At 38.5% G+C, this 72,089-nt stretch overlaps 1 protein-coding gene across 5 annotated transcripts; it reads left to right on the top strand.

Annotated features, from left to right (window-relative positions):
• Positions 1–16,679: 16,679 nt before the first annotated feature.
• On the top strand, positions 16,680–50,790 carry ZMAT1 (zinc finger matrin-type 1; the record flags this gene model as incomplete). Of its 5 annotated transcripts, XM_079909653.1 has the most annotated exons (7): positions 16,680–16,971; positions 31,134–31,240; positions 35,141–35,242; positions 35,320–35,494; positions 37,105–37,389; positions 46,984–47,083; positions 48,639–50,790. In XM_079909653.1, the coding sequence occupies 7 exons, from the start codon at positions 16,680–16,682 to the stop codon at positions 49,951–49,953; spliced, it is 2,376 nt and encodes a 791-aa protein (XP_079765779.1). In that variant the 3' UTR covers positions 49,954–50,790. The 5 variants fall into 5 exon arrangements, with proteins under 5 accessions (XP_079765779.1, XP_079765776.1, XP_079765777.1 ...); XM_079909650.1 differs by lacking the exon at positions 35,141–35,242 and having other exon boundaries at positions 37,108–37,389; XM_079909651.1 differs by lacking the exon at positions 35,141–35,242 and having other exon boundaries at positions 47,041–47,083.
• Positions 50,791–72,089: the final 21,299 nt, after the last annotated feature.

Here is a 72,089-nt window from a genome sequence, read left to right as displayed (position 1 = left end):
TATGATCTCATAGAGACCTCAAGTATTTGACATTCTATTTTCTCTATCAGCAATCTCCCATCTGCATATCTTTCCTTATCTTGCCAGTTCATAACTTTAACCACTTTCTTGTCAATGCACTAAACCCTCTATCATTCTTGACCATTCTACCCGCTTGTTTGGCATCATTTGAACCAATTTTATTTAACTGTCCATTTTTCCCTACTTCACTTGAGGGTGGTAATCATAGCTTTCCTTAGTTATTTTCCTTAATAGCACATCTCCAAGCACATGTGCCTCTACAAGCTCCAGTTCTACAGTCTCAACTTGGCCTTCAGTGCTAACCAGAAATGCTTCAATGGATTGATTTTAAAAAAAGAAAAGAAATGCTTCTATGTGTCCCTCATTGGCTCTCTCTCCCCTTTAACTCAGTAGTTATTTCAGACATTCACTACTGTCCTTGAGTCCTCTGTTTTCATCAAATGACATCATCTACTTGTCAGAGAAAACAGAGTCCAGAACATGTGATTCCCTACAGTTCATCCTCCTACCCTCATGACAATATCTGTATCTCCACTCATCCTTACAATCTTCCCTAGAAGTTTAGTTGAATGAGAGACCTCCTTTTTCAAAACTAAATCATACATCTGTGTTCTGAAACTCCCCTGCCCTCCTGTGACATTAGGACCTTCCTCCTTAAATTGTCCTTTCTCCTTCCCTTGACATTTCACTATCCACTGGCTTTTTCATTGCAGTCAATAAAGAAGATGGAGATTCTTTGGTCATTGTTTTCACAATCAAGTATTTTTTTAAAGAAGAATTGTCTCTTATAGTTATCTCCATGTTTTTACTTCCCATTCCTTCTTGAACCTACTGTGGACTGCAGGCCTCCCATCCCTCCAGTAAAATGGCTTTACCAAGGCTAATTCCAGCAGATACTTTTCAGTCTTTACCTTATTTGAACTCTTCATCAATTGATACTTCCTACCCTTGATTCTGTGACACCACTTTCTTGTGATTCTCATGAAATGTGCCTAGTGCGTCTCAATTGCCCTTGTTGGCTTTATTTCTCTAACTGCCCCTGATATATTAGCCTTTCCTGTGGTGGGCTTTATTGTTAGCTCATTCTCATTTCACTTTATGCAAGCTTGTTACATGAGCCCAGTCGGGCCCTTAGCCTTAATGGCCACCTATAGGCTGATGATTCACAAATCTCAGCCTCCTGATCTTGTTCCTAAATTGTAGACCCACACACTCAGTTGCTTCTAAGACATTCTTCAGAGCTCATCAAACTGGACATACAAAAGTAAAGTCTTCCCCTTTTTTTCTTTCCTCTTCTTCCACCAAAACTGTTTCTTTCTCTTTCTCTCTCTTTCTTTCCCTCTGGTATTTTCTACCTTAACAAACAGCCACGTGGTCCAAGTCAGAAAGTTGGAAGTCATTTTTGATCACTTCTTATCATTCTCCTTCATCCACTTGGCTGCCAATTCCTACCTCCTAATTATCACTTGGATTTGTTCACTCTTCCTTATTCCTATTGTCAGTGCCTTAATTTTAGCTATTTTTGCATCAATAAAACTGTATCACTGGATACAGATCACTGGTAAATTCTTTTAACCAGCCTTTCCCGTCTCCTAATTAAATTGTCCTCCACAGTGCTATCAAAATGCTATATCTCAAAAACAAACCTGATTCTATCACTTCCCTGCTTTAAACTCTTCAGTAACTCACACCAACCAAAGAATAAAATCCAGACCCCTTGGCATACCACCCAAGACTCTTAATGATTTGTCTCCTGACATTTCCTTCTTTAGCTTCTTCTCTATGTACACCCTATACTTCAGCTGAATCCAATCACCCACTGACCTTTGAATGGACTATAATTTCCCATGTCTCCCTGACATCATGCATGCTCATCTGTTTTGAATTCTGAAATATTATGTCTAAAATACCCTCAAACTGTTCCACTCTTTTTCATCCTTAAACCCCAGTTTAGAAGTCACTTCTCTGTGAAGCCTCACTGAATCCCCTATATTCAGTTAATTACCCAACAGGGATCTCTCTCCTTTCATCCTGGAATATCCTCGTAGCACTCTTTACATGTATCTTAAGCCTGATTACTTGTCTGCCTACTCCATCAGACTATAAACTCCCTAAGGTCAAGGAGTATGCTCTCTTATTCACCTTTCTTTCTCAAACATCTAGTACAATTCCTGGAACATAGAGGATATTTAGTAAGTGTGTGTTGAATTAAATGGATGAATTTGCTTATATCACAGCAAAAGTCTTTCCCCTGTTTTTGTCTTTTCTCTCCAAAAGGACAGAATTCCCCCCCAATTTGGTTTTCCTCTCCAAGAAAGACAGATTTTTCAGATTATAATGTATTCATTGTTTCTCAGAGTTCCCATCTCCATTTCTTCATCCTCTGCCCTATTGCTTAAATAGATGTGCATGTGAAATGGTGGTGGTCTCCCTTTTCAGATATGTTGCATTGAATGATATAGAATGAAGCCTGGGGACAGTGGGTGGGAGCAGAGGCCTCGTGTAGGATTCAGCTGGGCATGTGTACCTGCTTGCCTAGGCAGACTCAAACAAGTTGGAGGAAGAACAGCCTATCCTGATTGTTTTGGCTGTTGTGGAGGGTAAATAAACCATCTTGTTATACCATCTCGACTGTGACATCTATAAAAAACAAACAAAAAAAATAAATGAACAAACCAAAAAAAAAAAAACATAGATACAGAGAACAGAGTAGTGGTTACCAGAGGGGAAGGGGTGGGGAGGGCAAAATGAGTATAGGGGATCAACTATATGCTGATGGATGGAAACTAAATTTTTGGTGGTGAGCACACTGTAGTGTATACAGAGGTAGAAATATAATGTTGTACACATGAAACTATGTAATGTTATAAACCAATGTTACCTCAGTAAATAAATAGATAAATATTTAAAAAATAAAACCTCCTTGCCTGCAAATATTAGGTTCAGATACTGAAAATCAAGACAGTAATTCTTTGGTACTATCAAAGAAAGATGTGTTACTCACACAAGTGGGGAAATTCTGAGGCAAGATGCTAGGAAGATGGTTGTTTTGGGAAAAAGTCTGGGGGGAGAGAGGGAGAGAGAGATAGAGAGAGAGGCAAGTGCATGGGCATTTTATAACTAGTCATTACCAGAGGGGAGAAGGATGGAGGGAAGGGCAAGATAGGGGAAGGAGATTAAGAAGTGCAAACTACTAGGTATAAAATAAATAAGATACAGGGATATAATGTACAGCACAGGGAATATAGCAATATTTCATAATAACTTTAAATGGTGTATAATCTGTAAAAATACCAAATCACTCACTATGTTGTACAGCTAAAAACTAATATAATATTGTAAATCAACTATACTTCAATTAAAAAATATGGAATCCCAACTGGCATGAAATTTAAGAGACAGCTATTAGCATAAAGTTTAAAAGAGGCATCAAGAGGGTGCAAGAGCTTGTGGAGTATGTGTGTGGGCAGGGTGAGCCTTATTAGGATGCTGAAGGAGGCAACAGACACAAATAGGAAATGTGGCCTAGAGGTCGCTGGTACTAAATCAAACATCAGTTAGGATACAAATTTTTTCCTGAGGTCTGAGTTAGCACAGCAACCTACTACATTTCCTGTAGATAAACGTATGCTTGAGAGAGATCAAATTTGCAAAACCAACTCAAAATAATCAGATCAGCAATTATTATAACTCCCTGAAAGATAGTACAGCCAGCACCTTCACTGCAGACAGAAGGAGAAATTCAGGAGAAGAAATCAACCAGGGCCCAGGGAATCTCTTAGAGTACTTTTTTTTTTTTTCAGGAAGTTTCCCTAATTCCTAGTTTGCTGAGTACTTTTATCATGAATTGGTGTTGGATTTTGTCAAATGCTTTTTCTGTATCTATTGATATGATCATACAATTTTTTCTATATTCTGTTGATGTGATGGATTATATATATTTTTTAACATCTTTATTGGAGTATAATTGCTTTACAATGGTATGTTAGTTTCAGCTTCACAACAAAATGAATCAGTTATATATATACATATATTCCCATATCTCTTCCCGCTTGCGTCTCCCTCCCTCCCCCCCTCCCTATCCCACCCCTCCAGGCGGTCACAAAGCACCGAGCTGATCTCCCTGTGCTGAAAAATCTTAGAGTACTTTTGTAATATTTATTACTTGGTTTTCTCTATCTGTTGGAATATTCCAAAGATCTTTCCTGTACTATTGGCCCATATTTAAGGCACGAACTTCACCTTGATATGGCAGTAAGTAGTCCAATGCTAACTTTTAATCAGTTACCATAGGAGCTAGAGAGATTTATGCCACATTAAGGGCTTCTAAGGCTTGAGCTGCTTGATATACATGGTCTTCTAGGAGTGATGCCATTGTCTGGGTGGCCTATATGGATTGAGTTTGTGTTAATAAATTGAAAATACCTAAATTTGTGCCTGTTATACCAAAGGTTTTGAAGAGGCCCAATATAATAGGTAAAAAGATAATTTGCTGCTACTTTTTGTGGGAAGGCTAGATAAGAGAAGTTGATTTTCTAATTAGATATAATGAGACCAGAGACTAAATATGCATAAAACAAAGGTCAAGGTGCATAAGGCAGAAGGGGGAGGAATGGAGGAGTAGAATATGCTACCCTACTGAACAGGAGTGGTACCACAGGAGAACCAGTAGCCCAAGGGGGCTTGGAGAGTGGGATTTCTGATGGGAAAATTTAGATCAGTGCAGACATGTGAGGATCAAATAGTCTTAATGGAGGGACATGGCTGTGTATAATATTGATTGATGGTGGGAGACAGGAAGGATATACGGTCCATGAAGGAATTTTTTTTTTTTCGGTACGCGGGCCTCTCACTGTTGTGGCCCCTCGCGCTGCAGAGCACAGGCTCCGGACGCACAGGCTAAGCCACCATGGCTCACGGGCCCAGCCACTCCACGGCATGCGGGATCCTCCCGGACCGGGGCACGAACCTGCATCCCATGCACCAGCAGGCGGACCCCCAACCACTGAGCCACCAGGGAAGCCCAATGAAGGGAAATTTAATGAGGGCAAGGGAATGCTGGGAAGAAATGCAGGGGTGCCAGATGAGGAGAAAATGATGAGTAGTCAATATGGACATCAAACACCTCCAAGGGGACAGGGGTTAGTTGTATAAGTGGTTGTCCAGGCTGGAGCACCAGGTAGCAGGTCCAGCATTATTAGAGGTTTAGCTCTTAGGTAACATGTTGCATAAATATTTTCCAGCAAGTCAAAGAAAGGAGGAAGTGGGAATGATGACTGCGAGATAGTGGAGAGTGAAGTGTGGGTTGTTGGACAAGGGAAAATCATAGCTACTGCAGTTGTGGGGGTCACAATGGAAAATGATGTGGGAACAATTATAGGTACAGTAATCACGGCCAGGTCCCAACTGCTATGCATAGTAGTAGGTAGAGTTTTAGGCCTTTGTGAAGAGATAGTGGAGGTGAGGATCCCAATTCAGGTTTTAGGTACCCAAGAGGAGAATGGTGTGGCACCAGTAGGAATAAATCAGCTAACTTAGAGGGTGCTAGTTTACACCAAGAAGGCAGTGCATGGAGATGGAAAAGAGTGGGCCAAGAACAAATCTAAATAATCTGCAAGGAGTTCTTTGATGCAGCAGGATAGATAATGGGGCCTGCCAATAGGCTTTAGTTCCTTGCAAGGTATTCTTACATGTTATAAGAGAGGATATGAAATCATAGAGATGTAGGTAAGCAGGATGGGTAGGATCTTCATTTAAGCATTTGACAATAACCATGGTGGCACTGGCATCATCTAGGTAGGGAACAGAGGCCTGAATAGATTGAAATTGAGGGATAAGGTAGGAGGAGAGAGAAGAGAGGGCAGTTAGGGAAATTATAGGGGATCCAGGTGGGTATATAGGTGGGGTGGAAGAGCCAAGGGTTGAGTCTGGAGACAGAGAAGGTGAGCCTGGTCAGAAACTTTATTTGGTGGGTGTTGGCATTGGACTGTGTTGGCAGGACATCTTGCAGTGTCAGTGTCAAGGCTAGGACTGCCAAGTTGTGCTGAGATCATCATTTGAGATGTGTTCATCTACTGGGCAGAGGTCATCATCTTGAAAGTGCTGGGCTGCTGGGCTGAGGGCATCATTTCTGAGGTGATGGTTTGTTGTCTGTGTCCTTGTCCATTACTGGCTTGTGGGTGATACCTGTAAGGAGCCTAGTGGGGCAGGGGGACCAGGAGCTCCTGACATGAATCCTGAGCTACCTTTAAGACTTTAAAGCAAAGTTTTACATTTGGAAAAATATTACAAAAGTGGCTGAATAGTTGCCTTTTGCCCTCCAGGTGTTACGGAGTAACTTCTTATGGGGAAACGGTGAACTGACTGAACACTTCAAACAAGTAGGAGAAAAAGGAGCCCAAGCAGTTTGGCATTGAGCTGAAGTGGTGGAATCCCACATCCAAACCATGAGCCAAATAAGGCACAGCAAGAACAAGCAGAACTAGAATGTTCCACAACTTTGGGCCTTTGGCATATAGTCCCTGGTGTGCTGGGGCTGCCTGTTTATTATGTTGAGAGTCATAGGCATTGTCATCCCAGATCCTGTAGTGGCTCCTCATTTGGTATCACTGTAATGAGGTGGATCCACAGCTGGTATGCTATGTAGCAATACTGGCCCAGAGAACTAAGTTAAGATCTTTCTTCACTGGAAGAGCCACACAGTTGTAAGTAGTATCAGGTGTGGAGACTTCTATTCCTTGGAAAGAGGAACTTCTAGTTGACCAAACTTTAAAACCATCATATTGGGATAGGACAGCAGACTTTTGTGGAAAGCTTCCTTGTGGCATACAGAATAACCTTTTGGGGTGGAGGCAGACTAAATTTTTGGTGAGTCTCATTCTATTATTTGCCCTTCATCCAGGCACCAATTCAGCATGATTTGTGCCAGGATAGAAATGGGGTAATAGAATGGGGATATGTCATTAATTTGAAGGTGCTGTTACATTTGGATATTGTATACCTAGACCTATAAGTGAGAAGTGCCCATTTATGGCTAGAAGGGGGATGACAAATTGTTCAGGAATAAAATGGCCTGTTCAAAAAGAGATCCAATATACAGACATATTTAATAAAAACCTGACTTCAAACTTCTTGCTGGTTGCATGATAATTGACCAGAGTTATGTATTTTCCCTAAACATTTATTTCCCCATCTGTGAACTAGAAGTGGAAGTACATACCATATAAAAGTGTAGTGAAGAGTAAAAGAGAGAATGCACATAACTTAAGCAGTATTGATCCTGGCATTTAACATATTCTCAATATATGTTTGCTGAATATATCATTACTTGTATTCCTCCCAGCCAACCAGAAAAAGAATAAAGGTTAGTGGTTGGAGACTGGGGAAGTTTATTGCATTTTGTCCAATCCAGTACCCTCCTTCTGGCACTGTTATATGAACAGACCCACATAGACCCTCTGCTGGGAAATGGATGGTCTGAGAAGTTTCTCGGTGGCTAAAGTGAAACTGGTTAGCTCTGGTTATGGGTAGTTGACATCCTGGCATCTGCTGCTTCAGTCTGTATCCAGGCCACTTTGCTAAGGTCCCTAAGTCCCTGCACACTGGGGACTCTGTCTGAAGGCCTTTTACATCCACCGACCCTAAAAGCACCATGTGATAATATAAATGCAAAATTGTATTATTTGCATTCATAATAATAATTTAAGAGTGAAGAAAAAGGTTAACACTGAATATGGCTATTAGGGTTTTTTCTATACTTTTTCACAATCTATATTTAAAATAGATTGCTATATATATTGTTTTTAGTCACAGGTCAGTGCCATCTGGTGAAGACGCCCAATATTATAGCTTGGACATCATGTAACAGGTAACAAGGAGTTGAAGGGGCATGAAGGGGTTATATGTGGTACAGGAAATCAGGCAGAGCACTCAAACACTAAATCACATGACAAAAAGTATTCTTTAGATCTTTTCTCAGCTAACAAGAAAGGTGTGTGTGTTTGTGTATGTGTGTGTTTGTGTGAGACCCTGGGGAAAGAGAGAGAGACAGAGAGAGAGAGGGAGAGGAAGAGAAAGGTGTAAGGAGTGTTCAGAAGCTAATGACATACTAAGAGAATATATAGTATTATATATTATATTATTGAAAAAAATATATACTATATATTAACACTATAAATATACTGTGATATATGACTGAACAAAAGATGCAGGTAAAAGGTGTTTATAACCTCATTTTTTTCTGTCAATGATACATATTTAACACCTTTGAATGTAAGAGAAATACATTTACACAAAATAATTTTTTGATTCAATTTAAAACTCCATTTCTTACATTTTAAAAATGTATATCAAGTTCTTTTCCTGATGACCAAATTAATATATTTGAGGCAAGCATTGGAAAATATATCAATATAAGAGGAAATTTTTATGTTGTTGCCTCTCATCTTGCCACATCACAAAATAAACCAATAGCAATATTTGGATGTATAGTCTCCAGATGTGTGTGTGTGTGTGTGTGTGTGTGTGTGTGCGCGCGCGCAGCGCGCGCACCTATCCCAGAAAATGTAATTTACCTCCTGTAACTCAGGCATTGCCCATCTTCAAAATGGGAGCAATGGAACCTTCCTTGCATGATCACTGGGAGGAGAAAATGAGAAAACCTAAGAAGGTTTGTCACATTGGGCACATTCAGAAACTGGCCTCACTCTGCTTTCTCCCTCACATAAAGAAGTCACTTTAATACCTACTGTTCCAGTTATCTATTGCTGTGTAACAAACTGTCATAGAATTTAGTGGTATTAAATATTTATTTGGAGTCAGACAGTTATGCATTCGAGTCCCAGTTCACATTGTTTTCAACATTCAGTGGTTATAGGATAAATTACCTAATGGAATTGGTAAAGAAAAGAATATTTTTTATCATTTTCTTTTCTTTCATGTGTTTTCCTAACTCCTGAAATTATTGTATAGTATGATATAGGAGAAAATTTTCCACTGATCTCCAAAAGGAAAAGATGGACAGAGTGACAGAGCATAATAGTGGGACTGCTAAACAGAGAAATGGATTCAGGAGATACATACTGTTGGGCCCATACATAACCTACATCATTTTCATTAATGAACATTAATTATATTAATTGATTAATATAATTCATTAATTATATTAATACTCCCTTCAAGTAATCATTTTGCTAGCACTATAGTAGGCTTCTAACAGGAACTGTCTAAGGTCAACTGGCTAGCTTATTCTGTCTGCTTGATTGTTTAGTACCTCTTCTGTGGTAGGTGCTCTTTAGTGGGTATTAATATGCAATACAAAGATGTTCACTTTTTGCCTACTCCCATTAGTCCATCCACATAACTCCTCTCCAGATTTTCTTGTACTGGATATTCTATCTTTCTCCTTCCAGGACCCTGACCAACTTGACAAGTCATTCTCCACTGCCTGTGAATTCATATATATTCTTACCTTGGGCCAGTTCTCTTTGAACCTAGGTGAATGACCAGATGCTCTCCCTATAGCGCTGCACATTGGGAAACTTTACCCTTAAAAGGTATGTCTTTCAAGGCTACCTCTGAGCGAAGCTTAGTGCAGCAGCATTCCATGTTCAGCTTGTACCTGCATACTGGGCCAACCCATACATGAATGTTTCTTTCTCCAAGCGAGTCATAAGGAATCTCCCGTGGCCACAAGTGTGACTTGAGACTTGAGTCTCTGATGCAACAGTTTTGCTAACTTGGGAGGCTGGGCCACCCACATCAGTAGTTTAATTGTGCTTTGGGGACCTGCCCATGCCCAATCCCAGCCATATCACTTCCAATTTACAATGAATCATTGCTGGACCCACTCAAGTTTATGATTTTGTGGGTCTGACAGTATTCAGTTCATGATGGGAAATTCTAGCTGTATATTCACTTAGTGTCAAAGGATCAGGTGCTTTGTCTCTACCAAGGCCGAATAATGTGCTGGGGGGTCTTTTTTGAATGGTATCTAATTCTTCATTGCACATGGCATGCCCTTTCTCCAGGACATCAGAGATTATCTTGTAAATATCCTGCTGAGGCTTTCCATAAAGTACACATCATCTATTCCCTCTACATGTACCTACCTTTAATATCATAGGATCTGTTGGGTCATATGGCCCAAGCAGCAAGGCTGCATACACCCCAACTTGGACCTACTACAGAGCCTTTTCTCAATTAAGCCCAACTCAAAGTTGGTATTCTTGCATACCACTAAGTAAATGTGTCAGAACAGTACTTCCAAGTTGGAATATGCTGCCTCCAAAATCTGAAGAGGTCTATCAGGTATCTTATCTATCCTACTTGATGGTGGATGGCTAAAAATGCTATAATACATCCTGTACGTTCATAAGATTGTCCCTGTGTGCCCAACACCACTAGACCCCTAAAAACTTCACTGATGTGAAGCTGTGATGGTTTTATCTCCCACCCTCTGGAACATTATCTGTTTTACTAAGGACTCAAATGTACCTACCAGTTCTTTCTTATCTGATCCAATTAACATGACATCATCTATATAGTGGACCAAAGCAATATTCTGCAGAATATCTACATGTTCCATATCTCTTCAAACTATGTTATAATAGAATTGGAATGTTAACATATCTCTGGGACAAAGGCTTACATTAATTAGGTTGTCCAAATCATGTGAATGTGAACTGTGCCTGGACGTTCTTCATGGTAAAGATGGGAAAGAACTCATTTGTTAGATTAGTGGCCATGTCCTGTGTACTTAAAGCCATGTTAATCTGCTCTAGCAAAGATACCACAACCAATATGGCAGCTGCAATTGAGGCTAATACTTGTTTCAGTTTGTGGTGGCTTACTCTCCTCCTCCATGGTCCCTCTGGACTTTTTATGGTCCAGACTGATAAATTAAGTGGGAAAATGATGGGCATTATTACCACTGCATCCTCTAAGTCTTTAAGAGTGGGACAAATTTCTGCCACTCCCCACAAGATTTTTTAAAAATTTACTGTCTTGGCCAGAGTAGTAGCAATTTCAGAGGCTTCCACTTGGATTTCCCCAGAATAATAGCTTTTTCCTCACAGGCTAAGGAAACGATGTGGAGGTTCTGCCACCTGCCATGTACATTTACTCTAATTATATATTTGTGGATCAGGGAGATGCCAAGCAGATTGTTTCATAGACTTATTAGAACCACAGTGAGTCAGACATGGGATAATTCATATGCTCCCTCTCAAACAGAGAGCCATGAATATGCTTTAGGTCTTCAGGCATCAATGTCAACTAGAACTCCATGTCCAAGAGCCTAAATATGCCTGGGTAATTGTTCCCCAATGTACAATTAGTTAAGTAAAAGGCTATAGGTGTCTTTGGGGAAGGACTCTGTGAACTATCACCATATAAACTTGCTATAGAGTTGCAAGATCCTTACTTCCGCGGACCTCACATCTATGCTGTCCCTGGAGGCTGATAAGACAAAATACTGAAGGGAGTAGGTCTGTTAGATTGAGTGCTAAAGTGAGAGTCAGCCGGTGTGTATCCCATAGTCAGTCCCATCAGTCTTTGTAGGACCTGAAGTAGGTCACATTCTCTGTCATCATGTTCAGCACCCAATAAATGCCAACTCATTATTATAGTGAAGTAAATGTCCTGTGGTGCTTTTGAGTAGTTTTAAAAGACCCTGTAAAAATATTCAGACCCTCACCCAAACACTTCTAGAATGGAGCTATTTTAAAAGAAAATCTTTCTTGAAGAAAAGACTTGTGAGTGGCTCTGTTGAAGAGAATTTCAAAGACGTGGATCTGGTCTGTTCAGTACACACACACACACACACACACACACACGCACGCACACCAGATATCAGCAAACTAAATTCTCAGACACTTCCTGTATCATAAAATCTCTCTATAATAGAGCTAAATATTTTTTAAATGCTCACGTGAAATACAACCTTTTGCAACAACAAAAAATGGCTACAGTGACATTTATTCTGACATTATTTACATACAGAAAATAATTATTGGCTGGGTAGTAAGATTAGTTCTAAATTAAAAAAAATTTCTAGCTCATACTATTACTTAGGCAATTACTTTTATTTAACTTCATTGTCACTTTAATGCTGAGTAGTCTCTAGCTGAAAGAACAACTCTAAATAGGACCTAAGAGGGCAGTTGATGTCTCTTAAAGCAAGAGCTGCATGGCGATGTAAAGAGGATGGATAACATAAAATGTAAAAGTCAGAAGTCAGGAAAGCACATGAAACAAGTGAAGGTGGGGTGCTGAAATTTGTCCCTGACTCCAAACTCCATTGGGTGATAAAGTGAACAATACCTAAACTGTTCTTCCCTTAACCCATCATAGACGATAAACTTAGGTTTAGGAAAACACTTCCCTATAGTTCCCAACCAGTGAGAATTTTCTGTATGTTTATGGAGCATATGGAGCATTAAGAGTGATTCTGGTAGAGATCTGGATGCTAAATCACATGGTAGGATATTCCCCTCAGACCCTCTCTAGACTGACAAGAGAGTTCTCTGTGTGTGTATGTGTGTGTGTGTGTGTGTGTGTGTGTGTGTGTGGTGTGTCTGTCTGCCTGTCTATGTGTCTGTGTGTCTGTGTGATGGGGGTGGGGAGCAGAGAACAAGAATGAGAATATACTTAAGTGTATACCATGAGGCCAAGACATTAGGCATACACAGATATATTTTCTGTGAAGTCTCTGTATAACTTCCTTTTCATTTAACTGTATAGATATTTGACAACTTTCATATTAATAAAAATATACTTCTACAACATCAATTCCTAATGAGATACATCTTATGCGGTCATAATTTTATCTATATAACTATTACTGCTTCAACAATGGAGAAATATGAAATACTCTTAGTATTCTGCAGATACATTTTATGTGTTTGTACACAATTCAGTTGTTATATCTGTATGTTCATATGTATATATTTTTTGTTTAAAACTTTGTCACATTATACATGCTATTTTATGTCTTTCTTATTTGTACATATCAATGTGTCTATTTGCTTTTCTTTAATTTTACTGTTGTTGAACAACCGGATATTTGATTGCCATTGTTTTTCAGCTTTGATTTATTTGTTGATAAAATTTGAACATCACTGTTCTACTTAGATTCTTTTTTTTAACATCTTTATTGGAGTATAATTGCTTTACAATGGTGTGTTAGTTTCTGCTTTTTAACAAAGTGAATCAGCTCTACATATACATATATCCCCATATCTCTTCCCTCTTGCATCTCCCTCCCTCCCACCCTCCCTATTATGTCAATCACACTAGCTATATGCCACTAAATTATGTTTTAATTATTTTTTCCATTTTCTGATATCTTTAAGTGTATCGTATTTGGTAATAATGAATTTTTAATTTCCCCACATTATTCCAAACAATGCATATTATGTTTCACTGTAGAAATAGCAAAATAGCAATTGGTATACTTTTTCTTATTGATTTCTCAAATATTCAAAGATATACTCCTTTATTTATTTTTGACCTCCACCTTAGACCCACTTCCACAACCCCCCACCCCGTCTTCTCTCTATGATTTGGGGAGTTGGTAGTTAAAACTCATTTCAACCAATACTGTCCTCCTCCCTCTGGTCCAGTGATATAAACAAACCATTTCAATCACTAAATTGAAAATCATGGAAAAGTTAGTTACATCCATGAGGCTGAGTGCATTCTTTAAACGGGGTTAATGAGCCCAGTGTAATATCACTGTTGTGAGATGACTGGGAAATTATGGGAAAAGACTAGCCCATAGCAGGCTTTCATCAATTGTTACTCTCTGCCCCATTCCACCTCCTCTCTCTTGTGAAAGAAATTACTTTGGCATTCACTTAATAGCATTACTTTCATAGAGAGCAATGAGAAGTATAAGAGGAAGACAGGAAAGTAGGTGCATATTGTCACAGTGTATAACTCAGATTTGGTGGCATTTTTGTTTTATGGCATGTCACCAAATGGAGTTGGGGAACGTGCAGAAAATTAACTACTTTCTTTTACTTCATGCATTATCCTCTCCCCTCTTTTTACTGTTTGATTGAACAGCAGACACAGAATTTTCCATAGTGCCTAAGAAGGAAGAAGTAACTCTATAATTTAATAAATATTTGTTGACTGCTATAGTCCAAAGACAGGAAATTGTAACTGTCACACAGAGGTCAGCGGGCTCCAGAAAACCACTGCTAATCTTACAGGTCCTCCAAAGCCTTTGGGTGCAAACCTTGCAGAAGAATGTTAAGGCCACCACAAAAACTCATGTTTTGTATCTGTTGGAGTGCATTTAAAGAATGGCTTTTATCTCCATTCTATTCTAAAATGTTTACCATTGGTGAGACCTAAACCATATTCAGAATCCTGCTGGCCAAAAAGTCTGGGAAATGTAATTCATAGGCTTCCAGCTTCTGCAACACAGGGGAGAGCATAGAAGGGGATGGAAAGGCTATCCAATACTAGCTGACAGTATTCGAAAAAGTCCTCTGAGTTTTAGTCCTCTAACCTTTCTAATTTTAAAAAAATACCTGATTCCCTATATTAAATCATTTCTGTTCGAAATACCTAGTGCAGTTTTTCTTTTGCTGACTGAATCCTGAGTGATGCACACTCCCAGGAGATTCTGACTGAATAGTTCTTATACAGCAGACTGTGATTCGTATTTTCAGAAACAATGGTTTTGAGGGATTCCCCCTCGCATATTGGAGTAACACTCCTTTTTATGCTTACCTTGTCCTACTGGCTATTTCAGTGGAATATTTCTTGTGCATGATCTTTCCAGTAGTTTCTTTGATGAGTGAATGCTGCACTAACTTAGAGAAGGACAGGAAAGAACATTAGAGAAACCACCTAATGACTCAGGTAATCTTGGGTAAATTACTGAACCACAAAAACAACATAGAAAATGTCCTTAAGAGCCTAGCACCCCAAGTCTCTGAAGTTGCTATTCAGCTCCAGCCAGTTGTTGCCAGTCAGGAATACACAACCAATACTGCCAAATCTTCAAATGCTTTTAAGAGACTTTTTTCTTTTGTATGAAATGCCCCTTTCAAATGTTGACAGGCAAGTAAATAAATAATTGTGCAGTTAAAACATATCTGTGGGCCAGACCTAAGGACTTAGGGACCTAGGCTTGGGGACCACTGGTTTTTGACCTTTGCCCTAGGACTTTACTGTGCTGGACCATGAGAAGTCAGAAATAAAACAAACTGTCTTTTGTCTCAAAATGGTCCCAGGCTATGGACAAGAGAGGCACACAATAAAAATGTGCACAAGATATAGGTGTAGCACAGAGGAGGGTGGAATTAAGTCTAAGCAGGGACAGGACATGTTACCTGGAAGAAGTGATGTATTATTTGTGTTTCCAGGGGTGTATAAGGATTCAGTAGGAAGGTGCCTAATGTGGGGAAAGGGGCATTTCAGGAAGAAGGAGCAATATATACAATAGCATTACATCATGAAATAACAGTTTTTATAGGAATCTGTAAGAAGATTTAATACAGCTAAATAATAAAGTAAAAGAAGTGTGGGGAGGTGGAGGCAGTGGAAGGGGATGAGATAAGGAAGTAAGAGGGGAGACTAATAGTGCAAAGGTGTGTCCTTTGACTGTCTAACAAGCAAAGGTGAGCTATTGATAAATGGCAGCAAAATGGAAATAGATTGGAGGGTTTGAGATCAGAGAAAAGGAGACCAGTGGGACAGATGTCATAGTTCTGGCAAGAGATGATGAGTACTTGAAATAGGGCAATGGAAGTGAGACTGGAAAGGAGAGCATACCCAAGAGAAACTTTTGCACAGATGCACCATGACACACACCCATCAACAGAGAAATCTTTGGATATTGTACAGCATTGACAGTGAGTGAACTACAGCTATATGGATGAATCTCAGAAACAAAATTTTAGTGAAAGAAACAAGCCCCAAAATGCTACCTAGAAAAATATATAAATTTTTGTTAAATTTGAAAACAAGACAACATGGTTTAGGCACACATCTATGGCTAGAATGTATGTAAAAGGGGTATGGAAATAATAACATAAATCAAGATATTGGTTTCTTTGGAAGTTGAGGAAAAAGATGGTGAGGAGATTCAAATTATAAGTAATATTCTAGTTTTTTGGTTGGGTACTGGATTCCCAGGTTTTTATTGTAATTTAGATGGGTAGATCCATAGTTAAGCAGGACCTTAGGGCCCATGATGAAATGCTTCATGACCAAGGCTTCTGCTTATTTCTGTTCACTGAGGGCTGTAAGAAAGGCAGGAGAACATATATTTTAGAGATATTTTGGGGGTGAAATAAATTGGTTTCCAGACATTTTTTTACCTTAAATTGGATTTAGATTAGCTCCTCCAACGGAAGAAGCTTCATTGTGTGAGGCCCACGTGCCTTTACATCCCGCGCTTTTTGCCCTTTGCCCTTGGTCACCGTTGCTTCCCCTCCAAAGGGAGGCGGGTGACGCCGAGCCGTGGGGGGAGGGGAGGGGTGGCCCGCGGATCTGAAGCGTTCCTATTGGTGGAGAGAAGGAGTGAGAACGAGGCTTGAGCCAGAGAGAGAAGAGGGGCAAGGGGCGGGGCTAAGAAGGAGGCGGAGACAAAGGAACTTAACTGGAAAGAGACGAAGTGCAATTGTCCGCGCCTCGCTGCGATGGCGGCGGCGCGAAGCACAGCCACACCGCTGGCGGCGGAGTCTTCCCCTCAGGAAGCTACCGTCTCTGCCGCCTCCTCCTCCTCCTACACCGCCTGCGCGGCGGCGGCGGCGGCGGCGGCGGCGGCGGCGGCAGCGGTTGTGACTGTCTCCTCCGCCACCTCCACCCCTGCCTGCTCGCCTGCCGGTGGCTGCGGCGACGGCGGCGGCGGCTTTGGCGGCTCCACTATGGCGGCGGCGGGGAGGGGGGACAGTAGTTTTAAAGTAGACACCCGCCCTTGCCTCAGAGAAGGTGAGTTCCCGTCCCGGGGTGTGGGGGCGGCCCCGTCTCCTTCACTGCCTCAGTTCAGTCAGTCCGAGATCGGACTGGGCGCGGTTCGTTAGCGCCCCACCCCCCACCTGCTGTGGCGCAGTAAAGGCCAACCTCACCCCGTCCCGCCCCGCCCCGCCGTTGTAGCCCCGAATGTGCCAGACGGACGTAGCAGAGAAGGGCTTCCCTACCTCCCCCTGCCCCGAGAGGGATGGCCCCCAGGAAAAGGAACTGCAGGTATTCACAAGGCAGGAGTTCGAAGGGAAAAAAATACCACATAATTTCTCTCCCAGTCAGGGCGCTTTAGTGTTCTCTGTAGGAAGCTGAGGTGTGATTTGGTGAAAGCAGAGGAGGCAAGGTAGAAAAAGTGCAGTGGAACTAGAAGGTCAGGGTAAGGGAAGGGGGACTGACGGAGAGAAGGGGCAGAGATGAGAGAGCAAAGGCCAAAGAAACGAGAGGGAGGAAATCTCCCTTTAGGGAAATTCAGCATCTCGCAGTGTAGAAACTTGCAGTAGTATACGTGAGGAGAGACAACATTAGACATTTGGGGAGGTTAGAGTGTATATTGAGCTTTAAGGTAGGATCGGTTGGATTTTAGGATCGTAGGGTCTGGTGGAGGGGGTTGTACTGAGGAAAGAAGAGAGGGAGAAGCACAGATTTCAGAATTTTCTTTGGCTATTTGAGGGTGTGACCTTATAAAGCAAGGTTTTCATGCCCATCTTTTAGGTGGTTTTGGTTTTAATAAGTGCTTTTGTACCTACCAACAGGTATTACTCCTAACATAAAAAGATATTTCTTGACTATTTCAGTAGAAGTGGTATTTAGTTCACACAAAGTATATTATATACTTGTAAACAGCCTACTAACAGCAAACTGTAAAATTTGCCATTGAAATGTGTTTTAAAGCAGTATTGGAAATGCTTCTTAGGTGGTTGAGACCAAGTCCACCGCAGAAGATCTCAGTAAAGCATTTTGCCATAGTAAAGTTCATAATTAATTTCCAGTATATTCTGTGTCACTGTATGCTGCTAATTTGCCTCCAAAGTGAAAGACCATGGACGCCAAAATAGAGTAAAATAATGTAAGTTACTTTTTCTTAGGAGGACACTGCATTAAAATTATCCCATAAAAATAATTTTCTCTTCACATTCTTAAATTATATATCCCATAACCTTTGACTCCTTTCACTTTGGAGGAATGGCAAAGCAGTAAAAAAAAATCCCTTACAATATTTGTCATATGCACATTACATAAATGGCACTTACTAAATATGGAAGTTAGAAATACACTGTAACATGATTTTTTTTAATTTATTAACTCTCTTACTGAAAGCAACTTTTGAAAGACTATTTAGTGCATTCAGTCAGGCTGCATTTGTACAGTTGTTCTGGGATGAAAGTATGAAATCTCCTGGATTTTTTGTTTTTATACCAAAGTTTCTGTCTGTAACCAACAGGAAGGAGAGAACAGTTTTTCAGGGGTGAAGATCACAATTCAGTTTGGCTCTCATGGCCTTTTCACAGTAAGGTTTAGGACCAGCATCTTATGGAAAAATGCCTTTTTGCCTGGCTCTGTGACTGGCTTAGTTGCATTATCTTTGATATGCAAGTATTAATGGCTTTAAGAGATATAAATTCAGAAAGTAGCAGCAATACCCTGTGTATACTACTGCTAGCTGGTAAAAATGAGGAGAGCCCTTGAATAGGGGTCTGGTGTAGTGAATCTAGCTTCTGTTGTTAGTTTATCCGCTAGATTTTTCTGACCCTGAACAGATTCCAAGCTTCCTGGATTTGGGTCTTGACATTTTTGAAATAGAGGTAATGGAGTAGCCAAACTCGAGGTTGATTTCAGATCTGAAAGCATGAACCATGATTTTGCAGTGCTGCATTGATAATCTTTCGATGGCATTTCCGTGGCTGTGCACTGGAACAGTGATTCATAAACCATAGAAACCTTCATCGAGAGTTATGACCTGACATTCAGTGAGTAATGAAATCTGTGTTGTAAGTGTTGAGACAATTTACTAGGATATGAGAAACCAAATATAATTGCTACCTAAAAATTATCTCTTACCATTTCATTTTGGGTAAATATCCTTCATTAACTGTTCAGTCCAAACCAAAACTCTTAAATTTTCATCTAACAAATTATGCATATTTGATATAGCACACTGTCCAAAACACTATTAGGTCTCAAAATATTTTTGTTTAGATATTTATAAATGCCATAAATGGTTACCAATTATGATAGTGGCTAAAAGAGAAGAGAGAAAAATATTTCTTGGTGGTGTGCCAATGTCTTTTGCTTGTTTATTTTTTTAAGTCCTAGTTAGGAGATGGCTCTAACAGGTGGCAAAGAATTGTCAAGATTCAGATTATTACAAATCCACTCCAGATAGGACCATTAAAAGTTGTTTGATAAAGCATTTGCTGATCCATTTTCAACTGTAGTCAGCATTCCGGAGGATTTCATCTGTCTTGGGGTTGGTAATGAGCAAATATCAGTGGAGATTAGAGATTGCCAAGCAGGGAAGATTAGAAACTCTGAAAGGTTACAAGTGGGAAATTGGGCAATCAACATAAAAACAATCAACAAATAAAAGAAATGCCAAGTGAACACACATGAAAAAAGCACATACCTACCCCAAATTCATGGCAAGTGGAGTCATGAGAGTTTGAGGGACCCTTCATATTTCATTCAGTGAAGTTTTTCAAAAATGTTTAATGGCTCAAAACTGAATTTTCATCCAGTATTGATGTTGCCATGTGATCATAGTAAAAATCAAAACAAAAATAAACAAAAACTCTCTTGTTTATTTTCCTCTTCCTTTTAAGAAAAAGAAATTATTAAATGGATTCTCTTTTAGATTGGAGGACATGCTGGCATTTAATTTAGTTAATGATCTGTTTGCACAGCCATTACCTAACAAGACTTTCCTTTGTCTTGATGTTATTCAGTAAGTTCAAGTGCAGCATAAGAAAACCTAGTTAATAGCCTTTCCTTCATTTGTTCAGGAATCATTTATTGAACACCTGTGTGTGTGCGCGCGTGCACAGGCTCACATGCACCTGTGCCAGGCACTTGGTTCAGTGCCCAGAATATACAGGCGCACTAGACACAGCTATATTATAGAGCCCAATAGTAGTGCTTGATAGTAAAATTATAAAATAAAAAAATAATTGGGGAAAAAGCAGTTTTAAGGGTAACTAGCCAGACTCCTAAACTATCAAGGCTCCACCATCGTTTATTGTAAATCTGTACTTTGCCCATGGTGTTTCAAATACTATAGGCACACTAAAACACATTATATTATATATCTAATGTTAGTACTAAGGAAGAATAATTAACCAACTGTTAGAATTAATTTTTTTTCCAGACTGAAGCAATTTATTTAACACTTGAAGTTGTTGGCATATTTAACAATCATCAGAGTGTAATACTGATAAAGCATTATATGGGTTAATTTATAAAATATATTCTTAGCAGTTATCTAATAAACAACATTTGTCATTGATTGAGTACCTACTGGCATAATTGCTTTGCTTTCCAAATTGAGACAATCTTCCAGTGTCACATAAAGTATTTTAAACTACTATGAAACATACATTCATTCGCTCATAAACTGAAGATTTTATAAAAAGGGCAAAATAATTAAAATTTTAAAATCAAAATCATAGGTTTTATTTTTCATTGTATTTTATTTTTACAAGAGATAAATAAACTGACACCAAGCATTGTAAATGGATAACCACAACAAAAGCAACAATGATTGCAATTACCAAACACGAAACATACTCATACTATTTCATAATATTGCCATTCAGTCCAGTAATCCTCCACTGTAACAGCTCCTTACTTTGCAGTGAAAATTGATTTCTATATTTTTTGCCTCTGAGTCCCTGTGGGATTTTTCTTTTATTCAAACAAAAGGTCACAAAAATTATAATCATCCTCATCAGTTCACTGAGTCCCATGTAATTAATTTTTTTTATCTTGATCTTTTGTTAGCACTTTTATGAATTCACCAGTTTTCCATTAGAGTTTTGAAAATGCTTATTCATTCAGTTCAGCAGTATACTCAGTTACCAGAAACCTGTACTTGTCAGAGTCTTTTCCATGAACACCTTGAAGATGAAACCCTTTTATAGGAACATTTTTGTGAAAGCATCAGAGTACACCCAGAACTGTCTGTAAATGACAAAAGACGTAAAAATGACCACGGTTAAAGATTTGATGAAAGTTCATATTAATGCAATTGACAAGGATATTTAGTTATTTCTGAAATATACATTTTAAAGTAATAACTAGAATTATGACATATAACATTATACCAGAACATATAAGATTTTTAGAAATTTCATGTAGTCTGAAACATTTATATTAATGTATTTCCATACAAATAACCCAAAGGAAGTTTAGTATTAGTTGTTTTTCTTTGTTTTTTTTATACTGCAGGTTCTTATTAGTCATCAATTTTATACACATCAGTGTATACATGTCAATCACAATCACCCAATTCACACAACCATCCCCACCCCACCATGGTTTTCCCCCCTTGGTGTCCACACGTCTGTTCTCTACATCTGTGTCTGAACTTCTGCCCTGCAAACTGGTTCATCTGTACCATTTTCACATACATGCGTTAATATACAATATTTGTTTTTCTGACTTACTTCACTCTGTATGACAGTCGCTAGGTCCATCCACATCTCAACAAATGACTCAGTTTCGTTCTTTTTTATGGCTGAGAAATATTCCATTGTATATATGTACCACAACTTCTTTATCTGTTCGTCTGTCAATGGGCATTTAGGTTGCTTCCATGACCTGGCTATTGTAAATAGTGCTGCAGTGAACATTTTGGTACATGACTCTTTTTGAATTATGGTTTTCTCAGGGTATATGCTCAGTAGTAGGATTCCTGGGTCGTATGGTAGTTATATTTTTAGTTTTTTAAGGAACCTCCATACTGTTCTCCATATTGGCTGTATGAATTTACACTCCCACCAAAGTGCAAGAGGGTTCCCTTTTCTCCATACCCTCTCCAGCATTTATTGTTTGTACATTTTTTAATGATGGACATTCTGACCAGTCTGAGATGATATCTCATTGTAGTTTTGATTTGCATTTCTCTAATGATTAATGATGATGAGCATTCTTTCATGTGTTTGTTGGCAATCTGTATATCTTCTTTGAAGAAATGTCTATTTAGGTCTTCTGCCCATTTTTGGACTGGGTTGTTTGATTTTTTGATATTGAGCTGCATGAGCTGCTTGTAAATTTTGGAGATTAATCCTTTGTCAGTTGCTTCATTTGCAAATATTTTCTCTCATTCTGACGGTTGTCTTTTCATCTTCTTAATGGTTTCCTTTGCTGTGCAAAAGCTTTTAAGTTTCATTAGCTCCAATTTGTTTATTTTTGTTTTTATTTTCATTTCTCTAGGACGTGGGTCAAAAAGGATCTTGCTGTGATTTATGTCATAGAGTGTTCTGCCTATGTTTTCCTCTAAGAGTTTGATAGTCTCTGGCCTTACATTTAGATCTTTAATCCATTTTGAGTTTATTTTTGTGTATGGTGTTAGGGAGTGTTCTAATTTCATTCTTTTACATGTAGCTGCCCAGTTTTCCCAGCCCCACTTGTAGAAGAGGCTGTCTTTTCTCCACTGTATATTCTTGCCTCCTTTATCAAAGATAAGGTGACCATATGTGCGTGGGTTTACCTCTGGGCTTTCTGTCCTGTTCCTTTGATCTATATTTCTGTTTCTGTGCCAGTACCATACTGTCTTGATTACTGTAGCTTTGTAGAATAGTCTGAAGTCAGGGAGCCTGATTCCTCCAGCCTGGTTTTTCTTTCTCAAGATTGCTTTGGCTATTCTGGGTCTTTTATGTTTCCAGACAAATTGTGAAATTTTTTGTTCTAGTTCTGTGAAAAATGCCAGTGATAGTTTGATAGGGATTGCATTGAATCTGTAGATTTCTTTGGGTAGTAGAGTCATTTTCATAATGTTGATTTTTCCAATCCAAGAACATGGTATATCTCTCCATCTATTTATATCAACTTTAATTTTTTTCATCAGTGTCTTATAATTTTCTGCATACAGGTCTTTTGTCTCCTTAGGTAGCTTTATTCCTAGATATTTTATTCTTTTTGTTGCAGTGGTAAATGGGAGTGTTTTCTTAATTTCTCTTTAAGATTTTCATCATTAGTGTATAGGAATGCAGAGATTTCTGTGCATTAATTTTCTATCCTAGTACTTAACCAAATTAATTGATTAGCTCTCAGAGTTTTCTGGTAGCATCTTTAGGATTCTCTATTTATAGTATCATGTCATCTGCAAACAGTGACAGCTTTACTTCTTTTCCGATTTGGATTCCTTTTATTTCCTTTTCTTCTCTGATTGCTGTGGCTAAAACTTCCAAAACTATGTTGAGTAAGAGTGGTGAGAGTGGGCAACCTTGTCTTGTTCCTGATCTTAGTGGAAATGCTTTCAGTTTTTCAGCATTGAGGACGATGTTGGCTGTGGGTTTGTCATATATGGCCTTTATTATGTTGAGAAATGTTCCCACTATGCCAACTTTCTGGAGGGTTTTTATCATAAATGGGTGTTGAATTATGTCAAAAGTTTTCTCTGCATCGATTGAGAGGATCATATGGTTTTTCTCCTTCAATTTGTTAATATGGTGTATCGCGTTGATTGATTTGCGTATATTGACGAATCCTTGCATTCTTGAGATAAACCCCAGTTGATCATGGTGTATGATCCTTTTAATGTGCTGTTGGATTCTGTTTGCTAGTATTCTGTTGAGGATTTTTGCATCTATGTTCATCAGTGATATTGGCCTATGGTTTTCTTTCTTTTTGACATCTTTGTCTGGTTTTGGTATCACAGTGATGGTGGCCTCATAGAATGAGTTTGGGAGTGTTCCTCCCTCTGCTATATTTTGGAAGAGTTTGAGAAGGATAAGTGTTAGCTCTTTTCTAAATGTTTGATAGAATTTGCCTGTGAAGCCATCTGGTCTTGGGCTTTTTTTGTTGGAAGATTTTTTTTTTTTTTTTTTTTTTGCAGTATGTGGGCCTCTCACTCTTGTGGCCTCTCCCGTTGTGGAGCACAGGCTCCGGACGTGCAGGCTTAGTGGCCGTGGCTCATGGGCCTAGCCACTTCGCGGCATGTGGGATTTTCCTGGACTGGGGCACGAACCCATGTCCCCTGCATCGGCAGGCGGACTCTCAACCACTGCGCCAGCAGGGAAGCCCCTGTTGGAAGATTTTTAATCACAGTTTCAATTTCAGTGCTTGTGATTGGTCTGTTCATATTTTCTATTTCTTCCTCGTTCAGTCTCGGAAGGTTGTGCATTTCAAAGAATTTATCCATTTCTTCCAGGATGTCCATTTTATTGGCATATAGTTGCTTGTAGTAATCTCGCATGATCCTTTGTATTTCTGCAGTGTCAGTTGTTACTTCTCCTTTTTCATTTCTAATTCTATTGATTTGAGTCTTCTCTCTTTTTCTCTTGATAAGTGTGGCTAATGGTTTATCCACTTTTTTATCTCCTCAAAGAACTGGCTTTTAGTTTTATTGATCTTTGCTATCGTTTCCTTCATTTCTTTTTTAATTTATTTCTGATCTGATCTTTATGATTTCTTTCCTTCTGGTAACTTTGGGGTTTTTTTGTTGTACTTTCTCTAATTGCTTTAGGTGTAAGGTTAGGTTTTTTATTTGAGATGTTTCTTGTTTCTTAAAGTAGGATTGTATTGCTATAAACTTCCCTCTTAGAACTGCTTTTGCTGCATCCCATAGGTTTTGGGTCCTCGTGTTTTCATTGTCATTTGTTTCTAGGTATTGTTTGATTTCCTCTTTGATATCTTCAGTGATCTCTTGTTTATTAAGTAGTGTGTTGTTTAGCCTCCATGTGTTTGTTTTTCTTACAGATTTTTTCCTGAAATTGATATCTAGTTTCATACCGTTGTGGTTGGAAAAGGTACTTGATACAATTTCAATTTTCCTAAATTTATCAAGGCTTGCTTTGTGACCCAAGATATGACCTGTCCTGTAGAATGTTCCATGAGCACTTGAGAAGAATGTGTATTCTGTTGTTTTGGGATGGAATGTCCTATAAATATCAATTAAGTCCATCTTGTTTAATGTATCATTTAAAGCTTGTGTTTCCTTATTTATTTTCATTTTGGATGATCTGTCCATTGGTGAAAGAGGGGTGTTAAAGTCCCCTATTATGATTGTGTTACTGTCGATTTCCCCTTTTACAGCTGTTAGTATTTGCCTTATGTATTGAGGTGCTCCTATGTAGGGTGCATAAATATTTACAATTGTTATATCTTCTTCTTAGATTGATCCCTTGATCATAATGTAGTGTACTTCTTTGTCTCTTGTAATAGTCTTTGTTTTAAAGTCTATTTTGTCTAATTTGAGAATTGCTACTCCAGATTTCTTTTGATTTCCATTTGCATGGAATATCCTTTTCCATCCCCTCACTTTCAGTCTGTATGTGTCCCTAGGTCTGAAGTGGGTCACTTTTAGACAGCATATATATGGGTCTTGTTTTTGTATCCATTCAGCCAATCTATGTCTTTTGGTGGCAGCATTTAATCTATTTACATTTAAGGTAATTAGTGATATGTAAGTTCCTATTACCACTTTCTTAATTGTTTTGTGTTTATTATTGTAGGTCTTTTCCTTCTGTTTTGTTTCCTGCCTAGAGGAGTTCCTTTAGCATTTGTTGTAAAGCTGGTTTGGTGGTGCTGAATTCTGTTAGCTTTTGCTTGTCTGTAAAGGTTTTAATTTCTCAGTCATTCTGATGAGATCCTTGCTGGGTAGAGTAATCTTGGTTGTAGGTTTTTCTCCTTCATCACTTTGTATATGTCCTGACTCTCCCTTCTGGCTTGCAGAGTTTCTGCTGAAAGATCAGCTTTTAACTTTTTGGGGATTCCCTTATGTGTTATTTGTTGTTTTTCCCTTGCTGCTTTTTATATTTGTTCTTTGTATTCAGTTTTTGATAGTTTGATTAATATGTGTCTTGGTGTGTTACTACTCCTTGGGTTTATCCTGTATGTGACTCTCTGTGCTTCCTGGACTTAATTATATATTTCCTTTCCCATAATAGGGAAGTTTTCAACTATAATCTCTTCAAATATTTTCTCAGTACCTTTGTTTTCCTCTTCTTCTTCTGGGACCCATATAATTCGAATGTTGGTGCCCTTAATGTTGTCCCAGAGATCTCTGAGACTGTCCTCAATTCTTTTCATTTTTTTTTTCTTTATTCTGCTCTGCAGTAGTTATTTCCACTATTTTATCTTCCAGGTCACTTATCCGTGCTTCTGCCTCAGTTATTCTGCTATTGATCCCTTCTAGAGAATTTTTAATTTCATTTATTTTGTTGTTCATCACTGTTTGTTTGCTCTTTAGTTCTTCTAGGTCCTTGTTAAATGTTTCTTGTATATTCTCCATTCTATTTCCGATATTTTGGATCTTCTTTACTATCATTTTTCTGAATTCCTTTTCAGGTAGACTGCCTATTTCCTCTTCATTTGTTAGGTCTGGTGGGTTTTTACCTTGCTCCTTCATCTGCTGTGTGTTTCTCTGTCTTTTCATTTTGCTTAACTTACTGTGTTTGGGGTGTCCTTTTCGTAGGCTGCAGGTCGTAGTTTCCATTGTTTTTGGTATCTGTCCCCAGTGGCTAATGTTGACTCAGTGGGTTGTGTAGGCTTCCTGGTGGAGGGGACTCGTGCCTGTGTTCTGGTGGATGAGGCTGGATCTTCTCTGTCTGGTGGGCAGTTCCACATCTGGTGGTGTGTTTTGGGGTGTCTGTGGCCTTATTATGATTTTAGGCAGCTTCTGTGCTAATGGATGGGGTTGTGTTCGTGTCTTGCTAGTTGTTTGGCACAGGTTGTCCAGCACTGTAGCTTGCTAGTCATTGAATGGAGCTGGGTTTTTTCGTTGAGATGGAGATCTCTGGGAGATTTTTGCCGTTTGATATTATGTGAAGCTGGGAGGTCTCTTTTGGACCAGTGTCTTGAACTTGGCTCTCCCACCTCAGTGGCCCAGCGCTGACGCCTGGCTGGAGCACCAAGAGCCTGTCCTCCACGCAGCTCAGAATAAAAGGGAGAAAAGAAAGAGAGAAAGAAGAAGATAAAATAAAATAAAGTAAAATAAATAAAAAATTAAAACCTGAAATAAAATAAATTAAAAAAATAATTATTAAGAAAAAAAATTTTAAGTAATAAAAAAAAAAGACAGACAGACAGAACCCTAGGGTAAATGGAAAAAGCAAAGCTGTACAGACAATAATCACACACAGAAGCATACACATAAACACTCACAAAAAGAGAAAAAGGGAGAAAAATATACATATCATTGCTCCCAAAGTCCACCTCCTCAATTTGGGATGATTCGTTGTCTATCCAGGTATTCCACAGATGCAGGTACATCAAGTTGATTGTGGAGATTTAATGCGCTGCTCCTGAGGCTGCTGGGAGAGATTTCCCTTTCTCTTCTTTGTTCGCACAGCTCCCGGGGTTCAGGTTTGGATTTGGCCCCGCATCTGTGTGTAGGTCTCTTGAAGGCTTCTGTTCTTCACTCAGACAGGACAGGGTTAAAGGAGCAGCTGATTCGGGGGCTCTGGCTCACTCAGGCCGGGGGGGAGGTAGGGGTACAGATGTGGGGTGAGCCTGTGGCGGCAGAGACCCCCGTGACCTTGCACCAGCCTGAGGCGTGCCGTGCGTTCTCCTGGGGAAGTTGTCCCTGGATCACGGGACCCTGGCAGTGGCGGGCTGCACAGGCTCCAGGTAGGGGAGGTGATAGTGACCTGTGCTTGCATACAGGCTTCTTGGTTGCTGCAGTAGCAGCCTTAGCGTCTCATGCTCATCTCCGCACCCCTGTTGATGCACTCTCCTCCGTGGCTCCGAAGCTGCCCCCCTCCACCACCTGCAGTCTCTGTCCGGGAAGGACCTTCCTAGTGTTTGGAAAACTTTCCTCCTTCACAGCTCCCTCCCAGTGGTGCAGGTCCCGTGCCTATTCTTTTATCTCTGTTTTTTCTTTTTTCTCTTGCCCTACCCAGGTACGTGGGCAGTTTCTTGCCTTTTGGGAGGTCTGAGGTGTTCTGCCAGCGTTCAGTAGGTGTTCTGTAGGAGTTGTTCCACATGTAGATGTATTTCTGATGTATTTGTGGGGAGGAAGGTGATCTCCGCATCTTACTCTTCCGTCATCTTGAAGCTCCTCTCATATCCCTTTTTAATCACTTCTTTTCCTTTGTTGAATGCAGAATTAAGTCCAAATGCCCTGATGAAGCCAATTATGATTTGGCCTCATTCCAAGCTTTCAATTATTGTCTTTCATATTCTTGTGTATCCCCAGGTACCTTTTCTCCACTCTTTTTATCTGAATTTTATTCATCTTTTAAAGCTTAGTTCAATACCTGTTTACCTCTAGAAAGCTTTTCCCAAACTCCTCAGCAGGAACCCACTGTACCTTATGTCTTATATCACTTATGACATTTTGATCTTGGAATCATAGTTCTTTTTAAAAATAATTAATTAATTAATTTAACTGCACCGGGTCTTAGTTGCGGCACGGGGATCTTTAGTTGTGGCCTGCGGGATCTTCGTTGCTGCACGCAGAATCTTTAGTTGCGGCCTGCAGGATCTTCTTTGCGGCATGCAGGATTTTTCAGTTGTGGTATGTGAACTCTTAGTTGCGGAATGTGGGATCCAGTTCCCCCACCAGGGATTGAACCCAGGCCCCTGCATTGGGAGTGTAGAGTCCTCACCACTGGACCACCAGTGAAGTCCCCATGGTTCTTTCTATACACATCTTCCTTACTAAATTATAAATTCCTTGAGATTAGGAGTTATTCACTTGCTGTGTCATTTCCAGCATGTGGAACAGTCATGTATTTATAATGGAAAAAAGTCAAGGTAAAACAAAGTTCCGCTCCACCAAATAACACATGTGACAAGTTATTTCGATTTCAGTGAATCCTAATTTCCTAACCTTCAGAATGTGGCAAATATCACTTACCTTGCAGACTTATTTAAAGAACTAAAGGGGTAAGCTATTATCTTGTTTACACATAGAGGGCCTTCAATAAGTGCTCTTTATTTTTTCTTATCTCTTTCCAAAATGTGTACCATAGTACTTTGAAACTAACCTCAGTAACTACCAATAAAGCTAAATGATGTGCAAGACATTGAGGGCCTGAACTTGGGTAGTGTTATGGGGAATTAAAAGGAAGAGATGGATATCAGATAATGTTATAAGCTAGAATTGACATGAAACAGTGATTTTCTGGGGAGCAGAATGGCTGAGATTTTGAGTCTGGAATATTATGCCATTTAATAAAGAAAAACAGACCAAGATCTTGTTTGAGAAAATGAGTCAAAGGCAATAAGTCTAGGCAATACCATTCTAAAGGAAAAGTTGTAGGGGTACCAGTAACTTCATGGACTTCATGGAAATTTATCTGGGTCACCAGTAATGAAAGGCTAGGTTAAAATATTTAGCCTTCATATTTCCCAACTTGAGTGTCAGTGTCAAACTTTGACTATTAGAAGTGGGGAAATCTGGAATTAAAGGTTGATCTAGGAAAGAAATGAGTGTTAAATTTTAGGAATTGTTGAACCTCTAAATTAGTAGTTTCCTTTTGTCTTCTTAATGGAAACTTTTCCTCTGTAACAAGTTATATTGCCACCAAATGATAATATTTACTTATTATTAAAGAATTCAATAGGAAGCTCAATATCTTATCACTATGCTCAGATTGCATATAGTAGTTAATTCTGAAACAAGGCAAGTCCTGAAATACATTTTAGTTAAACTCTCTACCTTGCTGACTTTAAGAGTCAAAGTTAGAGAAATCATATATTTTAAAACAACCTAAAAATAATTCAGAGAGGATACTATATATTATAGGGATAAATTTTTAAGTGTTCATCAACTTGTTTTTGACATGTTCCTGGTTACAGTTATTATTATCTTGAGCATGCAATTTAAGTAAGCATTTTAATCCATACAGTGGTACTGAAAACAAAGCTTAGTTGTAGATATCCAACATAACTTTTAAAATAAATACCTCTAAAGGTTTTTAAATAGAAAGTCCTACATAATTCTTGCAAAAATTGAAAGAAAACAGTTGTACAGAAAATAAAATGTTAAATTTTCTCCCTTTCTTCCTTTTCTAGCCCCACTTCCCAAAGTTAATCACTTTTAAACTTAATTTATATCTTTCCATATTTTTTATATGTGATGTATATTTAATTTTTGTTAGTGTTGGAAATGGATGTATTGTATTTATTGTTCTACAACTTTTTATCCATTTAATATATCATTGGCCTTTCTCTGTGAAAGTATGTGTGGTATCAGCTTATTCATTTAAATAGCCAAATAGCAAACAAAATTTTGATGTTTTGTGATTTATACCTTATAGATGCACTAATAAATTTGGGGGGAATACATTGAGCTGTTAAGAAGTTTAGATAGAAGTGTGGACCTCAAGTGTAAATTCAGAAAATTTTGGCATGTGTTATTTATTACAGTGAGAAACATTTAGAAATAACACTTCTAGATGTTATTATATGAACATTACTTTATATCTTTGGCGGCTTCTGTGAGACTTGTTTGGCCAGATGAATGTGCTAATGTTCGTACAACAATGGAAAATGTTTGCCTACTATGGGCAAAACTTTTTTGTGGTTCCGTGTGATTTTTAGATAACATTGGAACCATAGCTCCAGATAAGTGACAGTCTTATAACAATGCCTTTTTAAGGATTGTCTACTGTAAAACACAAATTCCAAGGCTTGGTTTTTTAATCCTGCTGCTCATTATTGGTGCCCCAAATCAGTCTACGAAGCTCATGAAGTTACTGGTACCCCCATAACTTTTAATTTGGAATGGTATTGCCTAGGCTTATCATGTTAAATAAATAACACTTGCTATATCCTACATTAGAGGCATATTTATTATGCTCATATTAAATTGCATACTCAATAAGCAAAAAGCTTTTACTGTAGCCTCACAAGCACTCAGGTTTGAGGTGGTATATGAAACAATATGTAGTTGAAGAATGAAAATTATACTTCTAAATATTCATTTATGTGATATATAGTCTCATTACCCTTTATTTTATTCATAGATATGACTTGGAAAGAACAGGAAAAGACTGAACTTTTTACAGATAATTTTTGTAATATATGTGGAGTGGTGCTGCAGTTTGAATCACAAAGGATTTCACATTATGAGGTAGGTTAAAAATACTGGGAATAGAATCTAAAATAGGTTTTTAAATATAACAGATAAACTTCATATATTATCTGTTTTTGATTCTTATGAGAATCCTGTGTATTATTTCCCTTTGATAGATGAGGAGCCTGGCTCAGAGAGGGACAGTAACTTACTAGCTTAAGTTTGGAGAATTTGGGTTTAAACTTAGCCTTTTTGACTCCAAAGCATGTTTTCTTTTCTTCACATCATTCTGCCTCCATTTGTATCTATCAAGCCACTATATCCTTCGTGTCCTTGTAGTAAATATAAGGGAAGTTTTATAAAGCTTGTGTAGGAAACAGTTAATGTGAATCAAGGGATATTATTGAACTCCAGAGTTTTCCTTTACAGTAAATGAAGGATAAAAACAAAATGAACTCGTCTTGCACTTAATTTAGCTACATGTTTTTAAGCACAGTACCATAGAATTCTAGAGTTAAAAGAGGAATGTATAATGTTCTTACTTCTTTAGTTTATTGATTAGAAAACTGAAACCCAGAGGGATAGTGATTCTGCATAGCTAATCTTGGCATGACTAAGCTTAAAAATGATTTCTTCTAATTTCATATCCAGTGTTCTTTCCTTTCTTTTAGTGTTGTCTCCCATTTCTACATCATATTATGAACTATTGGATTTATTTTCATATCTGGTATCCGTGTTAACAAAAGTACTAGATACATTTACTTAAAAGAAATATAATGCCAGTTCTACTTTTTTAAACACCTCATCTTGTTTTGCCCATTGCTAATCTTATTGGCAACTATATTTCAGTCCTTATGTTGATTGGGATTCAATTACTGTAATTACAGATAGCGAAATTGTGTTGGCTGTGGATTGAGAGGACGTAGATTCAAGTCTTAACTCCACCATTGTTGTGAAACCCTGGGCAAATCACTTTACCTCTCTGAGCATGTTTCTTGAGCCTGCAAAATGGGGGCGTAAGATCTCTTTTACTATACTTGTGAGAATTAAGTGAAATCAGATATGTGATTGTGCCTAGCATATCCTGGGACCCCAAAGCTCAAAGATTTAGAGTTAATAAAGAGAGACATGTAATAAAGGGGCTCTGTGATAACTGTGGTTGGAGCCATTTGAATTTAAATTTGAAAAATCACTTTTATGGGCTTATGAAGTACTATTCAGTGTAGAAAATATACAAAAATATAAGAAAATATGAATCAATCATAATTCTGTTGCTTGTAAGTAAGCATCATTTAATTAACTTCTGTTTATATGATTCCAGTATGCTTTCTAAACACACAGACATATTTTTACAAAAGAGAATTGTATGTTGTTTTGCACTTGCTTTTTCATATAAGAACATATTCTGAACACTTTGTCTTATCATTACATCGTTTTACTTTTCTGTAATAGTTTAATGGCTATAAGGCATTATGTTATGTAATGTTGTAGCATATTTTTAAATTTAAATTTCAGTGCCATCTGTAAGTTTGGTACTTAAGCTTGTTAAATAATCAAATCAAAACTATACATGACTTTCCATATATTTGAAAGCACTTCTGTGCAAATATCCTACTTGAAAAGGGGATTTTTTTTCTCTTTAGTATACAGCTTGGTTAATAGCGTCAGACTATCTCAGCATAGTATTTATTGTTCATGTAAAATAGGACAGTACTGCAGAAGATTTGAATTTTAATGAGGTTGCACTTATTAATATTTCCTTTTGTATTTATACTTACATGTTTAAGAAACCATTCTTTGTTCTTTTGTCATATAGATATTTCTATTTTATTCTAATACTTTTAAAAGCTTTATTTTTTAGGTTAAAGTGTTTGATCCATCTGGTATTGATTTTCACATATGGAGGGTGGTAACATTATTTTCCATACAGATAACCAGGTATCCCAGCAATATTTATTTAAACAGTCCATCCTTGCCTCACTGATTTGTAGTGGCATCTCTATCATAAGTTAATTTATATATATATTTATAATGTTATTATGTTCTATTGTATTGCTTTGTTTGCCTGTCTCTATAATAACTTCACCTTATTAGTATAGCTTTAAAATATGCCATGATACCTGGTAGGGAAAATTTATATGACAAAAAACTCATTATAAAGTTAAAAGACAAGCCACAGATTGAGTGCTATTTATAACCGATATAACTAACAAAGGATTAGTGTCTAGAATATATAAAGAACTATATATCAATTAGAACAAGAAACAACCCAATAGAAAAATGGGAAAGTGTTATAAACAGGCTATAGAAGAGATACTTAACTTCAGAAGTGATCATATGGGAAATGCAAGTTAAAGTGATAATGAACTATCTTATCAAAACCATCATGTTCGCAAAAATTGAAATCTAATAGCACTTAACACTTCAGGAGAATATAGGAAGACAAATCACTCATATATGCTACATTTGGAGTTGTAAACTGCTTCAACATCTTTTTTTAAATTATTTTTTATTGGAATATAGTTGCTTGCTTCAACATCTTTGGAGAGAAATTTTATAATACCTATTAAAGCTGAAAACCCTCATACCTTATAAGCCAAATAGTCCATATCTAGGTGTCTACTTTAAAGAAACTCTTGGACATTATATTAGGAGATATATTTACATATGTTCAGTGCAGAAATGCTTGTGATAGCAAAATAAACAGAAACATAACTGCCTTCAGTAGGTAACTTGATGGGTAGCATATGGAGTGGAATATTATGCAGCATGTAATATGAATGAACTAGAGCTATATGTATCAATATGGGCAAATCTTACATAATATTGAGTTATAAAAAGTTGAAAAGGATATGAATAGACTGATTTCATTTTCATAAAATTAAAAAAATGACAGTAGTACATAATACTGTTTATGGGTACATGCATATCTAGTAAAAGAAGAGAGGCATAGAGGAAATGATATAGACCAACTTTAAGATAGTGGTTACCTATCGGGAGGAGGGGAGGGATTGTTGGCATGAGGAGATAGGACTGTATGTGTAAAATTTCACCTCTTTTGAAAAGGAGATCTGAAACAAATATAGAAAAATGTTAATAATATCTGTTAAAACTGGGCAGTGGGTATGTACTTCAGCTATATTATTTCCTGTGCTTTTCTATATATATATATTTCACAATTTAAAATGCTGTAGAGAGAGGGTAAGTAGTTGCCTCACAGTATATGTTCAGGAATGTTAGTTTCCCTTCTATTTACACCAACATTTTCGTTATTATGTATTTTGTTCTACATTTGTTCAGAGATTTTTCTAATGTGCCTAACCTAGAAGAATTAATTTCCTCACATAAAAGAATTTTAGAGGTAAGCAGTACAGGGCTGATGTGACAGCTCCATAACATTATCAGAGATCTAGGCATTTTCTCTCTTTCTACTCTGATGAACTAGCCTCTGTCCTCAAGATCCTCCATAGTCCCAGATGACCTTTAAATCTTAATTCCAGAAGCAGGAGGGAAGAAGGTTAGAAGGGTTCATCCTCCATCCTTTTAGGAGGCTTCCCAGAAGTTCTACCCAGCATTTCAGATTACATCTTATTGGCCAGAATAGAGTCACAAGATTACGTCTTGCTGAAAGGGAGGCTGGAACATGCAGTCTTTTAGCTGGGTATATTGCCTAAGATGTGTAACTAAGGAAGAAGAATAAGTTTGATATTAGGCAAAAAAATCTAGGAGTCTCTGTCAAAAACAAAAACCTAGAAGTTATTGGACTCTAAATTACAGCATTATTTTCATTTTAATTGAGATTTAGAGATTTGAAAGCATGTGAAGCCTTTTCGTAAACTTGGTACACATTAAATATATTTCAATTCACGGGTACTGTCCTCAAATTTGAAGAGGTGTAAATTTGGGGTACCTCTGTTATTGAATAAACAAAGTCATATTATATATATATTTTTTTAGAGTGAAAAACATGATCAAAATGTTAGGTTTTATTTTCAAATGCATGGGGAACAAAATGAAGTGCCTGGTAAGAAAATGAAGATGGATGTTAGGAATTTTCAGGTGAGTGTCCTTTGTTGATGTTGTAATTCGAAAGTTTGAGTTATTGAATCTTTCTAACAAGATTGTGCTTATTTCAGATGCATAGGAGTGAAGTAGTGGACAGAAACAAATTTTGTGATCTCTGCAACATGATTTTTAGCTCCCCAGTTGTTGCTCAGTCTCACTATGTGGGGAAATTCCATGCTAAAAAACTGAAGCAATTAATGGAGGAGCATGATCAGGTATCTCCATCAGGATTTCAGCCAGAGATGGGTAAGATGACATTCACTCTTTAACTTCAACACAGGGTCTCTCTATAATTTTTTCCCATCTCTGCCATCCATTTTTTATTGGAGAGACTTTTACTCTGCCACAGTAACTTGGTTCTTCTTCTGCCTGGTTAATCTCTTTCTGTATCCTTGTAATTTAATATAGAGATCATAATTGCTAGCTGAATTTTAAGAAATGTTGTGACCTCTCCTTTTCAGTTTATTAAATCCAAATAAAAGCAAGTTATTTGCTATGTTGCTATACAGAAAGAACAATAAGCAACCTGAACTCTCCAGTTTCTAATCAAATTATAAAGTCTTAGCTCCTTCTTACTTCTTACCCTTGGCATCTATCTCATTCTTCTTTTTTTGCTTTAGTACTTTCCAAAACATTACCTCATAGTGTGTGTTCAGACCAATGTCTTCACCATAATATAGTTATGTTGCAGCATTTTCTGACTATAACTATAGCCAAAAAAAAAAGGTATGGAATCTTCTTCTACCGGATTGCTCATTTCTTTCTTCCTATGAATATAAAGAAAAGGTACTACTAGCATTATCAATCAGCAGTTATTGAGTACTTATTTTATGTTAGATGCCAAAGATACAGAGAACTGTAAAACATTGCTGTTTCCTCCTTCCAGTGATGTTGGGCCGCCAGCGCATGAGAGAACTGACCCACAGATCTCACTTCTGGCCTGAAGTGGCAGAGTACACCCTGGAAAACCCAGCCTGTATTTTGAAAATGTGCCTGTATTTTGAAAATGTGTGCCAGAACAAAAAATAAGATGATCAATTCTCTGGAATAAATAATTTACCACATTCTCACTAGCTTCAACACTTTAGGAATAAAGCATGTCTAGCATGGAAATTTTACCAACGTTAATTTCCAACTCATAGTGTAGGCCTCATCAGCATTAAAACATATAGTTTTCTTAATAAATGAAACCAGAATTATTTTTAAATTTATTCTAGTCTCTCTAATTTTTGTATATTTGTTTTTCTGCCTGTCAGTCAAGAGGGACAGAATCAGTGTGCCCTACAAGAGAAAGCATCTTGTAAAGCCTTATCTTTAGTCCCCAAAATTCATAAATTTGGGCTCAGAGAGGAGACTAAATGAAAGAGATCTGAAATAACTGTAAATGTGGAAACATAATTTTATAGCCCTTAAACAACTGCATAAATTTTATTTTGATACAGACACCACAAATCTGGACTGAATAGGTGATTTACTTTGCTACTCAAGAAAGACACCAACTTAGAAGTTGGTACCATCTCTTTTACCCTCACTAATTTCAAGAACCATCCTAAGACATCTCTTATGCCTTTATTGATTTTTCAGATGAATAAAATTCATTTGAAATACATGCCTAATGCTGAATATTCTTTCCTGTATCTTTGTTGGAGAAACTTGGTGACAGACTTGTATTCAAATTTCTATTCTCACAGAAGGAAATTCGTTTTATCCTGAGTACCTTTATCCAACAGCCCTATATGGAAAAAGTCCAGAGATAGTAGGTTTTAAAAAAACTCTAACTTTCCCTAATACTTTATAATGAATGCAGCTCTAATAGCTGGACACATGTTGATCACTTTTCATTATGACTATTTCAGCAGGTGTGCCTATTACTACTTCTGCTGAGTCAACTTTTCTGAAGCCCCTTGTTGTCAAGCCTCCTCCAGGTGGGATTAAAGATGAGACTACGCCTTCCTCTTCCAGCAGTGCTTTGGATTTGAATAATCCAAACAAGTATTGTAAGCTCTGTCCTGCTTCCTTTAATGGTCCATTAATGGCCCAACAACATTATGTTGGGAAAAAACACAAAAGAAATGAAGCTAAGAAGAAGTTTGTAGACAAGATAAGAGAGAAACCTCTTCCAGCAAAATCAGATGCAAATGGTAAATAGTAAAATTATCCCAAATCTCTTTCTTAGAAAGTTTATATTTTATTAAACATATCTGGCTTATGTATATACTATTTTGCTTTTACTGAATACAAGGTTTATAATACTCATGGGATCATAGAATTTTCGATAAGGACTTTTGAGTCCATATAGGTCTGTCTGTTGGTTTTCTAGAAAATGAGACCCAGAAAGGTTTAGATGACACTTACTAATAAAATATAGGTATTACCACGGTTTCATGTTATATCATAGGTACATAAGGAAGTATTTTTAATTAGTATCATGTAGTTATATCATTCGGTCACTAAGTATGACTTAAGTGTCTCTTAGTTGCTAGGCTAGTTATTCTTGGGAATACAAATGAAGATATACTATTTTCCCTGAAGGGGCAAGTGTATAACTAATTGGGTTAATAATACTTCATTGCAAGAGGCTGCAGACATGGATTTTTGTGTACATATTTTTGGTAACCAGAGAAGCCAAACATCATGGTTCAGAAAATCTTTATAGAGGAAGTATATGATTTAGATTGATAGCAGTGGGAAGGAGAGAGGATGAACAAAAGAGCTGAGAAAGAGTGGCAAGAATTCAGGTGCAATAAAGATTCTGATCCTGACTGGAGTGATCCACTTGCTCTTCTAACCATATGTTTTTTCATTTTTCCCCCACAGGCACCATCTCACTACTAGTATTTTTATTCCCTTTTCATATTCTCTTCTCCACCCACTTTTCCTCTACTCACCATTATTTTTCAATTCTTTCCTTACTAGACCTTTTTGCTTAATGTGAAAATGTTCATTACTCCCTCCTTGAAGCTCTATTCTTTGTCATTAGTAACTCCTTATGCTATTGTTCTTTTCCCGTGTTTCTATTTATTTTCTGTTTTCTTTGGGGGCTCTTTTTTAAATTCATTGTCTAAATGTAGACGTTCCCATGGTTCCATTCTTGACCTTAATCTATAACATGATCTAATCCGTTCCTCTGATTTCATCTGTCATCTGTATGCTTATGACCTTTCTGCAAAGCTTTAGATTCATATATTCAAAGAGCAGCTACCTCTTCACCTGTATACCTCATAGCCATTTCAAATCCACTCAGTCATTCAAAGTAGAAACCTGTAGTTAATTGTAAATCCCTCAGCACCATCTACTTCACTTCCTATATCTAATGAGGCACCAAGCCATGACTGTTTTACCTCCTGAATCTTACTGTTACCTTTTCTCCAGCCATGCTTTTCCCATACTAGTTCAGGCCCTCAACATCTTTTCTAGAGTTTTGCTACTCAAAGTGTGGTTTGTGGCCAGCATTATAAACATCACTTGGGAGCTTGTTAGAAAAAAGAATCTCAGGCCTCACTGCAGACCTACTGAATCAGAATCTGCATTTTAACAAGATGCTTAGGTGATTTGTACTCACAATAAATTTTGAGAAGCATTGTTCTAGAATATTGCCACAACCTCTAACTACTCTCCTTGCCATCAGTTTTGTCTCCCCAGATCTACCCTCAGTTTAACCACTAGAGTGTTTCATCTAAAGTGTACGTCTTTTCATGTCATTCCCCTGCTTAAAAGTCCTTATTTCTCTATTTTCTAAGGATAAAAATCTAAGCTTCATAGCTCTCTACCCTCTTGTCCCTATCTCCTTCTCCAGGCTTATTCCCTGCTACTTCCTCCTATGATTTATGTGGGTCAGAATCTACAAACTACTTATGGTTTCCAGAAACCATTACCCCATTTCTTGTCTCTGTGCCCTTCATGCTGCCATTTTGCCTAGAATGTCTTCATGTCCCTCTTCTCTTGACCAACTCCTACTCATTTCACTTCTTTCAAGCCTTTTCACTTCCTTCAAGGCTTATATTCTGTGCTTCCTTAACCTGAATATCTAATTATCTCTCCCTGTGTCTTTATCTCCCACTAGAATGTAAGGTCTTTGAGGGAAGGGACTTCATCTAACTCATCTGTATTTCTAGTACTAGAGATAGAAACTGGCACAGAGTAGGCCTACCTCAATAGAGATTAGTTTAATATATGAATCAGTGAACTATTAACCTTTATTTATTGAGTGCTAACCCTGTGTTTGTACTATTAAGTTTTCTGCTTAATGTGATTCAACATGTCCCCAAAAGTTACATAGAGATCTGTATTTTTATCTAGGATTTTAAAGAACGTTGATTTAGGCAAGTGTAGAAATAGAAGTGGTAGGGCTTCTGAAAGTCGTAGATGTTTGGAGAAATGACAGACTCCCACTTGTTAGGGTATTTTTCCCATCGCTACGCTGAGGGTGATCTGAAATAAGTGACTTCTAGTTTGTGGCATTAGGTAAATTGGAACTGAGAAGTGTGTCAGCCATGAGAAATGTGTGCACTTTGGTCACTTCTGAAAGGAGGGTCATTTTAGCACTCTGAAGTTTCAAGGTTATTAGATTGAGAGAAGGATTTTGGTGAAATTTTTATCTGGCTGGGGAGGCGAGTGCTGATCATCAGCATAATTTAATCCAGTCTTTGAAGTCATTTTATACTAGCCTCTGAAGATGAAGCTCAAAGAACAGATTTTCAACCCTGCCTTGACTATTTCATTTTGATAACAGTAAACATTTGAGGATTAAAAAAATAGCTGGAGAATTTAAAGTAGCAAATGAGAATTGCAAAGAACAGCTACAGCAGAAGCCCATATTATAAGTGAGCAAGCGGTAAGACAAAAACAGCTTAACCTGTGCCACTTTAACTATATTCACTCTTCACCCATTTTCTCCCTTCTTTCTGTCTCTGCCTTCTTTTCTGTTTGCTATGGTTTATATATGTTTCTACTATATCTAATCTCTTTCCCTTTTTCTTCATCATTCTTACTGCTCTCTTCATGTCCCTCATTCAGTCCAGATCTTATTAGCACAGGAATGGCTACCATAACAATATGGAAATAAAATATGTATGTATTTTTAATTTACTGTATTTGTTTTGTTTATTTTACTAATTTCTAGCCCCATTATTGCACTTAGATGTCTCACCTTCACCTGTAACTCAGCATATCTAAAACTGAATTAATAATCTTCCCTAAAACCACCTTAAATTTACCAAGTTTTCTTTCTTTGCCAGTAGTACCACTATTTATTAGTCACCCACACTTGAATCCTTGAGGGCATCTTTGACTAAATTTCCCTATCTCCTATCCGTCCACAGTCTTATCAGGTCTTTTTAGAACTGTTTCTTCTTCCTTTATCCTTCCATTGCATTTTCACTACCATCATCTCACAGTTTAATGCTGTAACCACCTTCTGGAAGGCTTTACTTATACCTCATTGTTATTCTCTCACTACCTAGTAGCAAGATTTCAACCCAGGATCAATTCCACAGTCCACTTGTTCTACTTTTACATTCAGAACACTGAGTGATGCTATGGAGAATTATATAAGGCTAGAGACTGGGTGCCTCTACAGAGTCTTAGTATCCAATCTCTGTGGCCTTTTAGTCCTACTTAATACTTTTCCTTTTCCTTCACTTTCCTTTCAGCAGTGATTTTTAAGCCTACACCACTCTCCAGGACTCTCTTCTACTGTTCAACACTCCCCCTCCTCACAACATTCAGGCAAGCTTATTCCTTATTTCATCAAGAAAAATGTGGCCATCAAATGTGCATACCAAGTATCTTGCCTTAACCAAATAATCCCTTAACCTTGAGTTTCCCTTTAACTACTACACTTTCCCCTTCTCTTCTTTGCCAGGTTTTTTTTGGTTGTGTTGTTGTTTTTGTTTTCAAATATACTCTTAACTGTCTTTACTGATATTCACTCCTCAACTCATTACCATTTGTTGACACACATTCCCCCAGCCCTCCACACCACCACTGTACCGTTCCACTGAAACTGTCCCTCACGGGGTTATTGTGACTTCTAAATTTCTGAATCCAATGGCCATCTTTACTCCATTCACTAAACTTTCCTCCTTTGACATCAGTCTCTCCTGTTCATCCTTACAACTTTGTCCTTTACTTCTTGATTTTTCATGGTCCCCCTCCTCCTCTACCATCTAGTTTAAAGAGTGGTGCTCTCCAGGGTTTTTATCATTATGTTGGTGTTGCTATGCCCACCCATACATTATCCTCAGGACATCTCACCCACTCTGATTGTCTTAAGTAACCCCCATCCCCTGACTTCTCCAAAATTAACCTATCTTCTGCCTTTCAAATTCCCATATCTAACTGCCTATTGGACACCTTTACATGAAAATCTCACAGATATATCAGACTCTGTGTGTCCAAATTCAAACTCACCAATGCTTATTCTCCCACATCCTAAAATAGTGCTTCCTTATGAAGTTCCAATTTCAGTTAGGATCACCACCCACTCAGTCACCAAACTATGCTGAGAGGTATTTTAGACTTCTCTAGATTCCTCCTTCTCCCTTATCTCCCACATTCACTCAGTCATTAAATTTTGTCTGTTTTAATGGTAAGTATTTCACCAATATCCCTGCTTCTCTCTACCCCTACTGTGACCTTTCTAGCCCATGCCCTCCTCATCTCTTGCCTTATGTAACTGTGGTCTCCTTACTTCCAGGCTTGCTCCTCTTAAAATTACCCTCCATATTGCAGTTAGAGGAGAGATTTCTCTAAAACACACAGCTGACCATGTTACTTACTACTTAAACCACTTCAAGGTTTCCCAGCCCACAGAATAAAAATCTAGGCTCCTTAGCATAATATAAAAGTCTCTTTGATGTGATATACTTTTGCCTCTCCCATCTCATCCCCTTATACTTTATTCTGCAACAATTCCAAATTTTAACTAGTTACTGTAAACACTTCTGTGTTCTTTTCATGCTATTTCCTCTGCCTACAGTACTCTTCTCAACTCTTTTAACCGTTAACTATTTTTCATTTTTCCAAGTTTAACTAAGGCATCATCTCTTCCAGTAGCCCTCTTCAGGCTCCCATATTGTACTAAGTGCCTCTGCTTCATTGAATTCCCATACCTCTTAAGCATACTTGTCTTACCTTTTACCAAATGAGATTGAAATCCTCTGTTCATGTGTCTGTTTCTCACTTGGATTTGTGAGCAACCTGCCCAATTTATTAATCTTGTACCTCTAGCATCTAGCATGATGCTTGGTGCCACAGAGGTGTTTAGTGTTCGTTGAACAGATTATTTGAATTCAGCACATCATGCTCATTTCTGTCTCTTCCATACCTGATATTGTTTTCATCCCCTGGAATTCCCTAACTGCTTTCCTTACAATTCAAATCCTTCTTTTCCTCCAAAGTCCATCACAACTTCCCTCGCTTCTCTAGCTCTTGATATTCTCCCCTTCCTCTGATTTTTCATAGGTATTACTGTTCATTGACAGTTGCATTAATTATAGTCCCTTAACTGAATTGGCCCCCTTGAGACAAGGGATTGTATTTTATTCTGCAATATCCTTCTCAGTGCTTTATATGGGAATGAGTATATGGTTTTTCTCAATATTTGATAATTGTTTATTGAAAGGCAGTGTTGTGTAGTGGGATAAACATAGATTTGGAGAAATGTTTGAAGTCAGTTGCCCAGTTGCACCTCAGATTCCTCAGGTATAAAATGAAAATAAGACTACTTCACAGGATTGAAAGAGGATGAAATGAAGCAGTATATACAGTACCCATCACAGAATAGGTCATCAACAAATGTTAGTTTTCTTGAAATATTTTGTTTTCCTGCCATAATTTAAAAACATGTAAACTGGACATTTTCTGTTTTTCTTCATAAGCTAAATGCCACATTAAGTTGCATTTTTGCTTGCATGTAGCTCTCAGTTGATTTTCCCCATTTAAGATACTAGATCAATGGTTCTCATTCTTGACTACATACTAGAATCATGCAGGCAGCTTTTAGAAATCCCAATGCACAGGCCATCGCTAAAATCAATTAAATTAGAATCCCTGGGACCCACACATTAGTGTTTTGTTTTCTCTTTTTTAACTCCCCAAGAGGTTATGATATAGAGCCAAGATTGAGAACCAAAATGTTAGACTATAAAGATATGCAGTTCCTCAATCTATCCTTTGAAAACAAAGACCTTAGTCCAGGGAGTTATGAGATACGGCTGTGATTAGGAGAAAAGTGGGCTCCACAAGTGTTAGCTTATGGATGATTCTGAAAGTTACAGGTTGCAAAGAAGCTTGAGTTTCTGGGTGAAGTCAGAAACGGAATCCTAGCAGGGCTGAGGGGAGCAAAGTTTGACAGGCCCAAGGAGCAGACTCAGATAGGAGAATGGACAGTGTAAGGAGCATAGTAGAGGCAGGTTTCAGTAGGATCAGACCAGGAATTTTGATCTTGGGGCCAATAAATAGACTTCATGTCTTCACAGAAAGGGTTTACACCATTTTTATATATTATTTTCTGAGATGTCTATATCCTAGAAAAAGATAAAGAATATCAGTGTGTGAAAAAGACAAAGGCTAAGGTAATAGAAAGCAGACCATAGTTCCAGAACTGCCTCTGGATCTTTCATATGTGACCTGCAGCTGCTCTAAACTACTATATTGCCTATATTATAATCTTCTGGTATAACTTGTGAAGAAACCAAGGAGGAACTGAGGAGAACATTATATACAATATACTCTATAAGCACTAAACAAATATGTAAAACCTCTGAAATATAATCTGAGTTTATAATCATACTGAAGATCATTGACTTGATAATCTAGGCAGTGGTGCTCAACAGTGTCTGCACAGAAAAATCATCTAGAGTGCTTTCAAAAAGTAAGAAAGCCTGGTTCTACCCCTAGAGATTCTGATTAAATTAGTTTTATGTGGAGCTGTAACATGAATATTTTTAGAGTTCTCCACAAGGTTCCAATGTGTAACTAACCTTAAGAACCACTAGTCTAGAGGAAACCAGGATTCCTGCTTATCTTGCATAACTTGGGTGCCCTCAAAATACATGGTATTGGCCAAGTGAATATGAGCCTTAATTTTCCCACCTGTGAAATAAGGTTAGTAATAATTTCCTGAAAAGGGTTGTTATGAGCATGCAGAGTCCTGGATTTAGTCCTCAGCTTTGCAGGAAGTCCAGAGTCTTCAGAGGTGATCAGCCTCAAATCAGGGACTCCGCAAACCAAAAACAAAATTGGAAGATGCAGAAAAATAACCAAGGAACTGGAAAGGTATTCCCTTAGTGGTTTTCTCCACACATCCTCTGACAATAACTAGCTGGGGTACTGTTAAAATACACAATCCCTGTCCCAATGAATCATATTCTCCAGAGGAGGGGGTCTAGGGATCTGTATTTTAAACTCACACTCCAGGTGATTCTTTTTTTTTTTTAACATCTTTATTGGAGTGTAATTGCTTTGCAATGGTGTCTTAGTTTCTGCTTTATAACAAAGGGAATCAGTTATACATATACTTATGTTCCCATATCTCTTCCCTCTTGCATCTCCCTCCCTCCCACCCTCCCTATCCCACCCCTCCAGGCGGTCACAAAGCACCAAGCTGATCTCCCTGTGCTATGCGACTGCTTCCCACTAGCTATCTACCTTACGTTTGGTAGTGTATATATGTCCATGCCTCTCTCTCGCTTTGTCACAGATCACCCTTCCACCTCCCCATATCCTCAAGTCCGTACTCTAGTAGGTCTGTGTCTTTATTCCTGTCTTACCCCTAGGTTCTTCATGACATTTTTTTCTTAAATTCCATATATATGTGTTAGCATATGGTATTTGTCTTTCTCTTTCTGACTTACTTCACTCTGTATGACAGACTCTAGGTCTATCCACCTCATTACAAATAGCTCAATTTCATTTCTTTTTATGGCTGAATAATATTCCATTGTATATAAGTGCCACATCTTCTTTATCCATTCATCCGATGATGGGCACTTAGGTTGTTATGATTTTAGGCAGCCTCTCTGCTAATGGGTGGGGTTGTGTTCCTGTTTTGCTAGTTGTTTGGCGTAGGGTGTCCAGCACTGTAGCTTGCTGGTCATTGAGTGAAGCTGGGTGCTGGCATTGAGATGGAGATCTCTGGGAGATTTTTGCCGTTTGATATTATATGGAGTTGGGAGGTCTCTTGTTGACCAGTTTCCTGAAGTTGGCTCTCCCGCCTCAGAGGCACAGCACTGACTCCTTGCTGCAGCACCAAGAGCCTTTCATCCACACGGTCACTGGCTCAGTCGTTGTTTTTCAAAGAATGCTGCTACACCATGGTGGCTTGGTCCAGGAATCCTTCTAGCTGCAGCCATGACTGTGCTGGAATCAGCCTTCCTCAAGAACAGCCTCACGGCTGCTAGTGGGAGGCCTTCCTCTCGAGACCTCCAGGTGATTCTTGCCAGAGAAGGCTGGGAAACATTGTAGTTTAATACACTGTCATTCTGGTATTGATTTATGGTAGGAGGAGAAATATATATTTCCAGTTCTGAGGTTTTTTAAAAAAATATCTATCATCTAGGGTATCCTCTTTTTTGTATCAGTAATATGGGAAACCAAATTATAATCAGAAGTGACTTGGCAAGCACAAAATCAGAGCACAGGAAGAGAGGATAGTTTTGAAGAATTATTTATTTAGACTTTGACATAACTGGCTGAGCTCTCCTGGGCCCACCACAGAGTATATGTCAATAGTGAACGTAGTCCTCATGTTCTTTAAAGTCAATTTCTTTCTTTCTACTTGACAATAATCTCCTGTTTCTGTGAATAATCTTTGCTTAGACAAGGCCAATACACTTAGTAATAATTAATTTAGTGGCCTTTAAATGATTAAGTTGCTGTTTGATTTAAAAGAAGATGGTCTTCCCTGACCCTAAAAATCTCTGCAGCCATCAGTTTATTGCCTCTTCCTTAGGGTGGGATTGTTTTTATATTTAGCTTATGAAATTTATTAATTTGCTTCTTCAGACCAAAGAGAAAGTGGAAGGTGATAAGATTAAGAAAATAAAACTTAATCTGTCACCTGCTTCCTGTTCTACCTATGAATCAGAATAGAGAGGTAGCTAGTATATCTATTCTATAGTTCTTGACTCTTATGAAGTGGTAACTAGCAGTTTTGTTTTAGAATTTTGCTTTCAGAATTTATCCTGAGAGTGGGGCTCACTGAACCTCTCTCATTTCTAAAATCTGTCTGTAGAAATAACTTTTGGTAAAGTAATGCACTACAGTGATTTCAGGTAAGAGAGTAAGAATTTTCTTTTATTTGTTTTTAATATTTTGGGATGTTTCAAGTTTTAGTTGGGTAGAAAGAGAATTAGGGGCAAACAAAAAAGAGGTTGGTTGAGGGATTAAGAGGCAAAGATTGATTGGGCATGCTAGATTTGAAGTGTCTGTTGTACTTTCATGTAGCAACAATAAACAGGCAGATAGCAGTTTCTTAGGAAAGAGGCCAAGGCTAGAGAGGCAGTGTGGTGTAGTGTGAAAAATTTTGGACTTTAAATTAAGAGACATGGGCTCTGAGAGGCTATCTTTGTTACTAATGCTGTGTGACTTTGACCAAGTCATTTGACCTCTCTGGGCCTTAGCTTTAAATTGGGAAGGCTCAAGTAGATGATCTCTAGTAAATTCCTGTCCAGCTATGTGATTCGAAGTGTATTCCTATTGACCTTATTAACTTGAACTCTCTGTTTTTTCAGCATTTAGTATGAAAACCTATGTTTGTCATATTTGTAATATCACCTTTACATCTTTAGAAATGTTCCGGTCCCATATGCAAGGAAGTGAACATCAAATTAAGTAAGTATTTCTTGCCAAAATGCTCCTGTGATACCAAAGACCAGGGCTTCTGTCAAGTACCTTTGCATGTACTTTACAAACTTTCTAGGCATTTATTTCCCTAAGAGTTGATCCTGGGTATGGTTGGTGATATTTGTAACATATTGTATGTTAGTTCCATCTCCCAGGGAGTTCTCTAGCCATGATAGTAACTGACAGAGCTGGCTAACTGGCACTCCTCCTGACCAGACAGCATTGTCCTTCTTTGGAAAGATGCTAAAGGATCATTCTCAGGCTAACCATATAAATTCAAATAATCCCTGTAATCCCTGGAAGGTTGGCTAGTTCCAGAGATTCAGTGATCCAGTCATCATCCTTCCAATGAGGTATAGTGGTTAAGAAAGAAGGTCTTGTTGTTAGACAGAACTGAATTGGAATACCAGATCTATCTTTCTGCCACATATGTAACTTTGGACAGCTCTGACATAAAGTGGTTATAACGAAATATAAAAATATGTGCAAGGTGCCTGACTGGCACATAGTAGGAGCTCAATACACATTTATTCCAATCTGTTTTGTTATTTTAAGGAGGAGAGGATTGAGTGGACAATTGGGGATCGGATAAGTCAGGTAGTGGGACAGTGGGGCACTTAACTATTGTATATTTTTTGTTGTTGCTTTTAAAATCAAAGCATACTATTTCGGTTACATTATTTTAGTGGAAAATATTTATATTATTGAGTCTGAATACTAAGTAGCTAAGTTGTCTCACTGACCAAATTAACCTTCATTTAGACTCTTTTTTTTTTTTAACATCTTTATTGGGGTATAATTGCTTTACAATGGTGTGTTAGTTTCTGCTTTATAACAAAGTGAATCAGTCATACATAAACATATGTTCCCATATGTCTTCCCTCTTGCGTCTCCCTCCCTCCCACCCTCCCTATCCCACCCCTCCAGGCTGTCACAAAGCACCAAGCCAATATCCCTGTGCCATGCGGCTGCTTCCCACTAGCTATCTACCTTACTACGTTTGTTAGTGTGTATATGTCCATGACTCTCTCTCGCCCTGTCACAGCTCACCCTTCCCCCTCCCCATAACCTCAAGTCCGTTCTCAGGGTTCCAGAATAAATAGCTGTCACATTTATAGATCTGTACAGGGAACTAATAATCAAAAATTTTTTAAAGCAATGTGACATTCAGATCAGACCATCTTTAGGGCATTAAATATTATTGGTCCTTTCCCACACATCCCAACATGCCTTATATTTTTAAGTACTATAGCAGTGTCAAATATGTCTGCTTCTTTGTACCCATATTTCCATTCATCCCAGGCCTGAAAATTTTTTTATGTGTAAAACATTGTGAGGTGCTTAGGAGATATCTGACTATCCCTGCTGCTTCTCTTTGACATACAAAAAGTCACAATTTTTAGCTTTTATATTGAGGTAGGTTTTAAAATTTTGTTTGGGCCTCTGTTGTATTTGTTTTTTCAAACTAATATTTTTGAAAGCAAAGCAAACATTCCAAATAAAATAAGCTAGTAACAAGAACTTTCTACTGTCTTGTTTGCAGAGAATCCATTGTTACCAATCTAGTGAAGAATCCGAAGAAGCCACCAGACTCTTACCAAGATGAAAGTACAGATTACATCAAAGTACAGAAAACCAGAGGACCAGAACCAAAGACTTATTTCAGAAAGACGGAAGAGACTTCTTTGGAAGCCTGCAGGTACAGAGAAGCAGTTGATTCCAGATCCAGACATAGAATGTTTGAACAAATACTCCCATGTGAGACTTTCTGGACATACCCAGGACCATACAATATTTCACAAACAGTGGAAAACCAGTTACCTCATTGCTTACCAGCTCACTCAAAGAACACATATGACTCTTTCCAAGATGAACTGGAAGATTATATCAAAGTGCAGAAAGCCAGAGGACTAGATCCAAAGACTTGTTTCAGAAAGATAAGCAAGAGCTCTGTGGAAACCCATGGGTACAGAGAAGTTGATTCTGGACCCAGATCAAGAATGTGTGAGCAAAGATTTTCATTTGAGACTTCTCAGAACTCCCAGCGACCATACGGTACTTCACCAGTGGGAAGCCAATTACATCACTCGTTACCAGCTCATTCAAAGAGGTCATATGACTCTTTCCAAGATGAACTTGAGGATTATATCAAAGTGCAGAAAGCCAGAGGACTAGAGCCAAAGACTTGTTTCAGAAATATAAGCAAGAGCTCTGTGGAAACCCATAAATACAGAGAAATGGTTGATTCCAGACCCAGACATAGAATGTTTGAGCAGAGGCTCCCATTTGAGACTTTCCAGAATTACCCAGTATCATATAGTATTTCACAGGCAGCGGAAAAGCAGTTACCTCATTGCTTACCAACTCATGACAGCAAACAGAGATTAGACTCTATGACCTACTGTCAACCCACCAGAGACTATTTCCCAGAAAAACCAGTACCCCTGAGCCTTAGTCAACAGGAAAATAATTCTGGCCCATACAGTGTAGAATCTGAAGTTTACAAGCACCTCTCCTTAGAAAACAATACCAGTGACCATGAAGCAAGTCATACACGGAAACATCAGAAGAGAAGGCACCTGGAGGAAGGTGAAGAAAAGCCAGAGAAGGAGCAGTCGAAGCATAAAAGGAAAAAGAGTTATGGGGATACAGATCTAGACAAGGACAAGAGCATCCAGAAAAGGAAAAGAGAGGGAGATAAAGTCAGTTCAGGAAAGCTTAAGCATCGAAAAAAGAAAAAAAGACATGGTGTTCCCTCTGAGAAGGAAGAACATAAGCACAAGAAAGAGAAAAAGAAATCTGTTGAAGAAAAGACAGAAGAGGAAATGCTTTGGGATGAGTCTATTCTTGGATTTTGAACTTTTAGCTTTGTTTACCCAATGAGAAATCGGTTAAGAATAGGGGAATTTAGACAAAGACAGGAACATCCAATGAAGAAAAGGAGAGGTGAATACAGTCAGTGTCAGTTCAAGAAAGCTTAGTTTTTTGTGTGTAAAAATTGAAATTGAATTGAAAGAAAAGACAAGCCTAAACCTAGTCTCTGAGAAAGAAGAACCTAAGAAGAACCTAAGAACATAAGAGAAAAGGAAGCCTGTTGAAGAAAAGACAAAGGTGTCAGTGCTTTAGGATGAGTCTTCTCTTGGATTTTGAACTTTTCAGTTTTGTTCACTTAGGTTGAATTGAAGAAATAAGTTGAAGAGTTTGGTTTTGTTAAATTCATGTTATTGAATTTTCCTAAGTGGACAGTTACTTTAACTGCTAACAAAAGCCAAGTGAAATAAGAGTATTCAATATGCCTTTTCCTCAAGTTATTTTTCCTCATTTATTAAATTGAAAGAAAAATTACATGTTTCCTATGTATAAAGTAATTTCCCTTAATGAGGCTGTCTCTGCTTCTACAAATTGCTGTGATAGTGAATTACTTACCTGTGGGAGATAATTTATTTTAAATGAATCACCAGGCATTACAGAATCCATCCCTTCTTTGGGTTTGTGTTAGTGTTGGTGGTATTTTATTGTTGTTATTGTGTGTTTGTTTATGTTTCTTGGTTTTCTCCAAGGAAAACATGTGAAGCGATTTAGACTGATTTTTTGTTTGTTTGTTAAATCTAATTTGCAGTGTATTTTTGTATTTTCTATTTCTGAAAGTGGAAAATGAAACAGTCTATAGTAAACTAAGATGATATATGGTTTTAAAGAGCTCTAAAAAAGTACTGATAAAAATCAGTCTATATTCTGGAAATGTTTATATTATATTAAAGTGTTTTAATTTCTACATATTGTTTTATGTAAATGATCATTTCCCAGCTGGATATTATCTTACTTTGGGAGTGAGAGGGGAAATAATTAAACAGTTTGCACCTCTGGGGAGATCACACTATAAAGTTTTAATAGTTTCATTTATCCTACATCTAGCTTAGGAAAAGCTGATATTCAGAGTTGAGCTCAGTTTTAAGTTAGAAAAATATGACCAGCTAAATACTTGAAACTGAAAAAGGAAGAATTTATAAGTGGGAGAGGACTGTGAGGAGGGGGCATTACCTTTATTTATTTATTTATTTAAAATTTATTTATTTATTATTTATTTTTGACTGCATTGGGTCTTCGTTGCTGCGTGCGGCTTTCTCTAGTTGTGGCGAGTGGGGGCTACTCTTTGTTGCAGTGTGCAGGCTTCTTCTTGCGGTGGCTTCTCTTGTTGCAGAGCACAGGCTCTAAGCCTGTGGGCTTCAGTAGTTGTGGCACGTGGGCTCAGTAGTTGTGGCTCATGGGCTCTAGAGTGCAGGCTCAGTAGTTGTGGCGCATGGGCTTAGTTGCTCCACGGCATGTGGGATCTTCCTGGACCAGGGCTCGAACCCGTGTCCCCTGCATTGGCAGGCAGATTCTTAACCACTGTACTGCTAGGGAAGCCCAGGCATTACCTTTAACTTGTTTCATCTTGATTATGCTTTTTACTCTGGTGCTCCTTTTTTTTATGTTTTATGATAAACACCTCCTGTAAGCATTTGAGCATCATCATGGTATAGTATAAAGAGTCGTAGCCTGGGAATCTAAATCCCAGGATTCTGGTCTCAGTTGTACCATCAAGTTGCTGTGTGACCTTGTAGAAATACCATCAAAATCCAAACATGGAGTCATTAGGAATAGGAAAAATAGGCTATAGTATTCCCTTGATGTGTTAATCCTATCAAAAAGCAAATAAATTTAGATGGTGATTTATCTGCACTTAGGCAAGGCATTTAATGGTTGTTTTTTATTGAGATTTGAATAAAATGGTAAATATTAACTGAAGCATGATATGATTGTTGGGCTCATACCTGGTTGAATGAATAGTCCAAAGGGGAGTTCGATGGTCCTCAAATTAACTTTTCTTCCAGAATACTGTTGGTATAACATTATTGGTGTTACAATATCACTTCCCCTCTTTTTAAAAAGCCCATCTGGTGTACTGGTGAAAGGAGAGGGGAAAGAAGAACCAGAGTAGAGCAAATAGAGTGTTAATTGGCCACAAAAATGGCAAATTCTCTTTTCTGAACATGTAAAAAAAAAGTAGCATTTTTTTCCACAGGAAGTACAAGATGAGTTCAATTGAATTGTAAGCATTTTTAGAATTGGTAAATTCTTTTGCAGAAGTCCATTTTGCGTTTAAAGCTGGAGGGTAGGAATTCAAACTATATATCGTAAGAATATTCACTAAGATACCAAATTACGATGATCTTTCCAAAATAAATAGATGAATTATTTATTAAAATTAGCTGCACACATCAAAAATTAAAATTTTAGTCAATACTGGGTAAATCATTTAAATTGGTGGTGTGGCAAGTTGGGGGAGGGATAAGGGTGTGGTGTTGAACTGCTTTCTTGGAGAAGTTATCAGTGACCTCTAGTAAATGGTTTAAAAAATTTTTAGGACAAAACCCTTTTTTTTGGCAAAAATGGGCTTTATCTTAACCCCACCATAAAATAAATTTTCTGTTAACCAGAAAGTATTATTTTCTGCTTGAATCTGGGGACAAGGACTTGGATCCAACTTTAGCACATTTGCTTTGCTTCCAACTTCTGCCTCTGAGCACTTGAAGGTCAGAGTATGTCAAGATATTTAAATATATATGCAAGGGGCTTCCCTGGTGGCGCAGTGGTTGAGAGTCCGCCTGCCGATGCAGCAGACATGGGTTCGTGCCCCGGTCCGGGAAGATCCCACATGCTGCGGAGCGGCTGGGCCCGTGAGCCATGGCCGCTGAGCCTGCGCGTCTGGAGCCTGTGCTCCACAACGGGAGAGGCCACAACAGTGAGAGGCCCGCATACCGCAAAAAAAAAAAAAAAAAAAAAAATATATATATATATATATATATATATATATATATATATATATATACAGGGATCCAAAATGATCTCCACTTCTGGAGTTGAGTACTGAATCTAGCAAGATGAATTTAAGAGCGTAAATATCAAATCCACATTTAGCTATGGAAGACAATACAAAAACATGTTTGAGGAGACATAGTTTTTAAGATATTACGTGGTAGTGGGGGCAAAAAAAGATACTACATGTGAAAACAATGTTGGGATTTTTATTACATGCTTGTTTTGAAAGACTAATAGGCATATATATATAATCACATAGATCTAAGGCAAGTTATCGAAGTCAGTATTCAGACAAGTAAATTAATAGCACTTAGCTTCATAGGTATATCCTCATTTGAATAGAAGGTAGAGGGAAGCAAATTTTGGCTGAATTTAGAAAATAATTTTCAATAATTGGAGCTATGGAGAAAAATGGAATTGGCTGCTTGGTTTATATGCATGCATTGAACAAATAATAAGAGGTGACTGTTAGCACTGAGCCCGGAAGGAATCTGAGAAAAAAATGAAGAACATAAGTTCTGTTCCACAAACAGCTCACATTCTAACAGAGAAAATGGACCAATAAATAGGAAACTGCAATATAAATTTGATAAAAGCTACAATAGGAGTGATGAAGGATGCTGTGGGTAGCAAGGGTAATAAGCTTAATGGGATGGTAAGTGGGTATTCAGGAAAGGCTTCCCAAAGGAAATGACATCTAAGCAGACCTTTTCCTCTCAAAGACTTACTTCTTTGATATACCCACTTAGCTATCTAACAGGTACTTCAAACTTAATTTATCCAAATAGAGTGCCTGCTTCTGCCATTACCAATCATTCATCTCCCAGTTTCCCCCATTTCTATAAAACCTTCATTCAGTTGCTCAAGCCAAAAACCATTTTTGAGCACCTCTTCACTCCTGCATTAGACCATAAGCAATTCCCCTTGATCATATCACCAAAATATCTCTTGTAATGTCCAATTCTCATCTTCACTGTTACCAGTCTCATCTGGGACATCATTATTTCTTGATCAAACTGAGAAAATAGGTTTGTGAGCAACTGAAACATTGAAAGAAGTCATTACAGGCTCTGAATTACAGGTGAGTGGAAAAAAATGCATAGAATCAGCAAGAGATCAAAAAGTGCTCAGGTGAACTAAGCCCTTGAGGACTTCAGAACTATCCAGCATATAGTTTACTCCAGAAGAACAAACCCACATATAAAATGAAAACCACTAGTGTCAGAAATCAAATTCAACAGGGCAGAAACATTGTGGGTAAGGGGAAGGAAAAGTTCAGATAGCAGTGGATGAAGGAAGAGTCTAGAGAAAGCAGATCCCAGGAAGTATTATGACAACAAAGTAAACTTAAATTGGAAGGAATACAAGAGAGAAGAGACTACAGTAAAGATAGTAAGGAAAATAATAGAAAAAATGAAGATAAATTTTTGAAAATTATACAGATTGATAGAATAGGTAATAGACAGCAATGGAGATACAAATAAATTTGTTGTAATGGGTGCTGTGTTGTGCTCCCCAGAACTGCCCTCTTACAGTATGGCCTTATCAGGACAGAGGCACTCATTTCCCCTTCTGGGGAATTGGCCTTGTCTGAAGGGAACTGACTCTCCTAAGGTAATGCCTTCTGGGGGCAGCCCACATTGATGGGATAATGTAGGTATACAAAAACCAGGCCACCTGTTTCAATTTTGGGCAACTCTGAAAGACCATGGGATCAGCTGAGTCCTTTGTTGGAACTGTATCACAGTTCAGTTTCTCTACTAATCTCCTGCTTCCCTCACAAGTGTTGTTCTTTTGAACATACCCCTGTAAATTACCTACAAACAAATCTCTGTCTCATTGTCATTTTCCCCTAGAAACTTACCTGAGACAGGAGGTACTGGGAGTAGTCCTAGGGAATAGACTCCATTTTGGAACAGGCTATGAGATTCTGTTATTGGTAGTTGGCAAAATACTGGTAGTAAGTTGTTCCTGGCATGCTGTAGCAGTACAATTTTTAAAATTTTCACAGGTGGTAATAGAAAGGAATGCACGTGCAAGTGTAATATCTCAAGCAGTTAAGAGGATTCAGAGAAATAGCCATTATATTGAATTATATGGAATCTGCTGACTTGTTGAGTGACATTGATGCATTGCAGAAAGAAAACAAAAGACTGAGAGAATTAATTACCAAATTAAGGCAAAATGTGAAAGTCAGAAGGCATCCTGGGTAGCAGAGAAAGGGACTTCCATCTCTTCATCTTGAAATCCCACCTCCCCCTGAACCCTCTGAACTTGAAAAGGTAGACCAATTCTAGGATTGCCAGATAAAACAGAATGCTCAGTTAAATTTGAATTTCAAAAAAGCTAATTTTCAGTATAAATATGTCCAGTGAAATATTTGGAACACACACTAAAACAAAATGTCATTGTTTATCTGAAATTCAAATTTAACTGGATGTCCTTGTATTTATTTTTGGTTAAATCCAGCAACCCTATCCATTTCTCCCAATTAATAGCTAGCATTCCCACCTTGCTTCCAGATGATATTTAGCCCTCTGCCTTGCAAAACAACAAGCCCCCTACCCTAGTATCTATCCCCATCACTCCTGCTGGCTACCAGACTGATAACTATGATCAAATCACAACTTAACCTGGCCTAAAAAGTGTTGGTCTGATAAGGTAAAAAAGGGCCTAGGTACACTCTAAGGGAAGGAAAGAACTAGGAGAAGGCTTGGTGGGCTTGAGCTCAAAGGCCACATAATTTGTGGCCATACTGTAAGAGGGCTAGGGATTTCCAGGAAGAGCCCCATAGTGCAGGGGTGGTTACAGATAGAGAGTAAAGATAGAGGGAGCAACCCATCAGAGAATGTATAAGAGAATATGCACAGGAAGAGTAGAGTCAGACCTGGAAGACTTTGACAGAGAGGGTTTTATTCATTAACTGTTAGGTAAAAGGGGTCATTGAGGTTTCTAACCAGAAAAAGAAAATGAGAGGGACTTGGACTGGATGGTCTTAAATGAATCTAATGTGGTCATAAAAAAAGAGTGTTAATGTGAAGCTGGAAAGGTAAACAGGGGAGGAGACCAGATACAGGATCTGTGTGATATCAGGGGCAGGGTGGTATCAGAGAAAACTGGGAGTAAGAGACAGATGAAGAGAGACTGTGAAGTTCTCTTGACAAGACTCTGAAATGCCAGGGCTAGGTCATAGGTGTCTGAGAAATATACGAGTTCAGATGCAGGAAAGTGGGAAAGCAAAGCCCAGCTGCAGACAGGCTAATTTCACAGTGACTGATATCAAGAAAGTCAAATAATAATCATGATGTCATTAAAGGAAAGAGGTAGCCTTCAGATTAAAAGAAGCTTAATTTAATTACAGACCCAAGTTTCTTGGGACCTTTTAATCAAGTCCAAAGAGAATTAAAAACTTTAAGTACATAACAATTGACCCATGAGACTTGGAGTCAGTAAAGTTTCACTCTGCACCTCAGTTTAAGACAGGAACTTGGAAAACAGATGTTTGGGAGTAGCAATGACAAATCATGCTCTGGAAAGATAGAAAAGGATTCCCCACAGATCTATAAACAAAATAAAATTATTAGCATAACCTCACTAGAGGTTTGCTCCATTTATGTTTTCTTCCATTTGTTTTTATATACTTTTTAGGTATATTGTGGCAAGACACAGGAGGGAGAATTCATAAAATCTTTAATTGTCTCACTGAGGGTAGAACAATGTGTCAGGAAAATCTAACTGTGTTGTATTTCTTTTCAAAAGATGAGATGTATGGCAGTTTTACCTCACCTGATACATATACAAGGAGGGAGATTTGTTAGAAAGAGGAAGTGTAGCTGGTACCCACCCCACCCCCAGCAAGAGGTGGACAAACAAGAAGTGTGCAGTACTCTTTTGCCTTCATTTAAGAAATAATCTAAGCAAGCAAGAGCTTTATTTGGTTCCTCAAATTTTCAGCCACCATAAAATGGATGAATCTATAAATACCAGGGCAGCTATGGGGAGAGCAAGAGAGAGAGTCATGGCGTATCGAGCTCTCATTTATCCTGAAATACGGCATAAAGTAACCAAGAAAGTAATCATTAATTTGGCTTGTATATACTCCACATCATGTTTTTCTTTTCCAAAGCTGACAGAGCCCTTAATAGGTTGGGTGGAGCAGGGCTCATTCCCATCCTAAAAAAGAAGAAAATCCTATCCTTACATATTTCTGTATCTTATATCTTATATCTGTATCTTATATCCTATATCCAGTGCAGTCAGGAGGTGATTCCTGAGGCTTTCCCTGAATTCACTTCAGTGTAATATTTGTTACTCAATAATTGGTAGCAACCTACCAAGTGCCCAGGTAGTTTATAGTGCAACAGGGGGATAAAAAAAACATATGCATTATGGGGAAATGACATGGAGTAGTGCAGGCATTGGATTCAGATTCAGAAGACCTATGTTTGGAAGACCATTCTAACACTCATTTGCTTTAAGGTAACTAGAAGCAGGTCATTCAACCTCTGAAACCTTACTTTTCCTCATCTGTAAAATGAAGATTTAAAAAACTCACCTCACAAGGTTATTTAAAGATTAAATGAGATAACGTATCAATACAATTTCTGATGCATATTGAACTTGCAGTAAATGTTAATTAAATTAGAATATCAAGTAGAGAGTATTAGGGAGACCATGACTAAGTGCTAAATTACATGGTGGTGATCCTAAGAAAAAGCCCTTTCTAGTGGTCATAGTTGTTCAAAAGTAAACTAGGTTATCTCAAGAAGTACTGAAGGAACCAGAAGGAGTGTCAGGGAGATGTTTAGATGGCAGACACTTAAAGATTTTCTATTTTGTCTTAAAAGATTTTGCGAGACTTCCGGGAAGATGGCGGAAGAATAAGACGCGGAGATCACCTTCCTCTCCACAGATACACCAGAAATACATCTACGCGTGGAACAACTCCTACGGAGCACCTACTGAACGCTGGCAGAAGACCTCAGACCTCCCAAAAGGCAAGGAACCCCCCACGTACCTGGTTAGGGCAAAAGAAAAAACTAAACAGAGACAAAAGGATAGGGACGGGTCCTGCACCAGCGGAAGAGAGCTGTGAAGGAGGAAAAGTGTCCACACACTAGGAAGCCCCTTTGCGGGTGGAGACTTCGGGAGGCGGAGTGGGGGAGCTTGGGAGCCGCGGAGGAGAGCACAGCAACAGGGGTGCGGAGGGCAAAGCGGACAGATTCCAGCGACAGATTCCAGCGCAGAGGATCGGGCCGACCGGCACTAACCAGCCGAGAGGCTTGTCTGCTCGCCCGCCGGGGCGGGCGGGGCTGGGAGCTGAGGCTCCGGCTTTTGTCGGAGCGCCTGGAGTGGACTGGGGTTGGCGGCGTGAACACAGCCTGCAGGGCATTGGTGCGCCGCGGCTGGCCGGGAGAGAGTCCGGGGAGGGGTCTGGACCTGCCGAAGAGGCAAGAGACTTTTACGTCCCTCTTTGTTTTCTGGTGCACGAGGAGAGGGGATTAAGAACGCTGCTTGAGAGAGCTCCAGGGACGGGCGCGAGCCGCGGCTAAGAGTGCGGAGCCCAGAGACGGACATGGGACGCTAAGGCCGCTGCTGCCGCCGCCAGGAGGCCTGTGTGCGAACACAGGTCACTAGCCACACGCCCTTCCGGGGAGCCTGTGCAGCCCGCCACTGCCACGGTCCCGGGATCCAGGGACGGCTCCCCCGGGAGAGCGCACGGCGCGCCTCAGGCTGCAGCGTCACGCCGGCCTCTGCCGCTGCAGGCCCGCCCCGCACTCCGTGACCCTCCCTACCCCCCCCCCCCCCGGCCTGAGTGAGCCAGAGCCTCCGAATCAGCGGCTCCTTTAACCCCGTCCTGTCTGAGCAAAGAACAGACGCCCTCCAGCGACCTACACGCACAGGCGGGGCCAAATCCAAAGCTGAGCCCCTGGGAACTGTGAGAACAAAGAAGAGAAAGGGAAATCTCTCCCAGCAGCCTCAGAAGCAGCGGATTAAAGCTCTACAATCAACTTGATATACCCTGCATCTGTGGAATACCTGAATAGACAACGAATCATCCCAAATTAAGGAGCCCTGTGGATGAAAGGCTCTTGGTGCTGCAGCCAGGACTCAGTGCTGTGCCTCTGAGGTGGGAGAGCCAACTTCAGGACACTGGTCCACAAGAGGCCTCCCAGCTGCACATAATATCAAACAGCAAAAATCTCCGAGAGATCTCCATCTCAACGCCAGCACCCAGCTTCACTCAACGACCAGCAAGCTACAGTGCTGGACATCCTATGCCAAACAACTAGCAAGACAGGAACACAACCCCACCCATTAGCAGAGAGGCTGCCCAAAATCATAATAAGTCTACAGACACCCCAAAACACACCACCAGACGTGGACCTGCCCACCAGAAAGACAAGATCCAGCCTCATACACCAGAACACAGGCACTAGTACCCTCCACCAGGAAGCCTACACAACCCACTGAACCAACCTTAGCCACTGGGGACAGACACAAAAAACACAGGAACTACGAACCTTCAGCCTGCAAAAAAAAAAAAGGAGACCCCAAACACAGTAAGATAAGCAAAATGAAAAGACAAAAAAACACACAGCAGATGAAGGAGCAAGATAAAAACCCACCAGACCTAACAAATGAAGAAGAAATAGGCAGTCTACCTGAAAAAGAATTCAGAATAATGATAGTAAGGTTGATCCGAAATCTTGGAGATAGAATGGACAATAGAATGGACAAATTGCAAGAATCAGTTAACAAGGACCTAGAAGAACTAAAGATGAAACAAGCAACGATGAACAACACAATAAATGAAATTAAAGGTACTCTAGATGGGATCAATAGCAGAATAACTGAGGCAGAAGAACGGATAAGTGACCTGGAAGATAAAATAGTGGAAATAACTACTGCAGAGCAGAATAAAGAAAAAAGAATGAAAAGAACTGAGGACAGTCTCAGAGACCTCTGGGACAACATTAAACGCACCAACATTCGAATTATAGGGGTTCCAGAAGAAGAAGAGAAAAAGAAAGGGACTGAGAAAATATTTGAAGAGATTATAGTTGAAAACTTCCCTAATATGGGAAAGGAAATAGTTAATCAAGTCCAGGAAGCACAGAGAGTCCCATACAGGATAAATCCAAGGAGAAATACGCCAAGACACATATTAATCAAACTGTCAAAAATTAAATACAAAGAAAACATATTAAAAGCAGCAAGGGAAAAACAACAAATAACACACAAGGGAATCCCCATAAGGTTAACAGCTGATCTTTCAGCAGAAACTCTGCAAGCCAGAAGGGAGTGGCAGGACATATTGAAAGTGTTGAAGGAGAAAAACCTGCAACCAAGATTACTCTACCCAGCAAAGATCTCATTCAGATTTGATGGAGAAATTAAAACCTTTACAGACAAGCAAAAGCTGAGAGAGTTCAGCACCACCAAACCAGCTCTACAACAACTGCTAAAGGAGCTTCTCTAGGCAAGAAACACAAAAGAAGGAAAGGACCTACAATGACGAACCCAAAACAATTAAGAAAATGGGAATAGGAACACACATATCGATAATTACCTTAAATGTAAATGGACTAAATGCTCCCACCAAAAGACACAGATTGGCTGAATGGATACAAAAACAAGACCCATATATTTGCTGTCTACAAGAGACCCACTTCAGACCTAGAGACACATACAGACTGAAAGTAAGGGGATGGAAAAAGGTATTTCATGCAAATGGAAACCAAAAGAAAGCTGGAGTAGCAATTCTCATATCAGACAAAATAGACTTTAAAACAAAGACTATTAGAAGAGACAAAGAAGGACACTACATAATGATCAAGGGATCGATCCAAGAGGAAGATATAACAATTGTAAATATTTATGCACCCAACATAGGTGCACCTCAATACATAAGGCAAATACTGACAACCATAAAAGGGGAAATCGACAGTAACACATTCATAGTAGGGGACTTTAACACCCCACTTTCACCAATGGACAGATCATCCAAAATGAAAATAAATAAGGAAACACAAGCTTTAAATGATACATTAAACGAGATGGAGTTAATTGATATTTATAGGACATTCCATCCAAAAACAACAGAATACACATTTTTCTCAAGTGCTCATGGAACATTCTCCAGGATAGATCATATCTTGGGTCACAAATCAAGCCTTGGTAAATTTAGGAAAATTGAAATTGTATCAAGTATCTTTTCCGACCACAACGCCATGAGACTAGATATCAATTACAGGAAAAGATCTGTAAAAAATACAAACACATGGAGGCTAAACAATACACTACATAATAATGAAGTGATCACTGAAGAAATCAAAGAGGAAATCAAAAAATACCTAGAGACAAATGACAATGGAGACACAACGACCCAAAACCTGTGGGATGCAGCAAAAGCAGTTCTAAGGGGGAAGTTTATAGCAATACAAGCCCACCTTAAGAAGCAGGAAACATCTCGAATAAACAACCTAACCTTGCACCTCAAGCAATTAGAGAAAGAAGAACAAAAAAACCCCAAAGCTAGCAGAAGGAAAGAAATCATAAAAATCAGATCAGAAATAAATGAAAAAGAAATGAAGGAAACAATAGCAAAGATCAATAAAACTAAAAGCTGGTTCTTTGAGAAGATAAACAAAATAGATAAACCACTAGCCAGACTCATCAAGAAAAAAAGGGAGAAGACTCAAATCAATAGAATTAGAAATGAAAAAGGAGAGGTAACAACTGACACTGCAGAAATAAAAGAGATCATGAGAGATTACTACAAGCAACTCTATGCCAATAAAATGGGCAATCTGGAAGAAATGGACAAATTCTTAGAAATGCACAACCTGCCAAGACTGAATCAGGAAGAAATAGAAAATATGAACAGACCAATCACAAGCACTGAAATTGAAACTGTGATTAAAAATCTTCCAACAAAGAAAAGCCCAGGACCAGATGGCTTCACAGGCGAATTCTATCAAACATTTAGAGAAGAGCTAACACCTATCATCTCAAACTCTTCCAAAATATAGCAGAGGGAGGAACACTCCCAAACTCCTTCTACGAGGCCACCATCACCTTGATACCAAAACCAGACAAGGATGTCACAAAGAAAGAAAACTACAGGCCAATATCACTGATGAACATAGATGCAAAAATCCTCAACAAAATACTAGCAAACAGAATCCAACAGCACATTAAAAGGATCATACACCATGATCAAGTGGGGTTTATTCCAGGAATGCAAGGATTCTTCAATATATGCAAATCTATCAATGTGATAACCATATTAACAAACTGAAGGAGAAAAACCATATGATCATCTCAATAGATGCAGAGAAAGCTTTTGACAAAATTCAACACCCATTTATGATAAAAACCCTGCAGAAAGTAGGCATAGAGGGAACTTTCCTCAACATAATAAAGGCCATATATGACAAGCCCACAGCAAACATCATCCTCAATGGTGAAAAACTGAAAGCATTTCCACTAAGATCAGGAACAAGACAAGGTTGCCCACTCTCACCACTCTTATTCAACATAGTTTTGGAAGTTTTAGCCACAGCAATCAGAGAAGAAAAGGAAATAAAAGGAATCCAAATCGGAAAAGAAGAAGTAAAGCTGTCACTGTTTGCAGATGACATGATCCTATACATAGAGAACCCTAAAGATGCTACCAGAAAACTACTAGAGCTAATCAATGAATTTGGTAAAGTGGCAGGATACAAAATTAATGCACAGAAATCTCTGGCATTCCTATATACTAATGATGAAAAATCTGAAAGTGAAATCAAGAAAACACTCCCATTTACCATTTCAACAAAAAGAATAAAATATCTAGGAATAAACCTACCTAAGGAGACAAAAGATCTGTATGCAGAAAATTATAAGACACTGATGAAAGAAATTAAAGATGATACAAAGAGATGGAGAGATATACCATGTTCTTGGATTGGAAGAATCAACATTGTGAAAATGACTCTACTACCGAAGCAAATCTATAGATTCAATGCAATCCCTATCAAACTACCACTGGCATTTTTCACAGAACTAGAACAAAAAATTTCACAATTTGTATGGAAACACAAAAGACCCCGAATAGCCAAAGCAATCTTGAGAACGAAAGAAGGAACTGGAGGAATCAGGCTCCCAGACTTCAGACTATACTACAAAGCTACAGTTATCAAGACGGTATGGTACTGGCACAAAAACAGAAAGATAGATCAATGGAACAGGATAGAAAGCCCAGAGATAAACCCACGCACATATGGTCACCTTATCTTTGACAAAGGAGGCAGAAATGTACAGTGGAGAAAGGACAGCCTATTCAATAAGTGGTGCTGGGAAAACTGGACAGCTACATGTAAAAGTATGAAATTAGATCACTCCCTAACACCATACACAAAAATAAGCTCAAAATGGATTAAAGACCTAAATGTAAGACCAGAAACTATCAAACTCTTAGAGGAAAACATAGGCAGAACACTCTATGACATAAATCACAGCAAGGTCCTTTTTGACCCACCTCCTAGAGAAATGGAAATAAAAACAAGAGTAAACAAATGGGACCTAATGAAACTTAAAAGCTTTTTCTCAGCAAAGGAAACCATAAAGAAGACCAAAAGACAACCCTCAGAATGGGAGAAAATATTTGCAAATGAAGCAACTGACAAAGGATTGATCTCCAAAATTTATAAGCAGCTCATGCAGCTTAATAACAAAAAAACAAACAACCCAATCCAAAAATGGGCAGAAGACCTACATAGACATTTCTCCAAAGAAGATATACAGACTGCCAACAAACACATGAAAGAATGCTCAACATCACTAATCATGAGAGAAATGCAAATCAAAACTACAATGAGATATCATCTCACACCAGTCAGAATGGCCATCATCAAGAAATCTAGAAACAATAAATGCTGGAGAGGGTGTGGAGAAAAGGGAACCCTCTTACACTGTTGGTGGGAATGTAAATTGATACAGCCACTGTGGAGAACAGTATGGAGGTTCCTTAAAAAGCTACAAATAGAACTACCATATGACCCAGCAATCCCACTACTGGGCATATACCCTGAGAAAACCATAATTCAAAAAGTGTCATGTACCAAAATGTTCATTGCAGCTCTATTTACAATAGCCCAGAGATGGAAACAACCTAAGTGTCCATCATCGGATGAATGGATAAAGAAGATGTGGCACATATATACAATGGAATATTACTCAGCCATAAAAAGAGACGAAATTGAGCTATTTGTAATGAGGTGGATAGACCTAGAGGCTGTCATACAGAGTGAAGTAAGTCAGAAAGAGAGAGACAAATACCGTATGCTAACACATATATATGGAATCTAAGAAAAAAAAATGTCATGAAAAACCTAGGGGTGAAACAGGAATAAAGACACAGACTTACTAGAGAATGGACTTGAGGCTATGCGGAGGGGGAAGGGTAAACGGTGACAAAGCGATAAAGAGGCATGGACATATATACACTACCAAACGTAAGGTAGATAGCTAGTGGGAAGCAGCCGCATAGCACAGGGAGATCAGCTCGGTGCTTTGGGACCGCCTGGAGGGGTGGGATAGGGAGGATGGGAGGGAGGGAGACGCAAGCGGGAAGAGATATGGGAACATATGTATATATATAACTGATTCATTTTGTTGTGAAGCTGAAACTAACATACCATTGTAAAGCAATTATACTCCAATAAAGATGTTAAAAAAAAAAAAGAAGTACTGAATACTGGCAGTGTTCAACGGTTGGATGATTATTAGGCTAGGTTTTACAGGGTGCTCTGAAGCATTGAATATGGGGTTCAATACCAACCTAACCCTCATTTTTCACTCATAACTTCACTCTTATATTTTTCTACTTTTCTTTATCTACAATTTCATCACTTACATTTTTTTTTACCATCAAGCCTCTGTCTTTGTGAGCTGCCTTGACATTTTTTTGAAATGAAGCCTGATATAAACAAACAAATAAATTTCACAAAAATTATATGTGGAATTAGACCTGGTAATGAAAAATTCTGTGGCTTCATTTTTTGTACTAGGAGAGATTTGATCGGGAAAGTCTTCCTTCAAGAAAGCTGAAGGAATAAACGTGTCACTAACTCCTTGCATTGATACCGTTTTCAGGCTATTGCTTTGTGGGTAGGCATTTTTTTACTATCAGCTAAGATTTTATAACAGTGGATGTATAACTGAATAATTATACTGCCTTACATTGGTTAAGTTTGAGTTTGTAAAGTATTTTCACATGTCACCTTCATTATCCTCAGTTCACAGATGAGCAAAGTAAGGATTCACGTGATGTGCCCCAAATCGCACAACTCCCTACCTGCAGGTAGTTAATATCTGCATATCCATCATAGTGTGTCTAATTTATCAAGCATCATGTCCTCTGCAAGAGTGGAGTGTCATCATCTACCAAAGATCTTCCCTTATCAAAAACACATGCCAACGCCCAAAGTATATGCCAAGATAAGGGGACTCGTTCCTCTTCCTAAACTGTACTTCCCCCAAAAGAAATGAGACTTTTAATTCCATCAGAAAAGTTTAAATCCTATGGGCTGTGGGCTTCCCTGGTGGTGCAATCGTTGAGAATCCGCCTGCCGATGCAGGGGACGTGGGTTCGTGCCCCGGTCTGGGAAGATCCCACATGCCGCGGAGTGGCTGGGCCCGTGAGCCATGGCCGCTGAGCCTGTGCGTCCGGAGCCTGTGCTCCGCAACGAGAGAGGCCCGTGAAAAAAAAAAAAAAAGATCCTATGGGCTGAAGATTGTCCTTTATGAGAATGCAAACACTCTTCAAAATTTATTTAGCCATTCCCAGTCACTAATTTCACCTGTGGAAAAATGGCAAGAGAGAAAATAGATGGCTCATGGAAGATTTGAATGTGAGGAGAGGGAACTGGAACTAGATTTGAGTATCAGTATTGGGCTAGACAATTTCAGATTTGCTATCTCTTTGAGTTACTTTAATTCTGAGAACCAAATGGAAAAAAGAGGAAAAGTGAATCTCAGAGTAGTTAAGTCCATTACCCAAGATCATAGAGTTAGTGGCAGGGCTGGGAACTGAATCCCCATTTTTCTGACCACTGAAGCTGACCTGAGCTAGGAAGGTCACTATCCCTGGGGAAGGGCTGTCTCAGAATGGCTTCTAGGTACCAAAATTCTGGGCAGGCCCAGGGCCATCTTATCAATTAAGCACAGTAGTCACAATGCCTAGGTCCCATGATACTTTCAGGGGTCCATGAAAGTGGTTTAATTTAGGGGAGTGATGTCACTCAAAATGGTACAGTAGCAAACTCCAGGGCCCTGTTCATCTACAAAAGCAACTAAGCTGGCAAAGACTGTCAGACTCAACTTTCACGGAACTCTAGAATCTAGTCAAAATCTTACAACCAGGAGAAAGTTTAATGAAGAAAGAAGCTGTGACATTTTAGTAAGAGAGAGCTATGGCATTTAAAATAATTCTCTTACCATCCCTATTCCCCAGATCAGCAGCAGCCATGAAGATTCCTGGTGTAGGTTGCTAAGTGCCAGAGAAAATAGTACAGACCTTATTCTCAAAGAATAGTGGTTGTATGCTTTGACTAGTATGGCAGCTCTGTGACAGACCACCTCAGGGGCTTCCCTTTGTTTTCTTGACTTGGAGAATTCCCAGGGCTGAAGTGACTTCCCAGGCAGCATTTGCTGACAGCATTCGTGACGGTTTATTTTATGGGTCAAATTGGCTGGGCCATGGTTCTAAGACATTTGGTCAAACATTACTCTGGATGTTTCTATGAAGGTGCTTTTTGTGTTGATGGAAATAATCTATAAACTAAACTATAATAATAGAGGGGAGTTTTATTCGAGCCAAACTGAGGACTATTGCCCAGGAGACAGCCTCTCAGATAGCTCTGAGGAACTGCTTCAGCGAAGCATGGTTTTCAGCACAGTTTTATGTCTTGTCAGAACAAAGAACATCAAACATGACAGAGGTACATTTCTTCAAGATTACAAAAAAGACGGATGAGCACATACACAGTAAGTCAGTATGGCATTGGTGTCTGGGAAAGGAGCCTTATCACTGAAGGAATACTAACATTGATGTCCCAGAAAAGGAAGCATTTATCTCTATCTTCCAAATGGGCATTCTTTACTTCTGGACAAAACACCCTGTTCTTTAATGGTTAAAGCAGATGTACAATGTATTTTTTTAAAGATTTTTTGATGTGAACTTTTTTTTTTTTTTGGCTGCATTGGGTCTTTGTTGCTGCTCATGGGCTTTCTCTAGTTGTAGTGAGCAGGGTCTTTGTTGTGGTGCACGGGCTTCTCATTGCGGTGGCTTCTCTTGTTGCGGAGCACAGGCTCTAGGTGCACGGGCTTCAGTAGTTCAGGCACTCAGGCTCAGTAGTTGTGGCTCGCGGCCGCTAGAGCGCAGGCTCAGTAGTTGTGGTGCATGGGCTTAGTTGCTACGTGGCATGTGGGATCTTCCTGGACCAGGGATCGAACCCGTGTCCCCTGCATTGGCAGGAGGATTCTTAACCACTGCACCACCAGGGAAGTCCATGGACCATTTTATTTAAAAGACTATATTGAATTTGTTACAATATTGCTTCTGTTTTATGTTTTTGTTTTTTTGACCATGAGGCATGTGGGATCTTAGCTCCCTGACCAGAGATCGAAGCTGTACCCCCTGCATGGGAAGGTGAACTCTTAACCACTGGACCATCAGGGAAGTCCCTACAATGTATGTTTAATAGGCCACAAAACAGGCTGTTCTGGTTAGCATAAAGTTTAAGTTACACCATGTATAGGCTAGAATGACTTCCCCATACCTCAATATGTGAAAATTTCTTCCATCATTTGGATGAATTTGACATTGAAATCAGTGAACTTTGAGTAAGGCACATAACCCTCCATAATGTGGGTGGGCCTCATCCAATCAGTTGAAGAACTGACTGACCTCTTCCTTTGATTTTTTTTTTTTTTTGGCCGTGCTGCTTGGCTTGTGGGATCTTAGTTCCCTGACCAGGGATCAAACCCGTGGCCCCTGTAGTGGAAGCTCAGAGTCCTAACCATTGGACTGCCAGGGAATTCCTTCCATATTTTTACTTGCCAAACCTCCACAATTGTGTGACTCAGTTCCTTAAAATAAATAAACATCCTGTTGGTTCTGTTTCTCTGGAGAACACTAATATGGATTTTGGTACTGAGAAGAGAGGTACTGCTTTAACAAATGCCTGAAAATGTGGAAGTGGCTTTGTATCTGAGAATGGATAGAGGCTGGAAGAGTTTTGAAGTGTATGTCAGAAAAAGTCTAGTTTGCCATGAAGAGACTGTTGGTAGAAAAGTGGACATTAAAGGAGATTCTGATGAGAACTTAGAAAGAAAAAAGGAACATGTTATAGGAAACTGAAGGAAAGGTGATTCTTGTTACAAAGTGGCAAAGAACTTGGCCAAATTGTGTTCTAGTGTTTTGTGGAAAGTAGAAATTGTAAGTGACAAATTTAGATATTTAGCAGAGGAGATTTTAAGCAAAACGTTGATGGCATTGCCCAGTTTCTCTTTGCTGCTTATAGCAAAATGTGTGAGAGAGAGAAAAATTGAAGAAGAAATTAAGCAAAAAGGCATCAGAACTTAAATATTTGAGGAATTCTCAGTCTATCCATATTGCAAAAAATGAGAAAGCATGCTCTGGAGAGAACACCAAGTATGTGATTAGACAGTCACTCCATAAAGAGATTATGGGTATGACTCATGGTCTAATCAGCCATCTCAGCAGAAGCCTGGAACAGAGATGGGATTATACCAGCAGAAACACTGCCAGCTTCGACTGAAGAAGACAGAGATGGGACAAAGTGAAGGAAGACTGTTGGACCTCTGGGATTCTACAGGACAGGCCAACAGATACATTCAACTGTGAACATGTGTTATCCTTCAAGAAAAGGTAGAAATGACCCCAAAGATGGGGCTGTCTCCTTGGTTTCAGCAAGCCAGACCTGGAGCCTCAGGAGTGGCGCTGTTACCCCAGTGGGCCCAGAAAGTAGAGCTTCCAACCCTATGAGCCTGGAGGACAGAGCATTGAGCCAAAGAGGATTATTCTTGACCCTTAAAATCTAATGGAATTTTCTGCCTAGGTTTCAGACTCGCTTATGACCCATGACCCCTTTCCTCTTTCAAATTACTTCTTTTTGGAATGGGACTGTCTATCCTATGCCTATCTCACTATTATATTTTGGAAGCAGATTACTTAATCTGGTTTCACAGTTTCACAGCTGGAAAGGAATTTTGCTTCAAGATCAATCATCTCTCGAGTCTCCCCTACACTTGATTTAGATGATATTTAGATGAGATGTGGGACTTAGAGTTGAAACTGAGATGGATTAAGACTTTTAGTCTGTTGAGATAGGGGTAAATGTAATTTGCATGTGAGAAGGACATGAAATTTGGGTATCTAGAGGGTGGAGTGCTATGAACTGAATTGTGTCACCTCAAAATTCATATGTTCAAAGTCCTAACAACCCCTACTTCGGAATGTGACTGTATTTGGAAATAGGGTCTTTAAAGAGGTGAGTAAGTTAAAATGTGGCATTTAGGATGGGCCCTAAACCAATCTGACTGGCGTCATTATGAGAAGACAAAATTTGGACACACAAAGAGACACCAAAGATATGTGCACACAGAGTAAAGATCATGTGAGGACAGAATGAGGAGACAGCCATCTGCAAGCCAAGAAGAGAGGCCTCAGGAGAAATCAAGCCTGCCAACACCTTGATCTTAGACTTCTAGCTTCCAGAACTGTGAAAAAAAATTCCTGTTTTTTAAGCCACCCAGTCTGTGGTATTTTGTTATGAAAGTCCTAGCAAAATAATATAACATTCAAAGGTAAAAGTACTGACTGCAGCAGCCTGGAAAAAAGAACAATAGTCAGGACAAGGAATAGACAGACTGAAAAGCCCGGGAAGGATGAAGTTGGGACAAACAGATATGTGAGGAAATAAGAGCTTTTAAAAGCTCCTGTGTATATCAGGCAATCCAGATGTTCTCCTAATGCCACTGGCATCAGCTGCTGTATTTTTAAAATTTCAGTTGAAAGAGAGCCAATTAATATAGTCTAAACACTACTTTGGGTTATAGCTTTCCACAACCTATTAAAAGTTTAAGAGATTTATTTAGTATCTATATTAAAGATTCACCTACAGACATTTTCACATTTCATGATTTATGCTTGTCTGTTATTTAAACTTTTACAGAATATACAGTGATACTTTCATAATTGCCTGATAAATGAATCAATTAAAGGAAAAAGTAGCCTCATCACCATTTTCTCAACCCTTCCGTTAGCCCACTCCCACAAATATACTGCTCCTTGCTCATTTCTGAAGATCTATGGTGTGAGATGTTTTACATATGGTCCTCCCTCCCTTCCTTTACTTCCTTCCTTCCCTCCTTCCTTTCTCTCTTTCTCTCTTTCCTTTGTCTGGTTTTGGTATTAGGTTAATATTGTCACTTGCTTCACACAATGAATTGGGAAGTATTCCCTCCTCTTTTATTTTCTGGATAGAGATTTGTAGAATTGATGTTAATTTTTCTTTAAACAGTGAATTTTTCAGTGGTATCATGTGGGCCTGGATCTTTTGGGAGAGTTGTTAAATTACAAGTTAAATTGCCTCAATAGTTAGATGGCTATTTAAATTATCTACTTCACATTGGTTGAGTTGTAGATTGTATTTCTCCAAAAATTGGTCAATGTTGTCTAAGTAGTCAACTGATGTGTGTAGAGTTGCTTGTAGTTATTCTCTGATTATCTCTCTTTTTTTTTTAAAGGCTGTACGGTCTATGGTAACATCTTCTTTTATCCATGATTCTGGTAACTTGTGTCTTTTCTTTTTTTTTCTTTAACAGTCTTGCTGGAGGTTTGTCAATTTCATCTTTTCAAAGAATCAGGTGTTTGTTTCATTCACTTTATTATTCTCACTTCAATTTCTTTAATTTCTGCTCTTTATTATTTTCTTCCTTATTCTGATTTTGGTTTATTTTGCTATTCTTTTTTCTAGATTCTTGAAGTAAGAGCTTGGACTATTAATTTGAGACATTTTTGTTTTTTCTAACTTATGCATTTAGTACTATAAATTCCTTCTTGGTGCTGCTTTAGCTGAGGCCCACAAATTTTGATATGTTGAGTTTTCATTTTCATTCAGCTAAAAATTTTAAAATTGCCCCTGAGACTTCAACTTTGACCCACTGGTTATTTAGAAGTGTGTTTTGTAGTTTTCAAGTGTTTGGAGACTATACTGTTATTTTTTTCTATCATTTATTTCTAGTTTGATTCCATTATGGCCAGCGAACACACTCTGTATAATTTGAATTTCTTGAAATTTGTTGAGGTTTGATTTATGATATATCTTGTTAAATATTCCATAGGCACCTGAAAAGAATGTGTATTCTGCTATTGTTAGGTGAAGTGTTCTATAAACTTCAATTAGACCCTGTTGGTTGTTAGTGTTGTTGAGTTCTTCTATATCCTCCCCAATTTTCTGTCTCATTATTCTATCAATTCTCAAGAGAGGGTTGTTGAGGTCTCCAACTTTAATTGTGGATTTGTCTATTTCTCCTTTCAGTTCTATCAGCTTTCACTTCAAATATTTTGTCTATCTGTTGTTTGGTGTGCACACATTTAGGATGGCTATGTCTTTTGGTAGATTTAGCCTCTTATAATAATGCAATATCCCTTTATGTCTCAGAATTTTCTCCCCTCTGAAGTCAACTTTATCTGATGTTAATTTAGCCACTTCTGCTTTCCTTTGATTAGTGTTCATATGATGTATCTTTTTCCATCACTTACTTTCAACCTGCATTTGTTATTATATTTGAAGTTAACTTCTTAAAAGAAGCATATAGTTGGATCATGTTTTTCAATCCACTATGCCAATCTTGGTGTTTTAATTGGTGTATTTAGACCATTCACATTTACTTCAGATTACATTTAATGTAATTATCGATATGTTACATTTTAAGTCAACCACTTTATTATTTGTTTTCTGTTTGCTCTCTCTGGTTTTTGATTATTAGTTTTATTTTTCCTAAATTTATATAGGTTGCTTGAACAATTTTTAAAACTTTAATTTTTATTTAG

Source organism: Stenella coeruleoalba (genome assembly GCF_951394435.1).
Source record: "Stenella coeruleoalba genome assembly, chromosome: X".
NCBI classification, from domain to species: Eukaryota; Metazoa; Chordata; class Mammalia; order Artiodactyla; family Delphinidae; genus Stenella; species Stenella coeruleoalba.
Note: the sequence above shows the minus strand (reverse complement) of the source record. Positions and strands in the feature narration are given on the sequence as shown.